Genomic DNA, 72089 nt, shown 5'->3' on the forward strand with positions numbered 1-72089 from the left:
CGAGAGTTCCTATTCTTTCCTCGATTCGAAAAACGTTGCATTTATCTGTTATCGCTTTTCACATGGCCAATTATAAACGTGAAGAGCAAATTTACGCACGTTCGCGCTTCGCGAGTTCAGGCAATTAGTCGCCTTTCTGGTAATTTTGAAAATGAGCAGAGATATAGAGATCTAATAATTGTACATATTTATTGAGCAGCATGGACCAGTAATAAAATGACTCAGTGTGTCATTTCCATAACAGCAACATGTGTCTTTACTTTTGTTCAACATGAAATTGCTGCTATTATTGCAGAATTACAGAATCCATCGTAACCAGAGTATGATACATGCTTCTGCCGGGGGAAAAAGGTGTTTTAAAAAATAAAGGTCTTCTCATTTCAATTTCAGCCTCGATGCGGAATGAACCGGACGCCGTCGACTGAGTGTATGAAAATTACTTATAAATCACCTAACAACTTTGAACATGAATACCTGTGCCGCTGCCGACGGTACGAGGAATGTATTGGAGGTCCGCTGCCGACGGCCTCTAATCCTGTAACGAGGCGGACATGTCAGCGATTATCTAACGCAGAACTTAGCCGACGTCGAGTTATTCGCCGTCATTACCGACATTTACGGCAACAGTGAATTCAGTGAGACGCTTTCAAAGTGATGATTATCTCGATTAAGTTCTTGCAGAAATTGATTACAGAAATGGTTGAGGGAAAAGTGTGTATGAGTAATGCCGATTAGTGTTTTAAACATTTCCTGGTGATTAAACCAATAAAGTAATCGAAGCATTGCTTATACTGTTTTTAAGCTACGGCATGTTTTGTCTTTGGCAATGGCGGCTAGATGGTATGGTCGTTTTCAGACCCGATGCATGGCTGTTTTAAACAACTTTTGGTTGCATGTTAGAAAACAGTATTAATAACAGACAATTCTATTAAAAATATTACATAGAAAAAAAAATGCATTGAAAAAAATATTGAGAAATTTAGTGTTTTGTCTCTAAAAGATGAACTTACAAAATTCGAAAGTTTCCACTCCTTCAGTATGAACGAATTATCAAGAATATATTTGACTGGAGCTTTCTGGACCTATTAACTTTAGTATACTGCGGGATCTTTCTTTGCAATGTTGAAGTAGTTATACAGTAACAATAAAATATTTTACACTACATACTACCAAATATCATGAAAAATGATATTTTCGCCAAATATTTATTCGTATTAAGTCGGTTGTTATATTTTTACCTGCCTTTCGAATTCACAGTCATCTTTATATACTGTATCATGTAAGTTGTTGTACATTTCTTTTCAAAAAAATATTTTAGATTTTTTTTTCTGTGAACATGGTCATTATTGTAAATTTTATCATTAGCATAACTTACATTTAATATCAAATATCATGTTTTATTTCAAAGGACATGTATGGATCATAATTGTATACATGTAGTAAAATTAAAGACCGCTGATTTAGATATTGTTTTGTACAAATCGTAGGTCTTTGCCAGTTTTTTTTTTTTTCAGAATAAAACGCATCTTCTTGATATATACTTTGTGGTTTTTTCTTTTCCCTTAAATTTCTCAAGAAATACGAATTATGATCGTAACATATCGAAAAAGTATGTATGAGTTCTGCAACGGAATAACGAGGGCACATTTCGCAATAAAAACCGTTATATACATAACACACATATAATTATTATATACATTATTTCATTTAATATAATTGAAAATATTGTCGCTAAAGAACTATTACAAGCGTCAACACGATTAAAACTTACGCGACAAATGACATCATTTGAGCACCCGAAATGACGTTTTAGGATTAAATAGTATCAACATAAAACATGTACTTAAAGTTAACCTACCGTATATCCAGGTATGGGCTAATGGAATATTCTAAGTTCGAACATTGGCCGATCACCTATGAACTGCCTTCAGTTTTCGAGAGTGTGACTTTATGTTCATGAAGAGTAAGACTATATCCTTGCCACAGAGTTTGAAGCGGATTGAAAGCTTATCAGACTAAATCATGGTCGAAATAATGATGTTTTTGTATGCGGACACTTACCGGTGGCAAGCTGTGACACTCTGGGGCTATCAAAGATAACTGAACTTTGCCTCGAGATAAGATGTCGAGTGATTGAAATACGATGTCGTGTGACCGAAAATAAGATGTCGTGCTAACAACAGAACCTGGTAGAAGCGGCTTGATCAGAGCCACACAATCGATCTTTCAGCTGCGCAGGACTTGTTATACTGGCCTCTGTGACAAAGTAGTTAAGGTCGCTTACTTTGAATCACTTGCATCTCGCCCTTTTGGGTTCGAAGTGTAGTCTGAATATTTAACGTCAGGAAACCATATCCTGGCTAACGGAAGGCCAGTGTTTTATCCAGCTGCCCGCTCGGGAGTAAATTATGCCCTGAAGGACACACGTGCTTTTCCTACGAAAGTTTTCATATGACCTATAATTGTGTCGGAGTGACGTTAACCCCAGCATAAAATCACATCTTATCTCTAGCCTACGACATCATAATTTGATCGTGCGTAATCTTATTTCGATCGCAGGACACCTTATCTCGAGCCAAAGACATTTTATTCCGACCTCTCGACATCTAATTTCAAATTCACGACATTTAAGCTCGAGCTCACGACATATAATTTATCCCCCCGCCAAAGGCGAAGGGGATATTAGAAATGCTCTCCGTCCGTGCGTGCGTGCGTGCGTGCGTCCGCAACGATCTTTGTCCGGAGCATAACTCCAAAAGTACTGGAGGGATTTTCTTCAAACTTCATACACTGATAGAACACATTGGGTGGAAGTGCAGTGTACAAGAATAATTACTCTACCTTGCCTATTTTTTGAGTTATTCCCCTTTATCTTATTTTCTTAAAAAATTTTGTCCGGAGCATAACTCCAAAAGTACTGGAGGGATTTTCTTCAAACTTCATACACTGATAGAACACATTGGGAGGAAGTGCAGTGTGCAAGAACAATAACTCTACCTTGCCTATTTTTTGAGTTATTCCCCTTTATCTTATTTTCTTAAAAAATTTTGTCCGGAGCATAACTCCAAAAGTACTGGAGGGATTTTCTTCAAACTTCATACACTGATAGAACACATTGGGAGGAAGTGCAGTATGCAAGAACAATAACTCTACCTTGCCTATTTTTGAGTTATTCCCCTTTATCATATTTTCTTAAAAAAAATTGTCCGGAGCATTTCTTCTTCATGCATAGAGGGATTTTGATATAACTTGGCACAAATGTTCACCACCACGAGACAGAATGTCATGCGCAAGATCCAGGTCCCTAGGTCTAAGGTCAAGGTCACACTGAGAGGCCAAAGGTCAGATACAAGAATGACATTGTCCGAAGCATTTCTTCTTCATGCATGGAGGGATTTTGATGTAACTTGGCACAATTATACACCATCATGAGACGAAGTGTCATGCGCAGTTCCCTTCTTTAGAATAACCTCCCTTTGTTGTTACTTTAAATAGCTTTTATTGTAACTTTTTCATTACAAGTCGTAGGGAAAAATCGAGACAACTTTTCTGTAGTACAACATGCATGCTACATCCAATTTTGAGGTGTATTTTGACCAATCTCTACCTGGTAAAGATTTTTTTGTGGACTTGCAATTTTTTTTTCTTTTTTTTTTAAGATTAACTCCCCTTAGTTGTTACTATAAATAACTTATATTGTAACTTTTTTATAATTGACCGTAGGGAAAAAGCAAGACCACTTTTCTGTGGTACAACATGGATGTTACTTTCCAATTTTATGTGTATTTTAAGATATCTACCTGGTAAGGAGTTTTTTGTGGACTTAGAAAAACAAAAGACTTACAATGATTACTAAACAACCACAAAATTAAAATTCCATTCGCAAATACAGCTGCTAGAGTAAAGAAATTTGCTGTGACGGGCATATATTGTGACATTCTGGCACTCGTGTTCCCTGTTAGCTTTCCATTCCTTCTTTTTACAGTAGCCATATAGAAAAACATCATAGCTATACTGTTCATGAAAATTAATAAAATTTAGCAGTAAACCACCTCACCACTGACTTATTCTTTCTTTCACATCTTTAAAACCCCTGATGCGGACCACAACTAAATGGTTCTTCAAAGCTTTCCCCAAAATTAATACTTTCAGACACTAACTTGCCAGGAACTTTAGCCTTCAATTATAATATGCCCGGCGGGGGGATTGGCCATGTCTAACATGGCTCTTGTTCAATTAAAAATGTGTACGTACGTGTCCTAAACAAGCCACCGTAACTTTGATATTGTTGATATCAAACATTTATACAGTTGGAAGAGATTAATTTATTTCATCGAGTGGACATATTATACATAATAGGGGATGAAAATACCCGAGACGGTCACGTCCGTATATAGTTATTCGCCTTTGTTGTCTGCATACTGGGGCAATTTTTTCGATGTTTTCCGGTTCCGGTTTATGTACACAACGCAGACTTGTTGTCTGCAAGAACATCCGAGCACCCCGAATCAGTCACAGAAATTCGTAAACCGCGCCAACATGATTCGTTTACTTCTTTTTCGTAATGAAAACTGTACATGCAACTGAAAAACACTTGTAAAACAGTAAGGAAGTGTAAAGACCGTCAAGTTCCTGCGTGGAGTGCAAACAAACAAACAAAAAATCCAAAAGCCAGTGCGAGAACGCGGTGATAACGTCACCGTCACGGCTTCCCGTAAATTTTGCAAAGTATGATATTCGCTGTAAGAGGTATGATGACACTAAATGTAAACTAGTTAGAGCGAAGTTTCACATTCTTTTGAGTGTCGAATATTTCTTTGTAACAGAGTATAAAAGATAAATCCCCATGCTAGGCAATGCCTTAATTCATATTATTTTCAAAACTTCCCGCAGCGATTACTTCCCCTTACGGTACATTAATCACTGCAGTCACGAGTCTTTTAACCAGATTTGGTTATCATTTTTTTAATTGCATTATTCGCATCTAGTTGGTAATATTCGAGCACATAATTGTTCAAATAACAAATTGAATTCTTTGGCGTCTACGTTATTTTGCAGTGGCATATGACTTTCTTATCGTCACGTGGTATCTTGTGAATGCAGCGGTTATAATGAACGCAAGGGAAGGTAACCGATGTGAGCAGCTTGAATATTATCAAGCTTCGGTGCTGACATTGGGGAACTTGTTCTTAATTTGCGATGTGCACTCCAACCAAGATGCTGTTGACAAAATATGTTGAATATTCGTAGCAGAAAAATGTCTATAGAAGTGAACTTGTGTTATATCAGTTAGATTTTCTTGTAACAATGTTCTTCAGTTGTAAATTAAACTTCATATCATTATATAATTTTAAAACAAATTTAACTAACCCATGATTGTTCAACCATTGACGAATTTTGCGACAAGAACACAACTTTGCATTTGTATCATAATTAAGTATTTTCAAAATCTATCTATCTGGACAACGTTCTTGTCATTTTTTCTGATTGCTGTATACTTCTGAGGAAAGGTGGCCCCCAAAAGATGTTAAGTCAGTTCATTTTGTCGTGACTTGGCACAATTTTCCAAAATAAAGAGACAAGTTCATTCCCATAGCTTAAATATCAAGGTGACATTTTGAAATCAAATGTCAACATTGTATTTACAGGGTCTGTTTCAGGCCCGGTCATCCATCTGTCATCCATGAAGAAATAAAAGTATTAATTTGCAAACATGTTTGCCATTATAAGACAGCGTGTCATGCACTACACCCATAGCCCTAGGTCAAAGGTCATAAGTTCATGCTCCGCTACATTACCCGAGAAATTTTGATATTGCCTGGTATTGACATGATCTGTTTCATGTCCAAGTCATAAATCTGCCATCCACGAGATAATGAATGCAACGCACAGAGCCCCTAGTTCAAATGTAAAGGCCAGTCTTGCAGCTTATAGGATTACAGTGTTTGTTCCGTGTGTGCTCAATAATTCTGTTATCCATAAAGGGATTTTGATATAACTTGGCAGAAATGTACCTCATAATGAGTTTATGTGTCCAGTGCAATACCTAGACCCCCAGCTTGAAGGTCAAAGTCACAACAGAGGTAAACTATTTTAGGTATTTTTTCTTGATCATATGGATCCAATTAAAACAGTATTATGTTTTCTTTAGAACTGTTATTTTTCGAACGGAGCTGTAAAAGAGCAGTGCGACTTTAAATTACATTTCTGATTAGTTGTAAGCATTTCCGATTAATATTAATTCATAGTCTTTCGTACTCAACAGTAGTTGCACTCCAGTGAAGTTAATGATAAACTGTCGGTAACAGTTAAATTATCCCAGTATTATCTGCCGGTATATTAAACTAGATGCCCACGGGCAACATGTCGAGCTCGCCAGATGTCAAAAGGTCTAACATTTATGATACTATCTGGCGGGAGAGAACTGATTGCGGCAAACATTTCAGCCAAGTTGTTTAAGAACATCTCCATCCATGACTAAGTTAAAACCCAGGCAAGAGAAACTGCATCAACTTTTGACCTTTGACACCTAAGTGTGACATTGACCTTCAACTACTTACGCCTGATAGACTGTCTCATGAAGGCAAACAATTTTCCCAAGGTATTTAAGAAACCCTCAATCCTTGCCTGAGTGACAGCCCGTACAAGGAAACTGCACAAAGGCTTGACCTTTGACCTCTAAGTTTGACCTTGATATTTAAGCTACTAGTCTGGTTGTTGCATATGACACATGATCTGATAGAGGCAAGCATTTGTGCCAAGTAATTAAGAATCCCTCAATCCACGGCTGAGTTACTGCCCGGACAAGCAAAACAGCATCGAGTTTTGATCTTTGACTTCAAAGCATGACCTTGGCCTTTAATTAAGCTACCATTCTGGTTCTTGCACGCGACACACTGTGTCATTGAGGCAAACATATGTGCCAAGTAACTTAAATGGATAAGTTACAGCCCGGACAAACTCGGACGGATGCACGCACGCACGTACATACACAGAACCGCCAATGTGACAACTATGTCGATCTCACCGCCGGCGGACTCGACAAAAAAAATGAACTTCTGAAAGTAATTACGGATGATTAACAATGACTAATTATGGAAATACATATTTCAAGTACAACTCACTCAAGTCATCATAAAACGGTAGTAACATTTAATTTCCGATACGATACTCGGAAATGAATGAGCCGTGCCATGGGAAAACCAACATAGTGGCTTTGCGACCAGCATGGATCCAGACCAGCCTGCGCATCCGCGCAGTCTGGTCAGGATCCATGCTGTTCGCTAACGGTTTCTCTAATTGCTATAGGCTTTGAAAGCGAACAGCATGGATCCTGACCAGACTGCGTGGATGCGCAGGCTGGTCTTGATCCATGCTGGTCGCAAAGCCACTATGTTGGTTTTCTCACAGCGCGGCTCAAATGGTTTAGAACGTGGGAAGTCAGTAAAGTCAGTAACAACATAATTTGATATAACATATTTTCAGAGAAAATGCGTCGATCGCTGTTTATTTCAGTCGCTTTAGGATTTTGTTTTGTGTTTGCTAAAAATGGATCCATTATTCTCTCGCCAGAAACCGAGAATAAGGTAATTTTATTAGTTATTACTTATCTTTTAATTTTTAAGCCATACGTACCGACCACTAATTTGATTATAAGAATTTTTCACTGCTTAAAGGTGCGGCTAGAAATATTTGGCTCGAGGGTTACCTGCTTATAATGATATATATATATATATATATATATCTTTTTCTCGCATGCCGAAAACATTGTGCTTTAATTAATAGAAGAAGTAGCCTAAAGTAATGATTTTTTAAAGGCACTGACCTCCAAACGACAACAAAAGAAAAGAAATTTTTTAGACATCAGGAAATTATTGCTATATTTCTTAAGAAGGCTTTGAAACTTAGTTAATGACATATTATCTGTTATGGAAACACACGATTAGTTGTTTTCACTAATTTTTCCATTCAAAATTGAAAAAAAACATTTGTAACACGGTACCGTAGTCTATATTAAACAGTTGTTAGGTACGAATTCCTTTTTTGTGATGTACTGGTTAAGAACGCAAGAAGGTTTATTGCCGAGGCTGACCGGTTTCGATTTGTTCTTTTTCCTTGATTTGGCATTTTTTAAAGATAGTTTAAAAACAAAAACATATGTTATAATGTTCATAATATGAGCAAACTTCGACTTTAAAGTAGTCAAAATCTGGAGGTCAGTGCCTTTCAGAACTATTTTATTATAGTAGCGATTGAATTTTGATGAACCTCAGATAGAAGAGAATGAGGGGTGTAAGCACCGGCAAATAGCACAGAAAAATCCTGTTCGGCATGAAAGAAATCAATTCTTGTTCTACCATATACAGTTTATGTTTTCTTTAGTTTTTTTGTTTGTTTTTTTGAATTGCTGAAAGGTATCAACATGATCCGCACAAGGCGTAGTGCCGAGACAAAATTTTGAATTACTTCATTAACTCTTGAAATAAAAGAAAAAGCTTTTGTTAATAGCAATGTTGAAGTATGAAATCATATAGTTTTACTTGTTTTAGTGCGTCAACTCATTTAGAAAAAATCGCGAAATACGACTGATCTTTTTCACAGATTTGATTAAGTAATTAATCGCATTTATTTTGTACAGTGGATACCAGTAGCAAATCAAAGACAAGCCTGAATTTTATATTATTTAGTTTTAAAAGCAAAATCGTTTCACGCTGAACAGATTTATAAAAATATAATGAAATACAATGATTTGTGTCAGCTCATGAGCTTATCTTTGGCCACATACTTAGATCTACATAACTATACTACCCATTATGATAAAGTCACGATTAAAACAAATTCAAAACAAAACTCATTTAAAGCGACCCGTTAACAATTTTTAGGCTATTTTATTTTCCTCTCTCAAAATCTAAAGCATGAAGGTGCTATGAAACTGACCATTGGTGCAACTTATTGACATGTGAATTTTGCGAAAAATCCTTATAAATACCAAAATTATTTAACAGAAGGGAGTAACCCGTTGTAACGCTTTTGAAATAATGGAGAAAGTCAACATGCTGCTTATTATTACTAGTATATAAACAACTATTTTCACTCCCGTTTTTATTCTTGTTATTTATGTTTTCTATGGCACACTTGATGAATTTGAACATGTTAAAAAGTTTCAACCCAACCGTGGTAGCTTTAAGTACGAAGTACGAAAAAGGCTGCTAAATTGCTCATGGCAAATGGCAAGATTAAATACGAAATACATAGTTACGCATATAAGAAACATTCATGTTCAGTTGAAGTAACTATTAATAGTTATTTGCCCTAGCGAACATTGGCAAAATAAACTAAACCAATATACTGTACATTACATCGTAAATGGATAAACCCCTGGAACTTGTCAAGGATGCAAATTACTTGGTATTAACAATATGAACATAAAATGAGTTAAAATCCATTCTTATTTTCATTTGTGAGCCGTGACTTGAAAGGCCTCTAAGTCATTATTCCACTCTTTTTAGATTTTTATGAATAGTAATGCCCATAAACCTTATTAATTATATTATATGTACTTAACCAAACAGATTGGTTTTCAAAGCAAATTTCGATGGACTTTAAATGAAGATAACAAAAGGTCCAGGCAAATATGAGACAAACGTCATAACGGAAAAGGCTATGACATTGCTATTTCCTGTTATCATATCCACGCACGTCCGTGTTTTAAATACATATATATGCGTGTAGCTGACCTGTTTTCACCTTTACGTGATTTCTCTATTTGTTTTGACTGACCCTGGCGTTCTCCAGTCTATACGGGGCAAAATACCCAACTATAACAACAAGATAAATGTTCCGATTTGATTAATGTCATAAAGATAAAATCTTTGAATCAAGTCTTGCCGTTTTTGCTGTGGTATTGAATTCCCACTACAATGAAAAAATAATTGCATCTTGAATGTTTGCCTCCTCCTGAAATACCTGTGTAAGTACTGAACTGCATCTCGTTCCACACCATGCTCCTTGTAATCATCAACTGAATAGTGATCTTTCTTTTTTCAAATCCCAAGGTAGAGGAAGAAAATGGGAACGATATCTGGTCCTATGTTCCGCCCAGCAGGGGACCGAGGATGTCACTGAAATGTATAACTGAAACAGCAAAATCATGCTGAATATAAAGTACTGAAGCACAACATAACATAAAATAAAAAGAATCAGCACATGTTAAGGAATTGACCATCTGAAATACCGACAAATTGTCACACCTGTACGGAATTCTTTAATAACGTAACTGTTAAGACCACAAGAAAACCGATACCACAATTTGGAACATTTTCAAGTACTGTTATTCACTGTAAAGTGCTACAGTCAAACTTAAATCGAATATAATACCAAACCCAATTGCCAAAGTTGTCTGTGATGACTTGTCAGCCATTCATTTCGAAGTTTAACAGAAACACCATTATGATCCTATAGAAAAGATAACAAGAATTTCTAATCCGTTTTTTTTTTTTATTTTGCTAAGGTTACCCTCAAATGGCGATAATTTTGTGAAAACTTCCGACTATCAGTCTCCGGTTAAAAGGGCGACCAAATGGTATACATTGTAGCATTGCGTGCAAATAAAAGCTCATTACTTAAGACTGCATTTCCTGTATATAGTGTTTTCCTGTATGTATATTTCTTGAAAGCATATTTTAATATCGATATAAGAACACGTATAACAAGAACTTCAAGATAGTTCCAGAGCCAGAAAATCTAGCACAATTGTCATATAAACAGTTTTTGCCAGTGGTACCAAAAGGTTAGTGCAAATGTCACCGTTCAAGGCAGTCCATTGAATTTGCTCTGCCTCCAAATACAGTCATCTAAATAGTATTTAATTTGAACAATGTCTCAAATGCAGCATAAGATGCACCATATCATAATTATATTGATCTGTGCTTTAAGGCTGACTGAATATCAACATTTGCAAGACATTACACACACTGCAAACCATGTCAACGTATACTGAATTGAACACATTTCAGATAGAGTAAATCATTTTGAATAACGCAAATCATGATTTAACCAATAGTCATTTGAAGATTTGTTAATGTTCTTCAAAACGACGGTTGATATGCACATGTAAATCAATCACGTTCGTTACTGAGATGAAATCAACATAAATAAGTACCTAGCGAGCAATTTAGGTCGCTGAGGTCTGTAACATAAACGTAGACTATAGTTAAATATGCAATGGAGCGAACGGAGAGAGTTTTTATACTCAAAGATATTTTGAAAATAATTATTATGTAATATAAAAATATATGCATACCAATCTCTAAGGCATTCTTTAAGTATGTTCGTGTATCATCCGGCACGTTACAATGGAAAATATGAACCATTTCGGAGAGTCATTATGTTTCCGGGGATCAGAGATAGAAATTATGGTCACTACAGTTGTAATAATTAGATGTCAGCACAACTCTGGAAGTTCCAAATTAAACTATTTTATTTTTTTACCTCTCTTAAGGGTCCACCAATATGTACATCCTCGAGCAGTCTTTGTGGACTAAACTACCGATACGTCACGGATGACGATATTCCAGTAGAAATTTTATACAGTGAAAACGAGATATGCCAGTGTCCAGACAACAGAACTTGCGCTATCCGATACGACTGGGACCACATGACAAACTCGGTGGTGCAAAGGCTTTTGACGGGTGGTAACTACCAAATATCAATATGCATTTTATTATTTTACCTTAAGTAAATTCTAAAGTTATGAAATATCCAACTAATGTATTTTATCCTCTATGTTTCGCTTTGTATAACCGTTATAAATCTCTCATTAAATCATTTTAATATAAATTCCAACTAAATATGTTGGTTTCTCATAACCGATATTTAACCCGCATACTAGTGGTCGGCATTCAATCTCCCGCATCGAGCGTACGCACGCATTGAATGTACTCTATTAAAATCCTAACCTTTGGTCAGTATATTGTACACTCAATACGTGCGTACATCCATTAGGGGCGATTTAGTGTGGCGCCTTACTAGTACCCTTTGTTTTGACTTTAAATTCTAGATCATATATTCTCAGCTTAGATTTAGCAAGTACAGTCTTCCAATATTCTACTCTACCAGGTGGACATCAACTTCTTGTGAAGATAAGTTACTGTCAACTGCCGAAAAAGCGAAGAAGACCTTGTGGGTTTAATAAACCAGTCCTAGTCAGTAGAGGGCGCGGGATGTTCAAATTTGATCTTGTGGGCGAAATGCTGTGCATATGCAAGAACCGGCCTCTTGTTCCAAGGTCGGGCTGGATTGAAGGAGAATACGATTATGTAGAATACGGATGTGGGCAGGTGTGTATACATCAAGTGCATGTTTGTATGCGCACAATTCCGATTTCACCAATAGGTCTTTGCATTATAACTTTCCTGCTTTTATGGCTATTTAAATTTCCCAACAAGATAGCATATAATTATGTAGCTCATTTACTAGTTTGCCATTGAAACAAGCAGACAGAAATGCGCATTTATACATGAATGTTTCTTTTACATGTTACCGAGTTGAAGAGAATATTTACTACAATATATTTGGCATTCAAATTTCCTATACAGAATATCAAAACTTATAACATACTCATTTAAAAACTCCGTTAAGTTTCAATGGGATCTTAAACATCAATATTTTTCCATATTGATTTCATATCGGGTGTGTGACGTCATTTATAACGTCAGTTTCATGTATATCGTCGCATTTAAAAGGTTTAACGACCATATTTCCAATGCCACTCGGGCTTAATTACAAATTTGTATCATTTATACGAGAAAAATTCAGATGCATATGTAATAAGGATCATTAGATTTGCATCGAGGAATATGCACTCGTTCTTTCGCGGAACAATCTTGCGCTCCTAAAGTCGCGCAAGATTAAACCGCTAATTTCTCAATACAAATCTAACAACCTATAATTAAAACATATCTGAATAACGGTTACCACTGCTATAGATCTTTTCAACTCAATTTAGTATGGCCTCTAATTGTGAACAAGGTCACCAAACATTGTTGTTTAGCTGCGCCATCTTAGAAGATAGTACTGTTGGCATACTAACGCTACCGATGTGATCTGATATAGAATTGCTCGCCGGGCAATAAACTATTGCCCGAGGTCCGAAGGACCGAGACTCAAAAACTTTTGCTTTTGGCAAGCAAGCAATTCAATTACTGTTTTACTACATGGCATCAGATATTAATTAAAAAAATCAAATTGTTGACTTACTAGCAGGGGCCTCAGTGGCCGAGTGGTTAAGGTCGCTGACTTCAAATCACTTGTCCCTCATCGTTGTGGGTTCGAACCTCACTCGGGGCGTTGATGTGAGGAAGCTATCCATCTGGCTTACGGAAGGTCGGTGGTTCTACCCAGTTGCCCGCTCGTGATGAAATAATGCACGGAGGGGCATCTTGGGTGGAAGCTCTAAAGTCCCTATATGACCAATAATTGACCAATAATTGTGTCGGTGCGACGTTAAACCCAACAAAATAAAAGGAAATACTAGCGCAGCAAAAATGTGTTGAGTATAGGGCCTACGAGTAGACCGACCATATAACTTAAACTATTGCCTGTGATTTATAAAAGGAGTAAAGTAATAAAAGGCAATGTGCTGCCGCTGTTCTGCATATATTTGATACTAGTAATTAAGCGCTATATAATAGGTTAATAACTTACGCTTTATTATGTCGTTAGCATATTAAGTATTTAACATATTAAGTATGTACATGTAACTTGGGTGGAGTCGGTTAGATGAGATAAGCAATTATTGCTGGTCTTTGGTGTTTAATGCCTTTTCATTCTATATCGTCATAATACACTGTAAAGGTTTTGGTACACGCCTTCAACACACTATCGGTCAGAGTTCCCTTACGATAAACTTCTAGGTCGTTTTAGGCTCGTCCAAGGACGGTGCTGACCATTGACCTGATTGTGCTAAGAAAACTGTATTATCAGAAGAAACCCTTTATTATAATACAAGGACATGTTTTACATGCTTGACTTTGAAACACACTGTTCATTATACTAACAGTGGTCAAAGTGGTTTGAACTCCACTATTAAATCGATAAAATACTTTACTATTTAGATGAATACATTGTCTGTTAGTAACAGATAACCAAAATGTTTATTATGAAAACATGATTAGATACGAATGATTATATTTCATAACTTATCACTGGAATTATTGAACATAATTTGACTGTTATATGGAACTCCACTTGGGTTCTAATGAATTGGAACGCCTTATGAAAATGTATAACTTAAATATACTAATTTTTACATAAATATGTACATAGTTTCTTACATAAAGATATAAACACCTTTATATTTAAATGTTAACAGTTATAAATCTCATTGAAACCTCCGTTTTGTTCAATCTTTACTGTCTTGATGTAGAGTGTGACGTCATGTTGTTGAGCCGATATGTTTGGCTAAACTTGATTAAAATTGAAAGATAGAATAAAACTATTTTGTTTGTTTCAGTGTTAAGGTTGAAATATCTGTCACCTTAAATATACAAGTACAGTATTTTCACAACTGGATTCTGTACTTACTAATAAGATCTTTGTTCTCCTTTTGCAGCCCAAGTGTTCTGCCTTGAAGACGAAAGTTTGTTCTGATGTAACACTCGTTGGTGAGGAACTTAGAAGTCGATACTTCTGTCGATGTAAGAAGTTTGAAATATGCAATGGGGAGTTGCCATATGAAAATGGTCAGACTTTACAACACACATGTCAGCTGATGTAATTTTTCTACCTTAAAGGCTAGAGTGAAGCAATACATAGATCACATATTTCGGAAACTGGTTTTATAATGTTTACAGTAGATTGTTCTCCAGAATTCTATAGAAACATCAGACTGTAAATGACAAATTTAATAAAGCAGTAAAGCACACCTCGCTGGAGTATTGATTGCTCGAGCACCAGGGCAAACATGTGGAATCCATGTGGTCACCAACCGTATTTTTTTTAATTTTCTGTATTGGAATCGTTCGAAACCCTGGATACCTCGAGCAGTTTGCTAATCTCTTTGCGACTTCAACCGCTGGCGGTTAACTGTGTGACAATTATATAATTCTATACCGCTGGGTATTTTTATTTTGACTAGATTTGATTGCTGATACTATTTTTTTATAAAGCCTCTGATAGCTTATAAAGCTACGGTATGGAACAACTCGAAATTGTAGACTGAGAAACATTAAAATAACAATGTTTTGTAATGCCTATCAAAATTTATTTAAAACACTTACTACGTATGTTTAAAAAGGTTTAATGCATTTTTTTTTTCAAAATCTTGATACTTAGTAGAACAATTTGGTGTTTGTTACATCTTTTCAATAATAAGGATCTCTAATATGCTTGTATTAAATTTGCATCTTTTTGAAGTATGAGCCCGCCCGCTTAGCTCAGTAGGTAAGAGCGTTGGTCTACGGATCGCGGGGTCGTGAGTTCAATCCTCGGGCGGGCGTATGTTCTCCGTGACTATTTGATAAACGACATTGTGTCTGAAATCATTAGCCCTCCACCTCTGACTCATGCGGGGAAGTTGGCAGTTACTTGCGGAGAAAAGGTTTGTACCGGTACAGTATCCAGGAACACTGGTTAGGTTAACTGCCCGAAATACTGTTGAAAAACGGCGTTAAACACAAAACCAATTTGACTAAAGTACTAGATCTTCTAAACGAAGATCTGAGAACGACCCATTCACATTCGTCTTCTGTATATTTTTGATTTCCAATATTGCTATTTTTATTTTCGCAAATCTATTTTGGTTTGAACCAATCAGACAATTTGTTCGAATGTCAAAGAGTAAGAAAAATTTGCAGTTAATCCAGGGCTCGAACCCGGGACCTCTCATTTAGAAAGCAAGTATCCTACCAACTGAGCTAACCGGCTATCTTACATCTATCGACATAAAAATTGTTGATATCAAAACCTATGGCTTTTTAAAGCTTGCAGGATGTTGTAAGGTAGCTTTTGATTGGCTAGCAGAAGGGTTGTCAGAACGAGGCCATGAATAGCTCGTTATCAGATCCTATGCGTAGCGTATAGGAGATGTACTTTAGTCAGATTGACACAAAACAAACAAACAAACTTTTTGAAGTGTACTTTTTTGATTACTTATCGGGATATATATTGAGATACCAACAGAATCTATATTCCGGGCAATTTTAATTCATATTGTCCGACTTAACAATTCATACATTTCATAGCAAGCCTGTAAAGTATTTAATATGCCTGCTTGTGTAGGACAGGGCATGGAAGCACATGTCTGACACAAGCTGACATGTTAGATCAGTTTTCTGCCTACCAATGCAAAATTTTCTAAGATAGAGGAAATTATAAATTCACACATGTAGTTTATGCTATCATTTCTATGACGTCATCATGCGAACTTGTAGTTGGTCTTTTCCTAAGATAAAAGTTAAGGCAAGATTAAATGCAACTACCAAGTCCAGAAAATGCATTCTTCATAAAAAATCATTCATAAACTTAACCTAGATTTTGTATAAAAAAGATAGTTTTAGGATGTTTGTTTGTTTGTTTTGTTTTGGGTTTAACGCCGTTTTTCAACAGTATTTCAGTCCTGTAATGGCGGGCAGTTCAACCTAACCAGTGTTCCTGGATTCTGTACCAGTACAAACCTGTTCTCCGCAAGTAACTGCCAACTTCCCCACAAGAATCAGAGGTAATTTCAGACACAATGTCGTTTATCAAATAGTCACGGAGAACATACGCCCCGCCCGAGGATCGAACTCACGACCCCGCGATCCGCAGACCGACGTTCTACCTACTGAGCTAAGCGGGCGGGTGTTTTAGGATGTAACAGTAAACTCTCCCGCGCAAGTCTTTATAAGTGTGTGTATGATTAATATCATTCTGAAGGTAGCTGGGTACACTTAGATTCGAAAATTTTGGACACGGCAAGGCTTACATGTAGTGAGTCGCAATATTGCGCTTCTCTAATGAGCAGAATCAGGGCTGTCATTTTATAAATTGCGTGCATGTTTTGTGCTTTTAATCAATGGCAAGTTCAGAACTCTCATACAAGAATACAGAAAGTTATCAAAATGAAAGTTTTACACCATCCATTAAAAAAATAGCATGCCAAAATCATCAATTTTGCACTTTTTGAACAGCCTGCAATGATCCCGCTGCAGGAACAATGCCCAATTTTATTGCATTTCTCAATTTAATGGTCCCTACTGAACTGCAGGATATAAACGGAATGGGGGCCCATCCAGCTCGTTTTTTCAAAAACTAGCAAAAATGTTCCTAAGTATCAATCAACAAGCACAGAACCCTTCAGTGATTTGAATTTCCCGCGGCAAGGTGACTCATCGATACATACAAAGCTAGCAGAAGTTAGTTTTACAACTGACATCAGAATTTTACATGTATCGGCTGTTTAAATTTTCTAAAGAATTAACAATCATTATTCTCTCACCTTAATTTACAGACATCCAAAATCACGAAGTTCTAATTATTACAAAGACAGGGGCCAAAATTCGAAGTGTACCCTGCTACCTGAATAGCCACTATGCATGACATATTGTAATATGCAATGAAAACATATGATAATCGGTGAGATACAAAACGAGAAACAACGAGTTTTTAAAACTAAAGTCCTTTTTAAATGAAGTATAAAACTGCGAAGATGCACATGAGGTCACCACCATCGCCCTCCGTATCTTTCCTATCCATTTCCAACATCTTCTTTGGTATCGTATCTGATCTGATGTTAAAAATGATAAATGGATGTGCCTATGACTATAATTTGATGACAATATTTAAAAGATAATGTTTCTGAAAACCTTTGTTAGAATATTATAATAATAACAAAAATTATAGTTTTACCATTTTACCACTTTTGCAATGTCTTCAACCATTTAGCTAGGTACAAGCATATTGCTCTGGACCATCCAAGTAAGAGTCTTATTTTCTAACAGGTTTTATAAGTGTTTAAAACATTATGGCGGTAGCTTTTATCAATAACAAATATTTGTCAATTTCAATATTATTTTAATTATATATAGATCTTAATGATTAAACATTCTAACATTGTGTTAATATTATCAAAGATGTCCCCGTTCAGCTGTTCCTATGCCCTTTCCAACGAGACCTTTTACTTAAAATTGCATGCTTGCACTCTTAAACAGTGTCAAATTAAACATAGCGTATTTTGGCCCCTGTACGTTTTCGGAATAAAAGGTTTTTGTGTACATTATAGGCATTTAAATTCAATGGGTTACTAAAATGTTTATAGATCTTAATGATTATACATTCTAACATTGTGTTAATAATACGGGCATTTCTGCTGCCTCTCTGTAACCTTTCTTCGTTTAGGCCTTATCATAATTTGGTTTAAAGAAGGCCGAATTCTATTACAAGTTATCGCAGTTATCAATTTGCGGCTATGATTATGAGAGTGTTATACTCATGAGACTCTCCTGGCTTTTTTCTTTTGCTAAAAGTCAAGTCAAAGGTATCCCCATTAAGCTGTACCTATGCCCTTTCCAACGAGACCTTTTACTTAAAATTGCATGCTTGCACTCGTAAACAGTATCAAATTAAACATAGCGTATTCTGGCCAGGGTAGTTTTTTTCCGAATTATAGAGATTGGTGTACATTAGAGGATTTGTATTCAATTGGTTATATAATCTAGCATTATGTTAATAATACTGGCATTTCTGCTGCCTTTCTGTGGCCTTTCTTTTATTTAGGCCTTATTTAAATTTGTTTTTAAGATGTCCCCGTTTACTTGATATAATGAGGTCGCATAAAATCTATCAGTTTTTTATGTTTGTCAGTGGTAGGTCCTTACAAGTAAACAACATGGAGTTACTGAAATTTGAATGATAATGGTATAAATAAAATATGCAAAAAACATTACTAACTGCTATGCACGAAATTCAATTCACATATTTAATTATACATGCAAGGCAAACGAATTATTTTTTGCTAAGAAATATTTTTAGGGACAAGGATGAAATAAAAAAAAGTGTGTTTTTTTTTTGTTTCTTGGACACGCTGTATTTTCACAAGATTGCTGTGAAATAAAATATAACAACTATTTCTCTCCCATCAGATAATATGTCAATTTCTGTTGTCATGGCCCATTTCTTGGTACAAATTGTCACATTTTTTATTATATAAAAAGGTACAACGTGCATGCAGACATCGCACAATGTTATTACATGAAACATTCCTAAGGCTTATGGGTAAAGAAATCAAGTGGATTCTGATTTCTGCCAACATTCTGAAGTTTTCTATGGGCGGATCCAGCTGGGGGGTCAGGGGGGTCCGGACCCCCCCCCCTCGCCCCCCTCCCACATTTACCCCCATCTGGACCCCTTGGTAAAAAGCCTGGATCCGCCCCTGTATTCAGAGCTTGTCAAGTTTGTATGGCTGTTGATTTATACCATTTCATTCTTGTGTGTTGGTGCGTTTGTAGAGCGCCGAAACGCCGAAACGACAATTTAGCGTGACCATACGACAAATAAATGCTGTATTGGTGCGCTGGTTTGTCGTGCTGGATTCTTAGCTATCTTCAGTCGCGTCCACACTCCAGAACGAAATTGCAACATACAAATATCCCAAATGTCCATCGCAAGTCGGGATGATGTTCATATATGTATCTTCAAACAAAGATTTGGATGCACGCTAAATATATGTAAAAGCTTTATTTACAGAGAATTATATCGCAGTGCTGATGAAAATCAAGTAAACTTGAAAAAGAAAAATATAATTAAGTTTAAAAATTAAACTAACATAAAAGATTTCGTAAGCCTGTTAAGTTATGCGTAATACGAGAAGGGAATATGTGATATCATAACTCAAAAGGCTTGTACACGAAGTTAAGAAAATGTTTAAAATAAAGCAAAGGCGTGATGAAAAGTCGACACAATTTTGTCTGAAAACGTTTTTGCCTTTTAATAAACAATAAAACGTTGCGTAAATATGCGATATATAGGGAAAAAAATCAAGTTTCTGCGTTTAAATTAATATGTATCTAGATAAACACACCAACGCAAAGTATGTTTACGGTAAGGTAAAACTTTCCGCATGGCTGGAAAGTAAAAAACAATGAGCATTTTCCCCCATCTCAATATATGTAATGTGCCACTAAAGTAAGTCATAGCTAATTCTAACCCATTATTGTAAATTGCTTAAGTCAATTGTACACACAAGTTAAATGCTCCGATTATATATAACAATTATAGTTCATTTGTTTCCGGCCTTCACGTGACCTAAATTACTCATAAGTAATTATTACAGTGTATAAAGACTATGACTGTAATTACTTTCTGAAATAATAGGATCAGCGTGATATTTAAAATGTAGTAAACATTTATCCAACGTTCCAAAATATTAGCAAGTAAGTTTCATGAACTGTGAAATAAAACAAAAATATTGTTTTCTTTAACTTAACCTTTACCCTGCTAAATTTCTAAAATGGACTGGTCCATCATTCAATTTGGACAGTACCATTAATCATTTGAAGGGGTGTTCACTGAAAATTTACTGACTGAACAGCGAACAGTGCAGACCATGATCATCCTGCACGGATGTGCACGCTGATCTTTGTCTGCACTGGCCGCAAAGACAGAACGAGTTGTCCCAAACAGGCTAAAGGTTAATTTAATTGAGCAAACAATATTTAATTCACCTTATGATGAAAATGGTACTAAATGACAATCAAACCCTTCTCGCAATGTGCGTTACCAATCTCAAGAGCATACACACACAAAAAAAACAAACAATCCAAACGTCATTTACAGTGGTTAGGTTAGTGAAGTTTCTACATGCCAAATTCCATGTCTCTTGACAAATGTGATGATACTCCCGGCTAGTTATATATTGCAGTATTTTACGTTCTTACCGGCCATACAACTGGCATTTTCTTCTGAAATAAGACTGCAGTAAAGTGTGAAATGTCTGTGGTTTGAAAACTTATATTATGTCTACTCAAACGTAAATTTTCATTTTTTAGCAATGTGTAATATTTAATCGTTTAGTTATACACCGAAAATGAAATACTTTAGGGACATGCATGTTAGCAACAATAATTTGTGCGTTACCAATTTGTCATAGTCTTGGTACTGTATTACATGCACATGATATGCACTCATGTGATGAATCTATTGTTTCTATACCACACAATGAATAACTATGTAAAGTATACACAAATGTCCGTAAAACATTTCATAAAACATGTGGACATTTGTAGATTTTTACCAGATTCTTCAAAATTCTAATATTACGGAATTGCATAAAACGTTATGTAAATGTATAACATCATAAAACTCGGGAAATATTACTGACTTTTTTTCGGCCCGTCCCGACGGGTTGGTATAACTATAAGATTTCTTTTTTGCTTAAACAAACATCGAAAAAGACCGAGGCTATCGAATCCAATTTAGGTTTTTTACCTTGCTTTCTGTGCCAGCAACTCCAAATGCATTGACAAACTGAGAACCAGCTAGCAGTATACAGACCCAACGAGACTCGTTCTTAAAGAGTTGTTTCTGGTTGATGATATACTTTAGTACATGTACTTTACGGATTTTTAGTCTCTGTTATGTTGCACATCAGCCTAATAAACAGGACGCTGAGTGTACCATTAAGTTGATTTTTTCACAGATTGATCTGGTTTATATCAAACTAATGTTCATATATTAATTGTTATTTCAGGATAACCAATACTTTTAAATTGTTTAATGTGATTCGGAAATACAAAATTATCATATAAGATATTTATCACAAGAACATGACTTTGATAAAACCTGGACACTCCTTATTTTAAAATAACACATTATATTTCAAATAAGAACAGGAAATGAATATATATGTATATAAACTGGGCGATGGACTTGAATAGAAATGAATAAGATCTCGGTTAATTTCATTACGTACGCAATCAAAATGTGCTATTGAAACTGTTGTTGCTGCGTAACGAAAAATTGTTTGAGCTGTCGCCGAACCAAAAATATTTCTCCACATCTCTCCGTACATATGTGATGCTAGGTATCAGACTGAGATAATTACGTCACGAGTTGTACATGTACTAGATACATCCCTAAAAGCTGAGATAAATAGTCATATAGGAAATATGCGTTTAATACCTGCTATTCCATTCCATTTGTATGCCATTCAAAAGCCGATGAAGTACTGAAATCAGAAATATGTATGTCATTTCACTTTATCCTCTAACAACTGAAGAAGAACAAATATTTATAGGTTATTAGCTTTAGGCATACAGACACTAAATAGCCTGAGCACCTATGAAAAAATGGTAGTCGCATAATGGCGGATTCAAATAGTTCTCAGTTTTTTTTGCTGTAAGAAGGATTTTTCCTTGAAATCATTGCTATATATTGGTTGAAATCATATTGCATGACTATACTTGACATACTGGTAGCATTTGCATGTTGAAAAAAGACTCCAAACTGATTTAACATGTGAAATTTATTCATACACCCCTACCCTAAATTGTGACTGTCATTTCAGTGTAAAAATTACGGTGTGTCCGTTTGACCAGAAATATTTTTCTTGCATCAAACATGACCCCTACTTTTCTTTGGATATTTTAACAGTATAAATGTTGCTCTACAAGGAAATGTAAGTTAAAGAAATTTAAAATGGGTCAAGGTGTGTATTGCAGCATTGTGAAAACTTGTCATTTTATATAGAATATATAGTGGTGGCTATTTAGTGTGTTATAACCTATAAGAATTGTCACCCGGTAGAATTACTAAAATTTTCTGTCGTCTGCAAATAAAAAAAAATTGTAAACATGGCACATCAACCCAGACAATTGATTTTTGAAAGAATTAAGCAAAAAATAAATGATAATTCTATACCGGGGGGGGGGGGGGGGGGGGGGGGGGGGGGGGGGGGGGGGGAAGGGTGTCGGAAATGGCTTGGTTGTACGACAGTAAATAAAAATCCTAGCTATGGAAAAATAACCACAAAACTGCCTGGAGAAACTGTCAGAAAACAATATTATGTGCACAGACTTATGTGTCAGGCCACTAGAAATATTTTAAAAATACCCGAAGGCCTACACGTGTCGCATATATGCCACTTTTCTCTGTGTGTCATAAATAATGAAATGCAGAAATGTGGGGACCAATGCTCAGGCCATAACTTTAGGGAGTTTTCTTTTAAGGACTGTATTCTATGGTATACAGTAGTTTACTATTTTTGTATAATATTTTTGATAAATATAGCACTATTATATACACAACTTATACAAGGCTTATTTACATTTGTGCGGTTAATATAACTTGTTATATTTGTGCAGTGCCGGCTCAGCTGGCCACAATGCAGCACAATAATTTTACTTATAACCATCTTTATTTCATCCTAATATCACACTCTATGCATAAGCATGATCTTTTAGGTGTGGGGTGCTAGAAAAGTCAGGCTTTGGGTCAGTGAGACCCTTTGAAAAGTGTAAATCTGTATGTAATTTGTACCTATACTGGCGTGATGCAAAACGACTGCGTCTTGCTCGCGATATGTACCTAGTAGTTCTACGCAACTTGTCGTAGTACTCTGTTTTTAAAAGGTGTCTGATAACAGAAGAGCCATGTGACAGTTTTACACCATTTACCCTAGCTTTAAGGGTAACAGTGTCAGCAAGCCCATGATTTAGTCTTAGAATCTGGCCATGGATACGGCCATGGCAGTTGCGGAGAAATGTAACATTTTTGGGCAAGCATGCATTATAGGATCTGTTCACTGCTTCACATTTCTGTGTAGATGTCAAAAATTTAGTTTTTTCTATGCTTTCTGGACCAAGGAGAATTTCAATACATTTCCTGAGTAAAGTCTCATCATCATCAGTCATTTCAAGCCTGACATTGTCTAGCATATAGTTTTTTGCTTTTCTGTAGTTGCCAGAACAAACCAAGCTGTATTTAGAACATGAGGTACCACAGTAACCTTTGAAACATAGTACTATTGCTGAAATTATATTAGGCATTTTGTGTTTTATTACTTTCAAATTGCTTTTGTACTTCTTATGTGCACTTGATAGCTCTGAAACACACCTAGATTTAATAGGTAGAGCAAATCTGTTTTTTAGATTAGACTTCTATTTACCACGGAACATTTTGTCACTAAATGGTGCCCGGTTAATTTGCCTTTTTAGAGAATTTGCTAGGTGCCTCAAATCTTTCAAGTGCACAGTTTTAGTTCCTTGACCTTTGTCTACACCAGAATGACCTTTAGAATCTCCATCACCTGTGTGGTGTGAAATCTGAAGATCTTTAGTAATATCCTTAGATACCATTTCATTCCATTTGAGCAGAGACCAGGTGTGCAGTATCAACATCTTTTTAGTTACATTTTGACATGAATAGTTGGAGAGAACTTGAATACCATGGCCATGAGATATGACTTTAGCTATAGAATGCAAAAATATGCAGTATTGTTGAATTTGAGATGAAAAAAAAGACAATTTTCCCATTTTTTACTGAAAAATAAGCTTTTTTTTAACAAAAAAAATTCACTGAACACTAATTTTGTTCTATATTTTATCACAGTTGCATAATTATAAGTTTTCTTCAGTGTGGTTGTCTATTCCGCACTTGCTGGTGGTATATTTGATGTAATATCTTACGGGTTTTTTGAAAAAAGCAGCGTTTAATGACTATATGTCATTCAGCCAAATTTAACGGCTTAAACCGCAGTCTTTGGACAAAATGATGGCTGTACAAAAATAGTGATTTTGAGAAAACTACTGGTTTGTTTGGGCTGAAACTTGTTTTATAAGCTGAATATAGATGAAACTTCACAAAGAGAGCAAAAAAAACTGAAAAAAAAATTCATATTTCCTTATAGGCATACAGACACTAAATAGCCTGAGCACCTATGAAAAATGGTAGCAGATTCAAATAGTTCTCAGTTTTTTTTTGCTGTAAGAAGGATTTTTCCTTGAAATCATTGCTATATATTGGTTGAAATCATATTGCATGCCTATACTTGACATACTGGTAGCATTTGCATGTTGAAAAAAGACTCCAAACTGATTTAACATGTGAAATTTATTCATACACCCCTACCCTAAATTGTGATTGTCATTTCAGTGTAAAAATTACGGTGTGTCCGTTTGGCCAGAAATATTTTTCTTGCATCAAACATGACCCCTACTTTTCTTTGGATATTTTAACAGTATAAATGTTGCTCTACAAGGAAATGTAAGTTAAGGAAATTTAAAATGGGTCTAGGTGTGTATTGCAGCATTGTGAAAACTTGTCATTTTATATAGAATATATAGTGGTGGCTATTTAGTGTGTTATAACCTTTAACGGGAAATATGCACTCGTTCTTCAGCGGAAATATTGCGCGACTTTAGGAGTGCAGTATTCTTCCGCTGAAGAACGAGTGCATATTTCCCGACGCAAAGATAATAACCTTTTTATTACATACGCATCTACACGCATAAATATTATGTTAATATCATAAATATGTTCAATAGCCTGAATAAGATTGGCAATACTGAACTAAATAGAGAAAAATAGTGCAACAACACACACTGAATTACGTCACGCACCCGATATAAAATTCAGGCGTCAGTATATGGAAAAATATTGACGTTTCCGGTACCAGTGTAACTTAACGGGGAATAGAAACGAGTATGTAATAATACCTGATATCTCATCCGGAAATTGAAAATGTTTAACACCCGTCGTTTCCTTCAAAATCTGATGAAATAAAAAGTCTAAAATTTGAGCAGCCGATATTCCAAAATTGGATGCATTACACAAGTTATCTCAGCCCACATGAAAACGGAAATGACCAATTTTCATCAAAATATCAATGTCTGAACTAGAGAAGTTAGAATATGTCTGAAATGGTGACTGATGGTTACAAACTGATGTGTCCAGAAAAGTGCTCAAAATAATAAACAAGTTGAATGAAGAAATACAAGCCCTTTATTCACTTCCGAATCGATCGAATTAGAAAACAGTAGCTTTACAGTGATCGCTTATGCGAATACGAAATACATATAACAACAATAAATGAAAATGTACACTGGACAATTTCCAGTATAAGTTTTGTCATTTTTCTTATATAAAGGAACGACACGAGCCACTGGTAGCCGATCCGTCGATCATGATAAAGCTGCTCATAAGAATCGTCAAAGTTAACACCGCGGTAACCTTTAATACTGTTTGTGTTACCAAAACGGCTTATTTCTCTTTGTTTACAAAATGTTTGTTTATAATTTCTATTCCGATAAAGGTATTTTTTCCAACTGTTTTCTCATTCTAGATTGTAAGTGAACGAAAACAAAATACAAATGTCAATGGATATACTTGTTTGGGTGGCATACCCGCTCGATTTCTGTGCTTCAGTCATTGTATATCCTTTATTTGTCGTTTATACAATGTATTTTTCTTGATAATTTAAGTTCTGTTGAAGTCGTACCACTTAGAGGAATGTTAAACTTAAGTGGGAAATTATCGTCCTGTGTCTATACCAAGTATCACCATTAAAATGATTTAGAAAGGGTTGTGTTTGACAATTACCTTGAAAAAAGTGATTTACTCTACACTTTTAAGTCTGGTCTTAGGAGTGGTTAATAAACAGGCATTTGCCTTGTACACCTGTCTGGCTAAACCGATTTCAAATGAATAAGGGTAATCTTGTTGTGCAATTAGATCTTTCCATTAATTTCATTGGCAATGATCTTACTCTGTCACATATATCAAGCATTTCAGTTTAAGGTGAATGTAGTCTATGGAACAGAATACAATTCTTAGGTCATAATGATCAAAATTTTTGAAATATCAGTGCCTAAATTGATAATTAAACTTACTTTTCTCCTGCAACATTTACACATATCCTGTAGTACCTGGGTGTTTTTAAATGTGATTATCTTACAATTTCTAAGCTGTGATATCATTTTTCGTTACATATCTCTCTTTGTCAAATCGCATTTTTTGAAAAGACCACATCGAAAATAAAAGATTTGTTTCTCATTTTTATAAATCTTTTATACAATATTTGGTTGATGCATTATGCATATAATTTCAAGGTACATTATACCTCTAAATTGATAATTTATTTATTTATTTGTCATAACTATGTTGATGTACATTTTACAAAGAAATAGATCAATATAACGAAACACCACTAAGTCCAGCAGCCTTGTAAGTATCAAGTAAATTTGAGATGCTCTTAGACTAACGAAACGGACCAAGGTTATCACCCCTTGGATAGGGTGCCTGCTTTTTTGGCAGTTTCTATAATATGCAGGCTCCATAACCTCATATCCCCTCTCTTTTATTAGATATATCCATTGTTTTCTGGTTTTGGGGCAAATCCATTATTTCATTATGGACTATCGCCACTTTCATGGAATTGCACTCTGTGTATCATTGAAGGTTCATTTCCGTATAAACACACTGGCCATAGCTTTATCAGATCAAGTGGTTCCAACGTTGTTTGAGCGGTGAATTTTACGCCGATCAGGTGGAGAAATATGGCCGATACTACAAATTTCCGGTATTGTAAGTATGATTTAAAGGAATTTCTACCCGTTAAATAACGAATCAAATGAAAACGATGGGTGCACCTGGAGCGCAAATGTGTCTATATTTTAGCACATGTGTCTATTTAGCTGAGATTTGTGCCGTTTATTCAAACACTTCTGTACAATCCGGCGGGGGAAGAAAATTTTTAACAGTTTTTGACAATATCGCCTCAAATATAGTGTTTATCGGGAGCAAGTAACTGTTAAAACACTTTTTATGTAAAGGGCTACCTCTTAAAACAAAGCGTGTGTATTTTCATAGAATTATTCAGGGTTGTTTCTGAACAATCGGCCGAAAACCTAATTCAACGCCGTTTCGAGTGGGTCGCTATGCAACGCAATCAAGTGGATTCCGTTCTGTGTCTTACTTGCGAAGTCTTATCTGTCTAAAAAACAATCATTAAAGCCTAACAATGAATAAATTTAGAGAGTTTTATATCATTATAATGATCCCGCCATTTCTAATATCTTGTACTAAATATATATAATACATTTTTATGTTCGCTTAACATTTAACATATTTTTGCGGTTATAGTCAAAAACATCAACACAAAAACATAAAGCAAGGGTGAACATCGAACAATATCATTAAGTAAATAATAGTTCGTAAAAACAAGAACCAGTTCAAGGACATTTATCTCCTCCACGAATGGTACTGAACAGCATGCCAAAAGCGGGTTGACTCTTTATGAGGATTGTTCAAATATGAATGCATCTGAGCACATAAAAATGTATCCTTGACAGATTTCAATGAAAATTTTATTTGGTCCCCTCGAAGTATTCACCTCCAACTGATTTGCAAATTTTCAGTCTTCTAATCCAATCCTTGAAACCTTTTTTGTAGTATTTTCTAGGTATACTATGAAGACACTGGAATATTGCAGAACCGAGGTGTTTGCGTTGCACAAAGTTTCGACCAGAAGCCTTGGGAACAAAAAGAAGTCACACGGGGCAAGGTCAGGCGAATATTGCTAGTCCGTTTATTTTCTTTCATTGGTGTCTGTATTTCATTTGTACATTTATACATTGATACCATACCCATTAAAATCCCTTTACTTTAACTGTGTTTATCGCTCGCTAAACATTGCCTACTCATGTATACTAATACAAAAATGGTTGGAAGAAGGTCAGCGTACGCCGTTGAAATACGGTCCTATATTAAGAATCGTTGTATGATCTTTAGTCTTGTTAAACTTCGAATTTACGGATTTGCCTTTAGGTACAGCAACCTGTATGGCAGGACCCTGAGTTGTGAAGAATATGGCATGCATTACCTTCTTGACACCCATGGTCCGCTTTGCAATGCATGGTCTTTTGCCAGACTTTGTTGCCCATATTTTGTTCCGAATCTTTAGTTTGGGCTCAAAAAAGTGAACCCATATCTATTCACCAGTGACGACATTGGCGAAAGATCGTGCATTTTAATTTGGAAACTGTTTAAGCAACAAGTTTGCGCATTGCACGCGTGCCTTTTTCTGCTTATCTGTCAACAGATGGGGAATCCATCTAGCACAGATCTTTCTCATTTTCAAATTACGTTTCAGAATTGTATGAGCTGCTCTTATGAGATGCCAACCTTACTAGCTATTTGCCTAGCGGTGTATCTTGCATCAGTAGCAACTATTTCTTTCACTCTAGCAACCATCTTGGCAGACGTTGCTGTTTTCGGCCGACGGCCATGTGGTGTATATCTGTTGAAACTAATCCACATTTGAATTTCTTAAACCAACGAATAACTGTCGAAAAAGATATTTCATTATGCCCATAAACAGAACATATTTCATCAAAAATGTCTTTACACCCTATGCCAAGAATACAACGATTCTTAATATAGGACCGTATTTCAACGGCGTACGCTGACCTTCTTCCAACATTTTTGTATTAGTATACACGAGTATATAGGCAATGTTTAGCGAGCGATAAACACAGCTAAAGTGAACGGATTTTAATGGGTGTGGTATCAATGTATAAATGTACAAATGAAATACAGACACCAATGAAAGAAAATAAACGGACTAGCAATACTAAGAGAGACGTGTTACAGTTGTACTATTTAACTGTCTCCAACAAAACTTTTTTTCATTGGTGTCTGTATTTCATTTGTATTTTCATTTTTAAACGGCGACCATAGAATTTTATTACATCGTTTCTGTTCTATGGAGGACAAATAAAATCTTGCCTTTTCCCTGGCCAATTTTAACGGTCTCTGTGATTTATCTCTCTGAAAATAAATGAACGTTCCACCAGGAATATGAATGAAAATATATACAAACAACTGATCAATACTTTTATCATGGACCGAACTTTATTTATTTTGTATGAACAACTTAAATGCACAACAAATCAGTAATGAAATCGCAATGTATTGGTTTTTAGGAACTAAAAGTAACCAACTGTAACTATACTGATTCAAAGAGCCAACCCGCTTTTGGTATGCAGTTCAGTACCACTCGTGGAGGAGATAGATATCCGTGAGCTGATTCTTGTTTTTACTATTAGTATTATTTACTTAATGATATTGTTCGATGTTCATCCTTGCTTTATGTTTATGTGTTGATGTTTTTTGACAATGTCCGCAAAAATATGTTAAATGTTAAGCGAGCATAAAACTATAAAAGTACAATATATTAGAAATGGCGGGATCATTATGATGATATAAAACTCTCCAAATTAATTTATTCATTGTTAGGCTTTGAAAATAATGACTGTTTTTAAGACGGATAAGACTTCGCAAGTAAGACACAGAACGGAATCCACTTGATTGCGTTGCATAGCGACCCACTCGAAACGGCGTTGCATTAGGTTTTCGGCCGATTGTTCAGAAACAACCCTGAATAATCTATAAAAATACACAAGCTTTGTTTTAAGAGGCAGCCCTTTACATAAAAAGTGTTTTAACAGTTACTTGCTCCCGATAAACACTATATTTGAGACGATATTGTCAAAAACTGTCAAAAATTTCCTTCCCCCGCCGGATTGTACAGAAGTGTTTGAATAAACGGCACAAATCTCAGCTAAATAGACACATGTGCTAAAATATAGACACATTTGCGCTCCAGGTGCACCCATCGTTTTCATTTGATTCGTTATTTAACAGGTAGAAATTCCTTTAAATCATACTTACAATTCCGGAAATTTGTAGTATCAGCCATATTTCTCCATCTGATCGGCGTAAAATTCACCGCTCAAACAACGTTGGAACCACTTGATCTGATAAAGCTATGGCCAGTGTGATAAATACATCTACCGGTGTCTCTTAAACTATATTTTGTTACTTGTAACATGTGTAAATGTTGAGTTCTGCTCAACACTGGGTTAAAGGGAGTGGACGGTAGCCTGCATTTCCACTACCACTCATGAACAAGCTCAGTCATACCCCGAGTCTGCAACATTTTGATTTATGTAGTGTTCGGCGTATTGTGGTTTTCCACTTTTTCTATTTTACCCCTTTACTAGCACTTACCTCTTCACTTAATAGCAAATTTGGTACAAATATTCATTAAAAGTTCTGCTATGATAGACTTCTCTTAAAAGAAAATTATTGACAAATATCCTGGATCCACGTTTGTTCAGCTATACAAATTTTGTTATATTGGTAATTGTATAATTGAAAGGTTTAATTCCACGGGTCATGCAAAAGTGCTTCCCTTTTTGATAAAAACAGCCACTCTTCAGCATTTATCAAATGTTTTAGGTACAACGGCTTCATTAGATGGAAACAACAATTTAAGAAGGCAACACAAAATAAACATAGGTTCATTAATATCATTTATGGGTACATTTTGTCTTGTTTATTTCTCATCAGTACTAATTAATGCCCTATCTGTTACCACTTTGTTAAACATTCTCAAATGAAGAATGCATTAAATTCTATATGTATTTACTTAGTTATTCCTATATCATTTTTTTTTACTTTTAAATTTATTCCTTAAAATCCTTTACTTTAATGACAATGTATACATTGTTTTGAAATGATCGCTACGCTCTCTCCTTTCAGCTTTCTTAGTTACGAAGAATATTCAAAATATGCCCTAACCTGTACATAAAACTCGCAAGAAAATACATCTAACCTAAAATTGTACTCAGTCTGGACGGAATGTTTGGGTTCACATTTCGACTTGTTTATCAGCGTCAGTGTCATTTTCATGATTGAGGTTGCATAGGAAGGTACGACTAAACATATACCATGTGAATTCTCTTACTGAGAATGCATACTGGATCCCAAATGACCCGGAAATGCAACAATTTACTGTTATACTGAATCAACTTCCTTATCTGATAAAAAATTACAGGAAACAATACAACAGGAATCAGCTACATGTGCATAGCTAAATGAAACCATCCTTGCATTTAACCATGAAGTAAACAAGATAAGAAATTAAGTTGATATGATGTTTATATTTCATTCTTAGCTTACAGATACAACGTAGAAGTATCACAATGAACAAGAAAAAAAAAACACAACAGAACAACAACAGCAAAAAAAAAAAAAAACAAAAAACAAAAAAAAAAAAAAAAAAAAAAAAAAAGAAAAAAGAAAAAAAACAATTTAAGTAAAGATATAACTAATTTAATGTGGAAAACAAGCAAATAAGAAACGTATTTTATATAAGGAACGAGACAGGAACTATTTATGTTTTATCACAATTAATGGTTACGTTGGAATGTAAAGGTGCACTCTAAAAACAGAAAAGATAAAAACAAAGGCGTAGTAAAAATCACGGTTTTTCGGTCCGCAAAAGATTTTTGCCTTTTAATTAATAATTAAGCGCGACGTAGATATAACATTTATAACCAGAAAAAAATCCAGTATGTTTAAATTGTACACCAACGTAAATAGACAATAGATTCACAACACATAATAGTGTCACTGGAAGAGTGGAAAGCTAATTGTTCGAGACCAATGTCAGTAATTCCCCTTTTATACACTCGCAATAATGTTATACTAAGATTTTCTTACCATACATAAGTTATAGATTTACTGTATCAGTTTCAACTCACTCCTCCGCTTCTCCGATATGCAAATTAGGTTAACTTGTTTCCGACCTTCACGTGACTTATCATTAGTCACAAGTAATTTACTACAGTATAAAAGATTACGATCGTACATTGTCAGTTAATTAACTTTCTGAATTAATAGGTTCACCATAGAATAATATCATCTAGTTAATCTATATAACATTCTAACATATTAGCAAATTAATTCATAAATTATTCTGTGTAATTCGTCTCTTACAAATATTAACAGAACAAAAATGGAAGGCTATTCAGTAATGTTGATATTGTCTTGTATTTTATTAAGCGTGTATGGCGTATTTTCGGCACCTTGGACTCAACCGGTGAGTACCCTTTCCATATTTTTCTGTTATAGAGAATGTCACAAAAAATAACTATAATTTTTAAACTGTGTAGTTCCCTATGATTTAATTTGATTTCGTATGACTTTAAACATATGTTAAATCACGACGCACTCGATTATTTATTTATTTACTTTTTTTTCATTTACTGACTTTTAAGCATTTTAGTTTAAACATGTTTTTCTCATATCACTATATAAAATGAACAAGGAAATAAGAAATGGCACTATATTTCAATAAGAAGTTGATACAGGAGCCTTAGTTTCTTTGAATATTAAAAATCGCTTCAATTACTAATGTAACAAAGGCGTAAAAAAATTGTTTGTTTCCGGTATCCCAACCTACCTTAAATGTTTGGCTCGACCCTAAATGTTTTTATGGCCTTGGAGAATATTTTTTCAACTTTTAAACAAAATTTGCAATACTGTAGGGGCTTTTTTATGCTTTAAATATTGTCAGTGATGTTAGAAATCAACTTACTTATGCTCTAAAGGCATAAACTCCTTTTTTGTATTCATTTTTTGACATAAAAATAATCTCCGAAAAGTCTCACTTAATTAAAATAAAATTAAATAAATAAATAAAAAAAATCCGACCCACCCTATTTATTTTTTAGCATATTACCGGAAACAAAGATTTTTAGGCCTAATTTATAACAATTACTTAGGGACTTTCATGATGACGTACGGTATTTTACAATATTGGTATGAAAATTGTTTGAAATTGATTTCTTGTTAAGCTGATTTTATATATTCACACTCTTCCATTAATATCAAATTAAATAGCGCATGTATAGAATGGTGCATTTTTTCATACGTATGGTGACGTACGCAAATATCTTGTTTTGAAACTTTGAAAGGAATTTATTTTAAAATATTTTGTTTTTTATTAAAACCCTATAGATTTTACGGCACAATAATTTATCATATTATACTGTAACCCACAGACAGGTTAGAATGTAATATAAGCAGACTATTAGCAGACTAGAGAGATGATATTTTCATGATAATTGTCGTAGACATTGTTGCTATGCAGATTGGCGTCCGTCACGATTTTGCATACATTAACCACACTCACGTGAAGCTGATGTTCCCGTGCCATACACTAAAACTGCCCGAAGTATATAGACTAGCATTTCAGTTGAAGTCATAAGGGCAAATAAAGATTTGTTTCAGATTCTTAGAAATTTAAGATCACGGAACTAGGCGAGAATTTGACGTTACAGGATAACGGCAGCGTAATCAAGAAATATTACGGTCCTTATTAAATACAAGAATACTCAACCATTGGAAACGCCAACAATCTGTAAATAGGTCCTTTGGCGGTACAGAACGGAACCAAACAGGATAATAGCAGACTCAGTTTGACTGAGCCTGTTCAAGGTCTGTTCATAGAGGTTAAAGAAATGTAATGTGCAATACTCCCCACTCGCCACTCACGTCAACTTTAGATGAATTCTTATTATAATAGTAAAAAGACCCCAAAGTAGAAAAAAAAATATAACAACACTAACTTCTAGTACAAGGGTACTTTTTACGACCGCCACACGGCACTCCAGACCTAAATTTCGGCAGATAACTAGTATTCACATTGTTACTGCAAGGACACCTACACGTTTTAATTGTTAAAATGTAATTCGGAAATACAAAATTTTCAAACGAGATAGTAATCAAAAGAGAACGACTTTGATGAAATCTTGGCAAACGTTATCTTAAAATTTACACATTGCGTTCATAATTAGCATAGGAAATGTCGATTAATTTAAAGTAGGCCACAGTGACCATAATTTAGATCTCAGTTAAAGAAGTAATTAGATCGGTTCAAGAAAGATGAGACCCAAATACATGTTTGAAAATACACATGTATGAACTATTACATCAAAGTATGTATGTAAACATACAATTAGCATGTCTGTGCATTACCAGTACTATGCCCCAACGATAACTTGATATTTACAAACATGACTATAAATAAATTAAAATGGAACATAGGGAATTCAATATTTTTCTAACATGTTACAATCTAAATATTTCTATATTTTGTACCAATGACAAATTAGCTCAGGGGTAAAGCATACTGTCCATGTTCAACAGATCTTTTGCCGTGTGAGTTCGAAACTCAACATCGACAGTCAATTTTTATTTAATTCCTTCATGAGCTCTGTGACAACACGACAGAGAGGTATCTAAAGGCGACATTGGAGATCAGAATAGTTTAGTATATATAAAAGATGATGTTGATTAAATGCATGTACTTTAGCCATGCAAACTCTGAAGATACTAAATGTGTTATATAAAGTCATATATACAAAAACAAACCATCAAAGAAAGAAACAAAAATACGGAAGCAAAATGAAACGAATAGGAAAAAGCAAAAATGAAAACTAATAGGAAAAACAAACAAAACAAACTGAAAAAAAACCCTCATCAGGTTTTGAACCACACAACGATTCGCTTATATCCAATTCTTGTCTGCATTTTACCCAACTGAGCTATGTTGCCACATACTAAGTGGATATTTAAAATGGAAGAAATACTAATATTTGCTTGTCAAGTAATGTGCATGCATTATGAATTGCTATTTCATCAGTTATCATGAATTAGACTCGTCCTCGCGTTTCGGCGGGAATCACGTTATCATTGGGGATTAGTACTGTGTATTAGGTTTTAAAAGGTAATTATCTAATACATGTATGCGTAGCACAGTATAAATTTCTCTGCCACTAAAAATGAGTTTTTTTTTTAAATAACAGATGACTTTAATAACTGACATTTAATGGTAATTGTAGCTGGTTAAAATATTTAAGTTGTCATTTGATCAGAACTTTCTGCATTTAAAATTAGTATCTAAAAATGAATGTGAAAAATGCGCATTGGATATCTTTAACTGAAATTGGGAAAATACGTTACCTGTTAAATCACCCTAATCTTCAAAACCTAACAAAGAACAGAAATTGGGAAAATGCTTTTACCTGTTAACCCACTCACAAAGACCTGAAACTGAAAAATGCGTTGCCTGTTAACTCACCCAAACCTCTAAAAGCTGACAAAGAACTGAAATTGGGAAAACGCGTTGCCTGTTAACTCACCATATCCACTACAAGCTGATGAAGAACCGAAATCGGGCAATGTTTTGCCTGTCATTTCGACCGATCCTCAAACCTTTGACGTAAATGATCAGAAATATGCTTTATCTGTTACCTCAACCCACACTTCAGCAAATAGGGAATGTGCGTTATCTGTCACCTCAACCCGCACTTCAGCAAATAGGGAATGTGCGTTATCTGTCACCTCAACCCGCACTTCAGCAAATAGGGAATGTGCGTTATCTGTCACCTCAACCCGCACTTCATCAAATAGGGAATGTGCGTTATCTGTCACCTCAACCCGCACTTCAGCAAATAGGGAATGTGCGTTATCTGTCACCTCAACCCGCACTTCAGCAAATAGGGATGTGCGTTAGCTGTCACCTCAACCCGGACTTCAGCAAATAGGGAATGTGCGTTATCTGTCATCTCAACCCACACTTCATCAAATAGGGAATGTGCGTTATCTGTCACCTCAACCCGCACTTCAGCAAATAGAGAATGTGCGTTACCTACTCTGATTATTTTTGTTTCAACTTGCACCAAAGTAAGGAAACATAATAATAATAATAATAATAATAATAATAATAACTTGAGTATTTGGCTTTCAACCACTTTGACCCTTTAACATACAGAGTAAAACATATGAATTTGCGATAAAAATCACTTACAACAAATTCTAGCCATGAAAGTATACACAAGCAAATTCTGTTAACATACGCAAAACTCTATGGTATAAGGCTCATAGAAATAAAGACAGTTAAACAATGACTGACTAATATAACTTCCAAAAGAAATGTTACACATAAATATCTCGTATATACCTAATTGATGGCAATACATGACTTTGTGACTTTATGCTGGATTTGGTAGGATAGTCCTTTCACTATTATCGTGGCTAGAGGTGGATGACATCGAAGGATGCGTCGTTGTAACCAGTCCAACACTTACTCGATTCCTGCCAAAGGTATTCCGTAATGCTAGTCAATCCATAAAATCGTTGTTGTTATGATTAAAGAAGTTTGTGATGTACCGTGCCATGTGTGGCCAATCTTTGTTCTTTGAAGAATGACCTTCTTGCAGGACGGCATCTATTAAAAAGCACGATCGCAGGACGACGCTTGTCATCGATGAAATTGTGATCATTTACATTTATGTCTGGAATCACAAGATCTGACTTTCGAATCACTTCCATCGTTACCTAATACATCAATCAGCAGCGTCCACCCTGTCGACGCTCCAATCCTCAAATACAAAGAGCAGCGTCTGTCGGTCTCGGTCACAAACATATCCCAAAATATCCCACGACGACCTAATGTATTGTTTTCAAATGTGATGACTTTACAGTTCCGGTACATTTTTAATTACCATTCTGTTGTTCGCGGAAACGGTAAACATGTTTTAAATATCCATAACCAGGGTCCAGAAATCAACAACACTGCCAAAAACACAAACTGAAGGTTTTTAAACGATTGTTTTATCTCTTGTTATTACAAACCTGAAAGTACAAATATATTTTTTTCGTATAACTGAAAAAATAGGTCAACAGGAGCATAATTTCAAGAATGATAACTTTATATTCGAGTTATTTCGAGTACGGACACATTTTGAGTACGGATGAGTTAGAACGTAGTGACAAGCTTTCAAACTATTTATATAACTTCTCCGAAAATTAGAGAAAACATACCGACTGATAAGCCCTACTTACCAGAATCATAAATATGATTCCTAAAAACAAACAATCGCACAAGTTACACGCGATTCTTAAACATGCACATCTACAAAAACTGAAACGACGCTGAGTTCTAAAAAGGGGGTAAACAAGGGAGAAGCGAGTACGAACATTGTTGGGAGCTGTGCATTTGGCGTTGGTAACTGATACAGCAAACCATTCAATGGTTTAGATTGCATCTTTTATGCTACAAAAATAGAATATTATGGAAGAAACAAGAGGCATATACCAGATGTCAATCTGCGGAGAAATACATAAATATCCCTGGGAAAGCATTTCAAAAATAAAAATCATGTGTTAACAGCTCGTGAATTGCCTTGTTTGCACACGAATTTTCTCCCGTTAATACATGGGCGGATCCAGTGAAAAAAGTAGTGTTATATTTGACACTAATGTAATAAAAACGTGTCTGGGAATGGAGTCTAACCTTTTGCCAGCAGTTTTTGAGAGGCATAGGCCTACTAAATTGATGTATATTGGTAGTAAATTATTTATATTGATTAGAAAAGAAAACGAAGCACTAAAATGTTCTCAGTTCCAGTAGTGTAGTGAGTAAGTAACTTAGACGTGACGTTATGATATAGTCGTCCTGGCGTTGTGTCATCATCTTTATCTTATTGTAGACTTATCTTATTGTAGACCTACCAGTTGGAGAAGTCTACAAATTCACAGTATTCTCGGAATATGGCTATCTAACGCTCAGATAAAGCGCGCTCTGACATTTTAGCATCCAGCATGCTTATTACGCGACGAGGCTTATTTTCAGAAAGACGTGTCAATAAATAGAACTAAACTTAAATATACTGCGGTTTTATCAGTTTGAAATCTACTAAATATGAAAGTATAATAAAACACTTGCTAGAAATGTCTGCATGAGGAAATCATGATATTTCGCCTGGCTGATATCGATGTAAAGTGTATTGAGAGAAACAAAGAATAGACACACATTAAGCAATAGACGGGACTACTGGGAAGGGGAATAACAGATGTTTACTGCAAACGATACGGTGGCTTGTTGTTGCTAGACAATGAAGCGGTCAAGATAGCTAACAACAAAAATGTGCGCAACCTCCCAGTACACTTCCGCTCCAAAAACCGATGTAAAACAAGATAAGCATAGCAAAAGTCCCTTCTAGGGCACATCTATATAAATATATAATGATCATCTTGTAAAATTTGGGTTGCAATGTCTGTTTAAAGTATTGGTCATCAGTGTGCGGAACTCCAGAATCGGACACAAGGACAAGACCATTCTACCATATTGACATTCCGTATCCTCCCGTTTAATCAGGGTGTCAGTGGCGCAGTGGTTAGCAGTTTGGACTACGCCAGCGATCCGCGTTCGATAACCGGACCCGGATCGATTCCCTGCTGCGGCTGATATCCCGACTAGTGTTCAGTACTGGGTGATTTACTTTAATTTGGTACTGTTTCCAACGGTATCGGTCTAGACTGGATGCTAGGGAGGTAAATGACGCCTGCCGTGAGCTCGGCTGGAAATAAGTTGTTCCATCCATTCCAGGTGAGGACTTTAGTCGGGAAGAAACTTTGCTTACTTTTTAAGCGCACCTGGGGGCGTTACATTTTGCACCAAGAGTGCGTTTATTTCTGTATCAAAATACAAAAAAAACCAACAACAAAAAACCACTAAAATTTAAAGAAAAGAACTATGTTGTTTTATACTGCCTAAAATGTCCAGTAGGTATTTATGCTAACATAAATTGTTAAATCCAACACCCAAGTAAATACGTTACCACTTTCAGTGGAGTAAATACGGCAATAAGAGTACTGGCTATACACATTTGACCCGGTCAATCCAATTCCACATGTTGCCTGAATTTGTTGCATATAATTAGAGGGTCGCAATGGGATTTGTTTTCACATATCGGACCATGCATTCGAAGGAAACGATAATATTTATTTTGTTGTTTACATGTAAATTTGCTGATATATGTCTATCTGTTTGTACACATGTTATGCTCTTCAAGAATGGAGGAAATAAAAGAATCAATCAATCATCCTATGTTATCAGTGGAACGCGTTAAGTCAGAGTCGCCTCAATTAGGAAATAATATGTTTAACGTCAGAGATTATTTCTAAGGTCACGGAGTTTGATTGGCCAGCTCGTAATGACAACAGATTTCGAGGTCACTTGCTCAGTCGAGTGTGTCTTACCGGCCCTAAGTATTCCTTCTCAAGAGAAGGAACAATAAATCATTTCATACGGTGTCCCATTAGGGCCATCGCCCGATATTTTGAGCTTGAAACAACGAAAGAACGATACTGTTGGAAAGTCGAAATAACAACCACGATGACGACGAAACTACGAGAGTACTTTCATCACCATACTTTCGACTTTTCACCATGATAATTATTTCGACATTTCAGCATCGCGATTTCGTTATTTCGACTTATCGCAATCGTAGTTTTCACCATCGTACTTTCGACTTTAAACCATCGTAATATCGCGTTACTGTTACGTATGCAAAGCATTATGTAACAGGAACGCAATACTACGATGAAAAAGTCGGACGTACAATTATAATGAACAGTCAAAACTACGATGTTGAAAAGTCAAAACAACGAAGCGATGATGTGAAACATTGAATGTACGATGATTAAATTACGAAATAATTTTGACTTTTCACCATCATAGTTTCATTAATTCGACTTTTCACCAGCGTAGTTTCGTGTTTTCATCATCGTGGTGTCGACTTTTCACGCTATATAGTAGTATCGTTATTTTGACTTTTCAGTCAGCAGTTGTATGTTTTCTTTCCTGTCTAATTAATAGCATTTTTTTTTCAGTTGCAGAAAGGTCCCATTTGCACATCACACAGTGGACTATGTGACGTCACATTTGAAATAAGCGAAAATGATCCTCTTGCAGGCCAGATGAAATACAAGTCTTCGTCGCAGATATGTGACTGTCCGGGACAAACCAAGTGCCCGGTCAATACAACCGACTTGTCACGTGTTTTCTTTCAGGAAATGTCTTCACCAGGTAACATGTACTTGTAAAATGCAATGCAATATTTGTCTCACAACCCATTCCATTCTTCTACCGTTACGACTGTAGAGTTTTAATAAAATACAACTCATTCATAACCTACATCATTTTACAACGATTGCTGGAGTGGTAATATGATATTTTCTACTTTTCAAAAAAAAAAAAAAATGATTCGTCGAAAACCACATAGAAAAATGGTTTCCATTAAAACATTAGTCATTTATGACACCAAAAAATTTAAAAATTTCAATATTGGCATAATATCTTGGTATATTTATATAAAACTCTCAGTACGTTTTCATGAAATCAACATTTTATGAGATTTTGAAAGACATAATTATGTTTTAAGGTGCTAAATTTTTGTAATGTTTTAGCAACAAAGTTTACATTATAAGAACATCAAACGGTCCTACTATCTTATGAAATCCTAATTTTGCACAAGGTAGACCAAAAACACTTGAAATCCTTACTTGAAAAATGGTAATGGAGAATTAACGCGTGTGTTGATAGGTTTAAATAGTACTATTTAGTTTGGAGGCAGTAAGCAGTTTTCAGAGTTTCTCGGCCTAGAATCGCCTACCCAACTTTCAAAACCTCACACAAAAGTCTGTAACAACACACCTGAAATAAAGATATTGCAACATTAACATGACTGTATGTCCATCGTTACAAACCATCTGAATACATCCCTAATATCTAGTTTTCTGTTTACAAGACCTGAATTTTGTGCTCTCCCGGTCGTGGAAACTGATGACGAAAAAAGCTAAATTTGCCAATTTTAAAATCGCTGTAGAAAATTCCCTGCAAATGATAGCCCCAACTGCTACACGGTTTCATACTCCGGTGACACTGTAAAATCTGAAAATAAGCTCAGATATATGTGCCATTCCGTAAATTGCCTCTTATTTTGAAGTTTGACCCTGGCCAGTTCGACACTAGCAACTGAAAACTGTTTACTGCCTCCTTTACAAATTTTCAGCAATTTTCCTTGTCTATACATTGAAAACAAATAAATGTCCAGTGCTTGCATTGATAATATCTTGCTACTTAATAACTGACTTTTAGTGCACACATACAGTTTTTTAAATTGATTTTTTTTCTAATAATTTCATGTTTTTGCTATAGAAATGGAGTGCACTTATGTGCAGATACTTTGCATGGAATGAAATAGTTACGTACTAAGGTCAAGATATAAAAATTGTATATTACTTTTAGCTACAGTAACTGCAGATCTTAACTGCATTATAACAATTCGAATAACTTAATGATTGGTCATTATATCAACAATGACTCAACCCCGTCATTTTTAAAAAGCCGGTTTGACTGGTTGGAACTGTTCCATCTGAACCGTCTCCATATCATAAGGAGGGTATAAGTCTAAAGTAATCTAAATACAGCAAGTAAATGCTGCCCATGTATATGTTGTAATATTTCACATCAATACCTGTGTTGCCAATTTCATTTTCTTTTATTATGTATAATTGTATGTATATTTGCACAGGTCAGACAATAACAACGAGGTTAAGTTATTGTGACAGAAAGTCATTTCCGGTTCGGGATTGCAACCAGAACGAAGTTGCAATGACGTTGCGGGGTCTTGGACCAGTTATCGCCGATATCGTAGGTGACGTGATATGTAGATGTTCAGGTCCGCTTGTATTGCACAGAGCCATGCCTGATGGAATTTATTCTATCAGAGAATATACATGCGGAAAGGTAAAAACATATTTATCATCAATAATAATAAAAATAATATTATTATCAGTATTATTATTCAACATTCTAGTCCGCCCGCCTTGCTCAACAGGGAAAGAGCAGATCTACGGATCACGAGTTCGGTCCCCTGGCGAGGCGTGACGATTAATAAAAGACATTGTGTTTGTAACCATTCTACTTTCCCCTCTATTTTGCGGAGAATAGGTTAGTACTGGTACAGAATCAAGGACAACTTGTTAAGATTAACTACCCGCCGTTACACAACTGAAATTCATTTAAGTTATGGCACTATGGCACTCTTCAAATATGTTTAGAGATTAAGTGCTTAACAGAATGCATGTCAAAACTTGACACAAGCAATGCCAAAAATCGGATAAGAACAGTCACGTGCAAAGAACGATACCCTTTATTTTGTAACCCGGAGCAGTTTAAGTTTGGACGCGTACGCCACTGAAAATATGTGCAGAAAACATGTAGACATTGTAAGACTGATAATAACTAATGCTTGAAGAACATTTTGGCTGTGTAAAGATTAAAAAATACCCATTAATCTTGAAAATACCTATTCCATATTTTGAACGTATTTTCTGTATTGAAACAAAGCCTCAGAACGTGTGATTTATTTCTTTCAGCCGACCTGCAACGTCAACAGCAGTAAGCCACCTGTGTGTGAACGTGTCTCCCACATACTGTCTATGTTTGGCTTCAGCACGGAATCAGAATTACCCTGCCAATGTCCAGACGGATTCATTTGTAACACTGACAATCCAACAATGTTGAGCTCCATGTTTGAAACCCCTACAGAGTTCCACTGTGAACTGGCACAGTAAACATTTATGAAAAATGTTTGAACAACGCAAACATAATTTTGTTGCAGTTTATCTTCACCTGAACCAATAGTTCAGGCTGGTTTGATGGTATACGTAGATGACTGGTTCCGGATCTACATTTATTCGGTCACACATTCGCTGTTAACTCTCTAGAGGTCAAAACTTTAGACCAGTGTTCATGAAATGTTTGGTCAGAATGCTTGCCTGAATAGATCATCAAGCTAATTTCATGCTGAGTGGTCTTGGATTATAACTTATTAAGACACTAGAACAGAAAAATAAAACAAACTATCTTAACTCTACATATTACATTTTACCTGATCATCGGAAAGCTTTCCTATGTTTGTATATAAGTTAGTGTGAGTTGAAAATAACGTCACGTGATCAAATCATACAGAAACATGCTAAAACTTATTCGTGATAAACGTGAAAACTGATCCAATTTTTCGTCTATTTAATTACTTAGACTGAACTGTCTATGGTAAAAGAAACAAGGTTGCCAGCTTGAAGCATCCGTGCAGTCTGATTATAGTCTACACTGTTCGCCATTCAGTCAGTATCTTTTTGGTAAACACCCTTTTTAACAGTTAATGATACTGTCCAAGTTAAAAGACGGTCAGGTTCACTGTAGAAATTTAGCAGGGTAAGGGTTAAAACCGAATTATATTTTATTTGCCTGACAGGAAATCTTGCCTGAATGTTTACCTCGAGTACGAAGTGAAAAATGGATTTGCTGATATTTTTCTATGCTTCACACTTTAAATTTTTGAAAATCGAGTTACAGCCTTGTTGCACTGAGCCATCGCAAAACTATTTTTATGTTGAAACTTATATAACGTTTTAGTATATATTATTTTAGAAATCGCAAGCGGTGGTGGGGGTGGGGGTGGGGGTGGGGGTGGGGGAGTCTAATGAGAAAACTTTAAATAAAGTAAACTAAAACAATCGCTAAGAAATAAAGTTTCATCGAATTATATTGCAATTTGTGTATGTTTATCAGTGGCCGTACTGTTGAAAGTTTCGTAGGAAGTAAATAATAACAGAATGAAGTAAAACGATATGATTTACAATTATCCATATTCGTTCAGTTTTACAAATTTAAACTTTTTATGTTACAGGCAGGGCGTTATGTGGTCTGATGAGAAACAAATTATAACATTGTTCAAAGATAAAATATACACAGAGATAATACTATCCACATAAAAGCTAAATTGACCCCTTAAACAGAATCATGATCAGTTTACTTTTTTGAATATAAGGAACGTATTTTATTTTGTGTTTCCTCTTCATATTATTGTTGCTATCTAATGAACCCATTGTATCCAATAAAATTGATAAACTTTGAAGACTATTTGTTTTTATAAAAAGAGAGAAAATTTGCATGACCCATGGAATAAAACCTGTCATTTATGCAATTACCAATATACCTTGCTGCCAATAACAAAATTTGTAAAACTGTATTGTACAAACATAGACATTTACGTTGGTCAATAATATGAAAAGTGCCTAATACATGTACCAACACTCCAACGCAGTGATCTCCCTTACCGCTTCGCCACTCATTGAGGTAGCAGGGTACACTTTCGAATTTTGGCCCCCGTCAATATTTGTTATAAAGAGAACATCGTGATTTTGGATGTCTGTAAATTAAGGTGAGAGATAATGATTATTAATTCTTTAGAAAATTTATACAGCCGATACATGTAAAATTCTGATGTCAGTTGGAAAACTAACTGCTGGTAGCTTTGTGTGATCAATGAGACACCATTTCGCGGACAAATTCAATTCACGGAAGGATTCTGTGCTTGTTGATTGATACTCAGGAACATTTTCGTATTTTCCGAAAAAACGAGCTGGATGGGCCCCCATTCCGTTTATGTCCTGACGTTCAGTAAGGACTATTAAATTAAATGCAATAAAACTGGACAGTGTTCTTGCAGCGGGATCATTGTAGACTGTTCAAAAGGTGCAAAATTGATGATTTTGGCACGCTATTTTTCATGGATGATGTAAACCTTTCGCTTTGATAACTTTCTTTATTCTTGTATGAGAATCCTGATCTTGCCATTAATTAAAAGCACAAAACATGCACGCAATTTATAAAATAGCCACCAAAATTTTGCTCATTGGGGAAGTGCAATATTGCGACTCGCTACATGTAAGACCGTCCGTGCCCAAAATTTTCGCATCTAAGTGTACCTTGCTACCTTAAGGAAAATCTGGCAAAATTAAATTTTGAAAGAACTCTTAAATTTGTGCGGTTTCAAATAGTTTAGAACCTCTTCTTCGATATTCTAAACTTTCTGGGCACTTAAAACGCTACCTGACGGCACAGCAGCTCAAAAATGTTACGGTGAGGACACATATAAGCATAAAAGTCAATATACACGCATACGACTTTTTTGGATTCTAGCTCCAGTAACAAGGTTTTGATACAGTAAAAACATCATTTTTATCGTTATTAACCCACACAGCGCATATTTGGCCCACCGGCTATGCAGTTCGTCAATCAGGGGGATGGTCGGACGGTGGGGACCACATGAAATAAGAAAATAAGGGGTGGAGACATTTTATTTTCGCAAAATGGTGCAGAATTGCCCTTATATCATTCCTAATGACAAAATACGTTAAATCATGTCAGAAAATGGTAAAAACGGATGTATTGTACGTTCTTTGTCTCGTAGCGACGATTTGTAAATTTTGGCTAAATTTGTGCATTAAGGGTGGGCAAGTTTAGAGTCTCTCATACAGACTTCTTTTCATGCTATTGAAAACATTTTTATTTGGTTGAATTGGCGAAAGACATATAAAAGTTCAGAACAAGTAAAACCCTCTTTTGTTCATTAACTGAAAACTCTTAAGGTAGCAGGGTACACTTTCGAATTTTGGCCCCCGTCAATATTTGTTATAAAGAGAACATCGTGATTTTGGATGTCTGTAAATTAAGGTGAGAGATAATGATTATTAATTCTTTAGAAAATTTATACAGCCGATACATGTAAAATTCTGATGTCAGTTGGAAAACTAACTGCTGGTAGCTTTGTATGATCAATGAGACACCATTTCGCGGAAAAATTCAATTCACGGAAGGATTCTGTGCTTGTTGATTGATATTCAGGAACATTTTCGTATTTTCCGAAAAAACGAGCTGGATGGGCCCCCATTCCGTTTATGTCCTGACGTTCAGTAAGGACTATTAAATTAAGAAATGCAATAAAATTGAACAGTGTTCTTGCAGCGGGATCATTGTAGACTGTTCAAAAGGTGCAACGTTGATGATTTTGGCACGCTATTTTTCATGGATGATGTAAACCTTTCGCTTTGATAACTTTCTTTATTCTTGTATGAGAGTCCTGATCTTGCCATTAATTAAAAGCACACAACATGCACGCAATTTATAAAATAGCCACCCAAATTTTGCTCATAGGGGAAGTGCAATATTGCGACTCGCTACATGTAGGCCTAAGACCGTCCGTGCCCAAAATTTTCGCATCTAAGTGTACCTTGCTACCTTGAGCGAAGCGGCAAGGGAGATCACTGCGTTGGAGTTTGAAGCGGAAAGAATGGACAACAATTGTGAATATATACCGAGAACAAGGCAAACAGTGAAAATTGCAGACTCGGTTTGATTGAGTCTGTTCATGAGCAGTAATGGAAAATGCAACACTGCCCACGCCCCTAGCACCGGCTTAAGCAGTATTCAATCTTCAAATCTGAGTTGAAATCAATGATCCCGAATGACCAGAAAATATAACAAGACTGAGATGAAGTCGCGGCGACATTTTACGGCCGCCACACGGCACTTAAAACACCCGCTGTTGTGAAGTAACTAAAATCTGAAAAGTAGATCGTCCTAACATAACTCAAGTAAAATGAGCCGCGCCATGTGAAAACCAACATAGTGCATTTGCGACCAGCATGGATCCAGACCAGCCTGTGCATCCGTGCTCGCTAAATGTTTCTTTAATTACAACAGGCTTTGAAAGCGAACAGCATATATCCTGACCAGACAGCGCGGATGCGCAGGCTGGTCTGGACCCATGCTGGTCGCAAACACACTATGCTGGTTTTCTCATGGCGCGGCTCAAATATAGACTTGTTTGCAAGAATTTGCTAATTAAAAAATATTTCCTATTTCTTAAAATGAAACATAATGCACTAGATTTTCCTATCAGAAACTTGAAAATATTTTGACGTTATTCATATTTCAACCTTCATGCAAAGTTGTGGAGACATTTTAATTGTATGTAAAGATACTGTTGCGCCGATAGAAATTAACATTTAAAAACAAATTGAAATTTAATTACTGGGGAAAATCTGAAATAAAAAGAACACAAACTCGTTCTATAACGAAGGAGGTAGAAATTTTATAAGCATTGTCGTAATAAATGTTTTCTTTATAAGGCCGTAAACAGTGTTCAGAGCTTCTCGGACTACAGTCGAATACTTGACTTTCAAAACTTCACAAAAAAAGTCTGTAACCACACATCTGAAAAACAAATATAACAACACAGTATGAGCATATGTGTCTCATCACACACCGTCAGCAATACATTTCTTACATCTAGTTTTCACTCTGCAAGTCCTGAATTTTGTGCTCTCCCGGTCGCAAAATCTGATGATAAAAAAAGAGCTAAACTGTCAACTTTAAATCGCTTCAGAAATGTACCTGCAAATGTTTGCACCAACTGCTGCACGGTTTCTTACTCAAGTCACACAGTAATATCTAAAAATAAGCTCAAATATATGTGCCATTCATACCTGTTTTACTGAGCCCCTGTTAAAAGGACAGCTCTTAAGCATGCCGCTACGTCATAATTTTGAGCTCGAGGCTACTCAACGAATTTTCACTCATTTCTAACCGCTGAAATTTGAATTCTAGCAATAATTATTATTTTAAAGTACAAAATTAATATGCACTTCAATCCGTAAATTGCATCTGATTTGTAAATTTGACCCTCGGCCAATTTGACACTAACAGCTGAAATCTGTTTACTGCCTCCATGCTTAAGGAAGAATTCGTTAACAACAAAATTTTATAACTAGAGAAAAATTCATTGTGTTATGTTTGTGATATATACTTACTATAAACAGACGTAGAACAGGTTTTACAGCTGCTTTCCAGCCTAACAGAAGGAGTGAGATTTCATGTATTTTTTTTTCATTGAAAGTGTCAGTGTCACCATAGTAAGCTGATTCAACCCCCTTTATGTAAATTAGCCATTCATCACCCTTTATGAAAATAAGCCCATTTAAGCCCCTTTATATAAATTAGCCATTAAACACTTTTTATGTAAATTAGCCAATTCAACCCCTTGTACGTAAAATAACCTTTCAACCCCCTTTATGTAAATTAGCTGATTCAAGCTCATTTATGTTAATTAGCCATTCACTCCCTTAATGTAATTTAGCCATTCAAACCCCTTTATGTAAATCAGGCATTCAACCCTCTTTATGTAAATTAGCCATACAAAGGTACGTTTGAGTCCATTTCATACGGAATCCTGTTCGTGCCACATAAATTGTCGCCTCGCCAACACGCGACAACGCGATAATTATCGCGTTGTCGCCTTGTCCGAAAACATATATACATGCGAGATTTAACAATCCTCGCGAGGTTAAGAGGGCGATAATTATCGTCTTAATTGTCGCAAGTCTTTCTTAATTCTCGCGTCGTGAAATTGAAATCCAATAGACATAGTTGCGAGAATTAGTAAAACCTCGCATTGTCGCACTGTCGCTTGGGATTAAATTTCCGGACAAATTGATCTGTGTAATTCTTCCTGTGTACTATTTATCAATACCACGGTGATGTAGTAAGAAATTATCCCCTACACCGGGCGACAATGCGACAGTGCGAGGTTTTACTAATTCCAATACGGGATTCAAAAGGGAAACTTGATGACAATTAAAAAAACAACAACAAAAAAACAAAAGAAAAAACAATACCTAAAGTCATTCATAGAATAGAAAAATGAGGCTAAGTATAAGATTTAAAACTTCTGTCGAAATTTTATTGTAATAGAAGGATCCTTTTGAGAAGTGGTTTTGCAGTCTTAAAATAACCATTTAAGACAAAAACAATGGGAATCGCTCGCTTAGCTCAATAGGGAGAACGCCGATCTACGGATCGCGGTGTCGTGAGTTCGATCCCCGGGCGGGCCGTATGTTCTCCGATTTGATAAAATATATTTTGTCTGAAATCATTCGTCCTCCACCTCCGATTCATGTGGGGAAGTTTGCAAATACTTGCAGAGAACAGGTTTGTACTGGTACAGAATCCAGGAAAACTAGTTAGGTTTACTGCCCGCCGTTACATAACTTAAATACTGAAAAACGGCAATAAACACAAAACAAACAAAAACAATGGGGGAAATTAAGAATTAATTAACATGTCAATAATGAAAAGAATACCATCTATAACATATTTTATCTTGGTATGATCATTTAATTGAATAATCAACGTTTTATTATCTAACTATAATAATAAATGGTGAAAATTAAGCATGACAGTGATCAGGATTAAGGCCAATGTTAAAGGCACTGGCCTCCAGATTTGGTTAAAAAATAATCTTTCTTTCAAATTGAAGTTTGGTTATATTATGAACATTAGAATATGAGCGTTTGTTTCTAAAATATTTCAAAACTTCCAAATCAAGAAAAAAAAAAAAGATGACCACGTCGGGAATCGAACCCCGGACCGCCGCGGCAATTAGACACTTTCCCGTCGTCGTAACCAATAGCGCTATAGCGGAAGTAGTGTATTATGTCTTCAAAATATAGATATAAGTAAAGCCTTTTTTAAGAAATATAGCATTTATTTCCAGATATGTAGAAAAACAAACATGTTTTTGTTGTTTTCGAAAGATCTGGAGGCCAGTCCCTTTAACTTAATTAGTATATTCTGCCTTTGCAGACCAAGATGTGCAGGTTGATCATGGTCTGCACAGTTCGCTATTCAGTCAGTAAATTTTCAGTGAAAACCCCATCGAATAGTAAAAGGTATTGCTTAAATTGAATGACGGACCAGTCCATTTTAGAAATTTAGCAGGGTCAAGGTTAAAGGCCTTATCTAAACACAGCGAATGTTGTTACTTTAGACTGATGTACCTCCTGTTAGTTAATGTACTTTAAGGTAGTGGACCCGTAAAAGTAATGTTAAACTGCATTAACTTGATACAGTTTTAAAGTGAACATTGATTAACACTGTATTGCAGTTTTTAAACAACTTTTACCATGTCGTTTTTTTTTCAAATTTTGTATAATTTATTATATGTCATCAAGCTCAAATAGAGGCAAATTTGAAAGTGTGAACTACTGTACACAACGTTCGCAATGAATTCATTTTACCAATAATTTTGTTATTTGTAAACACTGATAAAACACAAAATAAAACTGTCATGAATATTTTTTCCAGGGAGCCTCTAGTAAAAGAATTTAATCAGACAGAAATTTAGTTGTACAATGTATTGGACAAGATTTGCAAATGTTTGTATAAATAACCATTTCGTAAATAAAAAGTGGGGTTTTTGTAATTTCTTTTACTTTTCATTTTCGCAGATTATAGTTTTTTTTTATTTTGAATATTCATATTTGAACATAAAGATATTTTTTTAAAAGTCGAAACAAGGGGCAAAATAAACCCAAAAACCAAGAATTTTGAAAAAGTTGAAACAACAATGGTAACGGGATTGGGAAAAATACGTTTTTTAATGAAAATTTTTTCGAAAAACCACAGTTAAAAAAACTCCCGAAACAAAGGGGGTATTGAAAAAAAAAAGTCAAACCCAACCCCGATGGTTAAAACGTCAAAACACCGATTTTTTGAAAAATTTTTTTTTTTTTTTTTTTCCGAAATCCACAAAAGGGGGGGAAAAGTAAAAAACTACTATTTTGATGAAAAGTCGAAACAACGAGTTAAAAAAAGTCAAAAAACTCGAGGGTGAAAAGACCCAAAAAAAAGTGTGAGCTGAAAAATCGAAAAAACCGAAACACGACAATAAAAAAACGAATAATTTGTTTTTTCATCATCGCTTTTTACCCTTCATCGCAGTTTCAAAATTTACCATGAAGTACTTGTTGTTTTGACTTTTTTTTTGAGATCGGCTTCGTCTTTTGGGTGTATTTTTTACGCGCCAATTGCTTTTTGGAAACCAAAACATTTTTGTTTTTTAAAAAAAGGGGGAAATGCAGACATTTCCCCCCCAGCTTTTTGATGAAAACAATGACCCGGACTTGTTTTGCATTTAGGAAAAAATGAATATTGTAAAGATTGTCACCTTAGTCAAGACTTGCAAATATATACGAAATAACATCTAAAATCGCAAACCAAATTCAGTAAATTATAAAGCCCTGCAGATGTATCACAAAACGCTCCGCTAACCCATTTAAGCAGCTGCATGATTTTTTCATTCCCAGATACACATGTACATGTAAAAGGTTTACAGAGTCAGTTTTGTGACGGGGATGTTTTTCTTTGACGGGTCAAAATGATATTATCTTTTCTACTTTCCAAATAAAAAATTTTGTAGACAAAATAAAAAAAGGGTGAAAAAAAACTTTTTTTAAAAAAAAAAAAAAAAAGTTAAATAGGGAAAATAAAGGGTTTTTTAAAAAGTAAAAAAAAAATTATTGGGGAAAATTTTCTTATTTAAAAAAGGTCGTAACCTAAATTGGGAAAATTACCATGCGCAAAAAAACTTTTCAACCAGAAAAATCACCTTATGAGTTGTTTGCAATAAAACAGTAAGTTATTTTATAGTAACAGTAGTATGTAAATAACTTTTGGATCGGGGGGTCCCCACAGTTTGCACATATTCATAAAAAAAAACAACGGATAGCCTGGCTCACTGGCTGCATAGCTATTTTTTTTGAAACTGCAAACATGTTTTAAGTAAATATAAAGCCTCTAAATAATCATATTTTTATCTGACGACAAAACCATACACCTATGTTTGGAACCAGGTGCAATAGAAAATGTCAATATAGAATCAACCTGCATGTGTTCTTTCCATCATTAATGAAGAGAAAATATATATAGAGAAATATGACAGAACAAATATAAGATTTGCAGCAAGTTTAGGTCTGCGGCAATTTACGCTATAATTGTTGAACATGTACTGTGTTATATAACAAAGTAAACGTAGAAAAAAAAGTATTTTTTTAAAAAAAATTTAAAAATCTTAAATCAATATCCGTTTTTTCTTATAATTTTGATCCCCAAAATTTTTGTTAAAGGTCTCAATATTAGATATTTCTCACGTTTTACAATATTCATAAATTTAAAAAAAAAACGACAAATTCTTAAAAGTTATGGTTACATTAAAAAGAAATGAAACAATGGTGTATAAATAAAAGGGGGGCGCCCCGTAAATAAGATTTCCGTATACCGGAAAAAAATTTGAAAAAAAACAAATATTTTTAAAAGGGGTGTTTCAACCCCCTAACCGCGTTTTGCCAATCCCCAAAGGGTGGCATGCAAAAAAAGTTTTTTCCTTCCATTTGATAAAACCCCCAAACCAGAAGGCCTGACCAAACTCGCATAAAAAAACCTTCAAAAATCAAGTGCCCAACATTTTGTGTCCCATGCAGTCAAATATTGAATTTACAAAAATTGATACGTCACCCGTCCCAACCAAAAAACCAAAATGGGGGGGAAAAAAAAAAAAAACCCCAAAATTTTTGGATACAATTTTTAAAATCAAAGAATATCTTAAATACTAAGAGGGATAAACAATAAGTCACTACCCGAGAATAAAAAAAGCTTGAAATGCGTTTGGGCTTTTTATTTTTTTTAATAGCGGGCGGGTTTTTTTTTTGTTTTTTTTTGTTGTTTTTTTTCTTAAAAAGAAAAAAAAAAAAAAAAAAACTATAAATATATTTTTCATATGAAGCTATAGACACTTGCCGTAAAATCAGTTTTTCCCAAATTGATTTGCCACCCTCCCCAAAACTTTAAAAACCGATTAGGAAGTAAAGCCCCCAGATGGTAAATCAAAAGCTTCCAAAACCCCCAAAAAAAAAAAGGGGGTTTAAATTCCAAAAGCCCCAGGGTTTAAGGGAAACCAAACAAAAAACTTTAAAGGGGCCCACAATGCCCGGGGGGGGGGAATCGGGGAACCCCTTTTTTTTTAACCCCTTTTTTCGGGTAAAAAAAAAATTTCCTCCCGTTTTTGTCTTGAAATTTTTTCCCATTAACCGGGTGATTTTTGTAAAAGTGAAAAAAACACCCAAACCAATATTGTATATGCAGCAAGTACGAAAATATTTTTTCTCTTAAATTTTTTTTTCAAATGATACCGTCACCCTACCCTAACCAATGAACCTAATCTGATGTGAAACTCCGCAAGATTTTGGTAACAATATCAATTTTAACGATATATTTTTAATAACATAGAGGGAAAAACACATACTTCACAGTAGTCCGAGATTAAATCAGGTTTGTAGTACGATTTGCACGCGCTTCCTACCTGCGTTGAGTCCTATACGGATGCGTTTTGTGGAAGCAGAAGTAAAATATATAAAAAAAAAACAGACACTTAATGAAATATATCTTTCATATGAAACCCATAGAACATTTGCTCTGTAAATATCAATTTGAAACCCAAAATGATTTCGCCCATCCCCCCGAAACACTAAACCCAAAAGAGTAAAACTATTCAAGGGCAGACAAAATTTAATAATACAGATTGTTTAAAGGGCCGAAAGGAAAAAAAAGCGGGTTTATAGTTGCCCGCAATACTAAGTCTTAAAATATTGATGAGTCCGCATTTGCTTTGATCCATGGGTGATTTTGGTGAAAGCTGAAAGAAACACCCAGACCAAATATTTTATAGCATGAAACTACGTTAAATACATTTTCCAAAATATAAATTTTTAAAAAATTTGATACGGTCACCCGCCCAAACCAATGAACCAAAATTGGGGTGAAACCCCTTAAACTGAAGATCAAAATATAATTTTAAGATATATTTTCAAAATAAGAAGACAAACAAAGGCACCGTTTTCCGAATAAAACGGTTTTTAAATCTTCACGCGTCCCTACATGCGTTGATTCGATAAACAATGCTTTTTGAAAGCGAAAAAAAGAAACAAAAAAAAAAACACACGAAATTATTTTTCAAGAAAGCTGAAATAGAAACATTTGTTGAATTTATCAATTTGTTCCCAAATTGATTTCCCCATTTTCCACGAAAACAAACCCAGAATCGAAGTAAACCCTTCAAATGGAGATCAAAAGTTTAATACCAAAAAGAATTTTTTAAAGGGCACATGAGAATAAAAAAAAATTTCCGAATTTCAACCTTGAAAAATAATGAGATACTATTTGCTTGAGTTTTATACGATGATTTTTGAAAGCGAAAAAAATCACCCAGTACAATATACCCAAATGCATGCAAGACGTAAGTAACATTGCTTGTAAAATAAATTTTACAAAAATTTGATCCGTCGCCTTTTCCAACCCAAATGAACCGAATGGGCGGTAAAAACACCTAAAAAATGTGATCAAAATATAACTTCAAATACATTTGTGCATTTTGCGCCCCTTGGTTTTCCCCCGGATCAAATTCGAAGAAGGAATCACAAATTGGTGTCCTTTTTGTAAATGGTACATCCTGATCAAATTGATCAATTAATAAAAAAAGTGTCATGGTCTGGTGCATCCCCAGATTAAATGTTTAACTTTGGGGCCCGAAGTGCCAAATTTACCCCTAAGACTGAGGAAAATAAGTCTTATCAAAACAACGAGCATTTTTTATTTTCTTTCCCGTAAACATCTGTGTGAGACAATTGGAACTATTGCCAATATGTGGGAAATGTTCTAGGGAAAAGATTCCCTTTTGCTAAACCCATAAACACGAAAATTCATTGCCAACAATGAAGGGCTTAAAGGGGGTAATTTAATTTTTTTATGGTAAATACTACGGAGAAATGGGGTCCCCCCCCCCAACAGAATACTGCACTTTAGCATACAGCCTTTTCTTAAAACGTTAGTTTTCACAGCAAATTGCTAGTCGGATTTCGAAATCAATTCACCAAAATGTTTCTTTGGAACCCTCTGCTAAGATTGTTAAAATTATAATCTTCTTTCTCCGGTATTTTCCACTTTATTTAATAAAGAAAAGTGATTTGCCTCTTAGAAATGTATGAGCATTTTTTTTCATAAATTTTTAAATACAGCCGTTTCAATACAAAAAAAAACCTCGTACAAATTGCAAAAAAATGCTTTTACATTTTTTTTAATTTTGGGGTAGATTCGAATTCATGCAGAAGCATTTAACAGAAAATTTTTGAAAAATTTTGGCTTCGGGGGGGGTGGAGCATATTTTAGCGCGTTGTGAATGGGTAAATCTTCTGCTAAAGGGATGCATCGTTGAGTTTGAAAAAATACTAATTTAAATGAATGGAAACCAAAAGTTTCTTTGGAAATATCTTCGTTGTGGTTATTTGTCGTGGGAGGAAGTTTTGTATTTCAGTAGAGTGATTGAAGTTAGAAAGAGTAGTTTGGAAGTAAAATTCAAACGGGAAAGAATTTTAAAATATAATTCTGGGAGCAGAAAAATGAAAAATTGAACTAATTGCTTGATAAGATTATTTTTTTTTACGGAATGTTTTTCAAAGCTAAAAATATTCTTTTTAATAAATGTCGGGAAAATATAAATCCTTTTTGCAGTAATTTTTTTTTTTAAAAGTCTTTTTTAAGAAGAATTTAAATTTTAAAGAAATTTTCAGATTAGCATTTCCTTTCTCTACCCCCTTCACAGTTCTGTGCAAATCTGTACAAAAACAAAAAATTTTGGTTACGCTTCTTTGGACTCACTAATTTCAAAACTTTCCCTTGTTTCATAATGAAGGGGCTAATAAAAAAGAGGCTGAACATCTACAACAAGTTATTTTGTTCTCACGGAGCTTTTTATTTATGTCAGTAAAAACATTTGAAATATTTAACGTGATTTTTTGATACTTTTAAACGTTCTCTTTTTTTTTTACATTAAAATTTTTGAACTGACATTTGTAGTCCCATTTTTTCTTTTTGTAATCCGCTTTGAAAATTCTGAAAATTAATGTTATAATGAAAACCCGAAACATGAAATCTCTTCTATCCATAAAAAAACCGGCCCGAAATAAACGTTTTTTAAAAACCCTTTTTGTCTGACCCCAAACCCTGTTTCAAAAACAAAACAAAAAATTTTTAATCATAAACCTGCCTAAAAAATAAAAAGTGCTGAAAAACAATTAATTTTTTAAACCCAGGTCAGTCGCCTTTTAATTTTTTGGATCAAAAAGCTTAAAGAAAAAAAATAATCGACTTGCTCTAATAAAGAATACACCAGGCCAAAAGCAGAAAATATAACTGCCACCAGATATACTTTTCTTAAAATTTTTAAAAATTATCTTACAAATTTAAAATTTAAATTTAAACGAAATAATTTTTTTTTCTTTACCTTGAAATCATAAAGATTACTACCGCAAACTTACTAAATAAAGATATAATTTATCCAAGCTGTGTTAAAATTAGAGATTGAAGTAGCATTTGTTTGGTTTGTTATGAAGGGTTCAAAGGTAAAATGGGCTAACTGCCGTTTCCACCATTTTGAGAAAAATGCAAAAACAAAAACTAAAAAATAATGATTTCCTGTTCATTTTAGGAGGAAATGTATGCTGATTTTTATATAACTATTTAAAAATTAAAGATTATAAATATTTTGTGGTAAAAGGTGCCATAATTGTAGTTGGCACTGTTCGAAGTAACTACCGCTATCAGGAAAAAGTGCATATTTTTCCGCTATAAAATTTCTACTGATAGCTCCGAAAATTTTTCGCTTTTTTCCGGAAACAAGGGGTATTCGTTGGGAAAAACCTTAAAAAACATAACGTATGAAAACAGGAAACGGGCAAAATAAAAAATTCGTATCCGTTACGCAGGCACCTTTTTAAATGAGAAACCGTGAAACGGGAGTTTATTGAGCCTTCATAGCGAGAAAACAATGATAACTGAAAACAATCTGAATCGTTTCATTCAATAACGAAATTTTCATATACCGTAAAATTTTACAAATTTATTAAAAAATGCCAAGAAATACAAGGGGAAAAAGGGCAATATACGGGATATAGTCAGAAAATTTTCTAAAAAAAAAAGGACGATTAAAAATAACGGCGTAGTTACGACCCTTATTTGAACTCTGTATACAGGTAGTCCGTATTTTTGTATGCTTTAAAGGGGATCCCTATAGCCGAAAACATATATGTATATTTCCCGTAATATGAAATTATACGATTTTTTTTTTTTTAAAAAAATCTTAGAATGGTTTTTATTCATTCCTTTTTAACGTTTATTTTTTTTCGTATTCGACGGGCAAGATGTTTTTTTGGTATATTACCGTTTTCGAATATACGGAACAATAACAGCCTGTATTTTAGGAAATACGAATAAACGAAGTCGTATACCTAAAATAATTTTGGTGTAATCCCGATGGGTAATACATAAATGTACGGAGAGTATCCTTAGTATAGGGAAACCCGTTTTCCTGTATTCGGAATATAGGGAGGGGAAACGGAACGGGATATAATGATATACGCAGATACAAATCCCGATTTTTTTATATACGGACGGGTTTGCATTAATTCGGGGATATACGAACCTTATTTTTAATAACGGGGTTTCGGATTTTTTCTGTACGCATGATTTATTTGTTGGGATCCCGTACTTGTCAATACGAAATGTTTTGCATCATATACGGGGATATAACTATATTTTGAAATTACTGGAGAGGTTTTAATCGCGTCTACGAATATATACGAGTATCAGATCCCGTTTTTTTGTCAAACGACTGAATTTTTTTTTGGTATACGGGATAAGGACCAGTATTTAAAAAAAATCTTTATCTATTTTTTTTTGAAAATTTTTTTTTATACGTTTTTGAAAATAGTTTCATTCTTGTAAAAGAAAAAAGAAAAATTTAAGTGATCAAAACATCTTTTTTTTTTTTTTGTTTGTTTGAACTGAAACAACCCAATTGAATTTAATTCTGGCCATTAAGGGAAAACAAATAATTTTTTGACATTCTTTTATTATGCATTGCCTGTTTTTAAAAAAATCGTTTGACTATTCTTTGTAAAGTATCGAAGGTTTTTTTTTTTTAACGGGATCACCCAAAAAAAAATTATGCCAAATTTGTACAGAAAAAACCCCTTTTTACCTGTAATGCGAAAGTATCGTTTTTCCCTTTTTTTCCAATAAAATTTTTTCTATTTTTTATGAACAAATCATTTATTTTTTTTTATTTTTTTTTTAAATTACTTTACTTGATAATAATTAAAGACATAGTGCGTTTTTTTTTTACTATAACTTAAAAAAAAAATGTTCCAGTAATGCCTGCAAATTTAAAAAACCCTTTAGACAAAAAATCAAATAAAGTACCAAAAATAAACTGAACAATTTTTTTCTCAGGTGTCATACATATGTAAGCACCAAATAAAAACTTTTTTTTAAACATTCCAAACAATTTGGCGAAAAAATCTATTTCCCTAAACTTTTTGTTAAAGTTTTTGAAAAAAATGTGAAATCCGTCCCCTCATTTTAAACATTAAAAAACTAAAATGCAAAATTAATTAAACACTGTTTCAGACGTTTTTCTACTGATTTTGAAAAAAAGTCATATGCATCTTTTAAAAAAAATTTTAACCTTAAAAGTTTCTGTAGCATCCTACGCGTCGTTTAATTTAATTATAAGCTACAAAAAATACATTAAAAGATTCTCTTGTGTCATTAAACAAAATTTAAAAAAAAATTTGTAAAACTTTCTTTGGGGGGGGGTGGGGGGGGGGGGGATGAACGTTTTACTAAACGATAAAAAAAAATGTAAAAAAAATTTTTTTGAAAAGAGTTCAGAAATAATCAAAACAAAAAAATATTTTAAAAGAAACTACAGTTTAAAATCGTTTACATGCCTTAAAAAAAGGAAAGGATGTTTTCAAAAAAAAGAGGGTGTTACATTATTTTTATGTCGAAAAAAATCTTCAATTTAGTTTTTCACAATTTTCAATTGCAAAACTTCCGAAAAAATTTTAACATTTGTCCATAAAAGTCAAAAATTTCCCCTATTTTTTGGGGGGAAAAAAGAAGCAGAGTACCAATTTGGTATAAATACGGGCAAGGGGTGAAAAAATAACAAATAAAACCCCCCATAAAATTTTAGTCAAAGACCTTTTTTTATTACCTAATTGTATTATCGTAAAGATTTTGTTTTAGGGCAAAGGGCCTTTTTTTTTACCAAATTGGGTATGGTTAAAGCCTAGATCTTTTCCCAAAGGGCCCCCAAGGGGTTTGTCTTTTATAGATCAGTTGGGGCATATGACTTTTTCAGTATGGTTCCAAAAACAGGGGTCACTGTTTATTTTAAATCAGTCACCAAACTTTTCAAAACTGAGCAGAGGAAAAAGCTACTTTAAATTTCATTTTGTTTTTAATTTAAATGTTATAAGTTAAAAAAAAAAAAATGTACATGTTATCTATTTAGGATTTTTTTATTAAAAGAAAAATTTAGTTTTTTCAAAAAAACTTTTAAATTTTGGTTTTATTCAAATTTCACCTGTTTTTAGGAAAAAAAAATATTTAATAATATTTTTTTCAATTCTTTTTTGGGGAAAGGCACAATTCAAATTTGATATTTAAGAAAATTGACATTCCCCTTTCGTAGTTTAATTTACTAAAACAAAAAAGTGCTCCCCGGTTAGATGAAACAAATTTAATTTTATTTGATCCCTTTTTCCTTTCTACATATGAAAATTTCACGTATAAAAAAAAAACATTTTCCCAATCTTTTTTATTTTAAATAATGATAATATTGACATTTTCTTTTTTTGATATTTTAGTCTTTTTGTCAAAACAAAAAATTATTTACTTTCAATATAATTTTTTTTTATCATAATTACTACATAAAAATTGCTGTTTTCTTCTTTAATATAACAAAAAAATGAATAAATGATTTGTAAATTGCTTTTAACCCACTGGGGGGGACTTAAAAAGTAGAATCCAGTTTTAAATGCGCATTTTTAATTCAATTTCCAGTTAAAATTTATTTAAGAATGTGCTCTTTAGTGAAATATTTTTTTTTTAACTGACTAAACGCGAAATTGAGAAATTTGGTTCCCTTTCCCCAAGTTAGATGAATTATTTATGTTAGTTTTTGTAAAGACGAAAAGAGTTTTTTTCATTTGGTCAGATTAGGGAGGGGTGAAGGTAGTCCTGGATAAAATTTTCCTTACCCCCCCCCCCCAAAACACACAACCACACACACCCCAACACACACCACACACACCCTCTCTCACAAAGATCCCCATTTTTTAAATAATGCTTTTTTAAAAAAATTTTTTGCAAAGATCAAATTTTCACCAAGTTTTTGAATCGAACGCTAAAAACTTAATTATTTTAAAATTTACATTTTCGCAAAACATATCGCTGAATCGCACTTGATATTAAAGCCATAAGATGTAAAATATTTCTTAACAACCCGATACCGTATGGAAGATAAAATAAAAGCAGTGCTAATTGGAACATTAGTGTTACTTCCCCTTTATTAGCCAAGAAATAGATTGGTCCTACCCCTGTTTTATCGTTGACTTCTTTTTTAATTTTCAAAAGCAATTTCTATAATAAAATTCAGGAGGAAAAGTTAAGGAAAATTTTTTTTGTGGGGCCCCCTGTTAAATTTAGTTGTTTTGTATTTTTTTTTGAACTACGCTAAAACTATTTTTTTGCCAAACCCCAACATCTTGGACAAAGGTTTAAAAAAAAAAGTCAGAGTAATCCCAAAGAAAGGGACCAATGGAGTATTTGGTTATCCTTGCGCTTACCTTTAATTTTTCAAGGGGAAATAAAAAGCTAATTTCCCCATTTAAAACCCCCCCAATTCTGTTATACGTGATCACACGCAGTGCAAAGGCGGGTTGCAATGAATTTCTTTTTGACCAACCCGTGCAATATAGCTATACTTGTTCGAAATTTTACAATTTTTTCCCAAAAGAAAAAAGAATGCATGTTCTTTTTATATGAATATTATTTTGGTGTTTTCACTTTTTTCGTTTTTATTTTTTTTTTAGTGTTTATTAAATTTTAATATTCTTTTCATTCGTTTTTTCTTTAAAAAAATTTTTGGGGCTTTCCTTTCCATTTGGGAAAGGGGAATTTCACTTTTTTTAAAAATTTTGGGGCTCTTCGCACACGCGGTGTTTTAAAAATCTTTAACATTTGGTTTTTACTAAGGCGGGACACACCTGGCTTCACCCCGCATTTTGTTTAAAAAAATAACAGATAAGAAAAAAAAATCAAAAAAGTCATAAAATAATAATTTTAAAAAGACTGAATTTTAAAAAAATATTTAAAAAAATACAAAAAGTTATAAATGGGGAGATGGGTATTTTTTTTAAACAGGGGGGGGGGGGTTTTAATTTTTTTTTTGATCTTGTTAAAAACCGTTTAAAAATCAGCTACCCGCAAACAGAATTTTTAAATTTTAAAAATTTTAAAACTAAAAGGGAAGGGAAAATAATTCTTTTTCAGAATGGGAATACAATAAGCAGATTTTTTTTAGATAAAAATTACCCTTTCCCTTTTTTGTTTAAACAAATCGCGGGAAATCTGATTTAAAAACTTTTTTAAACCATTATTTTTATGCCCTATTAAAAATTGTAAATTTACATTTTTAAAAAAATTTCTTTTATTAATGAAAAAAAAAAAAATTCATTGTTCAAGTTATCGTTTTTCCTCCTGCGTAGGGGCGCATTTTTAAATCTCTTTCACGGGTTTTCATTAAAGTGCGAGCTAATGGATAGATTTTTTACCTTTCTTTTTTTCATACGATTAATAAAGATACGGGTAGTTTCCCGAAAAGGGTATTATCGCGAGCCCATTTTAAGTAAACAAAAACTTAGAAATTGAAAAAAAAACGAAATTTTACTCATAATTAAAAAAAAAAAAAAGAATAATAATGAAAAAATAAAAAATAATAATTGGAATTCTAAAATTTTAGTATGAATAAATGGGGAAACCCCAATTTTTCCTACAGCATTTTAAAAAGCACAGGGGAAAATTTATAATATGTATCATATATTGGGCTAGAATTTACCTCTTGACATATAAAATAAACAATTTTCTTAAAATAAATGATGATAGCAGTATTAAAGCACATAAAATGTATTTTCACCTTTTCATGGGAAAAAGGTTTTCCCAAATAAAGATGGCCCTTTTTCAAATGAAACTTTTAACTTTTTTTTATTTTTAAAGTATTTAAAACAAATTTGGGAAACCTTTTAGTTTTTTTAAAAATTTCTTTAAAGTAACCCAAAAATTTTTTTTCTATTTTCCAATTTTTAAAAATGAATTTTAAAAATTTTTCCACATATTCCAACAAAAAAATTTAAAAAATATAAAAATTTTTTTTGACCAAAATGGGGTTTGACCTTTTACCTTTTTTTAACCCCCGATTGTGCAAGGGAGCGACACAATTTTTTTTCTTTGAAAATGTTTAATTTTTTTAAAAAAAGCAAAAAAAATTAAATCACTTGATAGTTACAAAAAAGTATTGAAAAAGTCACAAAAGGGGCACACTTGGAAAATAAAAATTTTGTTAATGGAAACTTAGATAAATACCATTTTTTATTAACGACTTGGGGACTGAGACATAATTTAGACACAGAGACGACGGACGAAATTTTCACACATATATGCCCCCGGGTCTTTAACCTGTGGGCATAAAGTTTAAACAATATTTAAAAGTAAATTTTTTAGATCAAGCTTTTAATTTTAAAAATTTATAACATAAATGTGATTTAAACATTTTTTTAAATAATTTAATGTTAAAAAGGGTTGGGGCAGTTTCGTCTTTTTTTCGCAATAAAAATTAAAGACATGTATGATGTTTTTGAAAAAAGAAATAAAATAAGTCCCAACTGTTTCAGTTTTATTTGTCCCCAATAGCGCTATTTTTAACATTTTTCAAAATTTTCCCTACCCACCATGTGCTTTAGTAAAGTACAATAACTGTAAAATTTGAAAATTAGCATTTTTAAAAACAGAAAACCAAAAATTTTTAGTGGAGACGTGCGCAAAAATAAAAAAAAAGTTTTTTTTTTAAAAAAAAAACAATAATTGTTTAGCAGACCCATGTTATTTTTTCATATTTTTTTCATCAAGTTGGTATTTCTGCTCAATCTTAATTTGGTTTTTGCATTTACGATTTTTACATAATAGAAAATAAACAAAATTGCAATTTTATTTGTATGTTACCTATCTAAACAAAAGAAAATTTGGGGGGATGGGGGGCATTTTTTGAAAGCAGGTTGGTACGAAATACGTAATCAATTTTTATTTTAAAAATGGCATAATTCAGCCAAAAACGTACCAGTGAGGATAATGACGAAAGCTTTTTGGCTGCAATAAGTGTCAGTCAACAATATCCAATAAAATTGAACTTAGGAACTAGGGAGCAGTAATTATTGTACGCATTTAGTTAACAAGGTGCACAAACAACATACAAAAGATAAAGCAACGCACTGTGTTATATTTTTTGCATACAATACCAACACCGTACGAAACCGGGAAAATGAAAAAAACCCGGGTTTAAAAAAAAAAAAATTGGCTAAAACTGCCACCTTAAATTGGGAATGGGGACCGAAAAAAGGAAACATTTTAAAATAATTTTGTCTTAAAAACTTCTTTTTTCAAAAAAAATTTTCAAAAACAAAAAAAAATAGTTTTTTTTTATTTCAGCTCAATATTCTAACGAGACACTGTAAGGGAAAAAAATTAAAACTTTTTGATAAATCAGCTTTATCAAGCTAGTTTCCCCTGTGATTTTTTTTCTGGGAAAGGGGCACACATGGTATATTTAGTGTCGGTCAAGAGGGAAATTTTCCCCGAATTTTTTATTATCGAATAAACTTTAAAGTATGAGAGGGAAAGGAATACAATATAAGCTCTTTAAAAAGGGTCTAAACTGTGGTTCCCTTTCCTCGTAAAAAGGGTCGGGAAAAAATGCAAATTTTTTTAAATTTTTTTGTTTTTTGGGAAGATTCAAAATTCCAGACGAGAGACTGGTGGGATCAAACCCGATTTCAATCAACGTAAATTTGATTAAGTTAATGAAAACAATGCAGGACTTTTTGAAAAATTTGTTTTAAGTTAAATAAAATAGACATTTTTATACCTACTATTCAGCTACTTGTTTTTATTTAAAGCCCTTAATTTCATATAATCTGTTATTTCAATTTTTTTATGAAACAAATTACGAAAATTATCACGTGATAAAAAAGGGTAAGGGGCAATAGTTAAAAAAAAATAAATGTGTCCCTATTTTTACAGTTTATCAGTTATAAAAATAGGAGAAATTCGGTGGTGATATAGTAATTACATCAATGGTGCACAAATTTAAACTTGCATTCGAAAGACAGTTATTTCCAGATCTCTCCAGTAGCCAACACTGTTGAACGTCATAATTTTTTGACTCAAAAGGTTGCAAAAACAGAATCAATCATGCCAGCATATAAAAAGGTTTAAAAACTGAATAATGCTACAGGTCAGTAAGGAATTACGAGCAAGCACGAGGGCCCCCGGACTACCTTTAAAAAATCGTAAAAAGACGATGAGCATAAATGCGAGGGTTTATTTCAGGTAAGTGTACAACTTTAGAACTTTTTAAACACAACATTTTTAAAACGAAAAAATATTTTTCATTTCATTTTATTTCTATTTTCTTATGTGGTGGCTTATTATTATCACCGCAATGTTATCATTAAAATAAACTATATAAAAATACAACAGCACAAAACAAAACAACAGCAAAATATTAATATAATTGATAAATTTTTATTTGTTGCCCCTATTGTTTATTTGATATGGGAATTAAAAAATATAAACAACGGGGTTTTGGGAGGGGAGAAATAAATGACATTGTGGGTTTAAATTGTAAATTATTTGGCAATTTTTTGTAATTTAGTTTTTTATTGTATAGGGAAATTTTGTACGCAAAAAAAAATTTTAGCAATAGTCATAGTAAAGTAAATTTGTCACAAAGTATTAGTGGAAATACGCGTAAAAGGTAGTAGAATGTCTTTATAAATAAATACGTTCTCGCAAAAAGTGTAATGGGAAACTATCGTACCCAAAAAATGGTGGAAGTACTTGATGTTGTAGTCGTCACGATGGGAACAGCAGCATAAATATTGGGGTTTTCTATTTTGTGAGTAAAAGCAGCAAAATTTTTTAGTAGGGTAGTAATAGTATGGAATTTTTGATGTTGGGGTTTGGGTTTTAGTAGTAGCAGTAGAAAAATATAGAGTAGCAGCAGCAGCAAAAGAAGTAGTATAGACTCTCTATGGTAGTAGTGGTAACATAGTGGGGGTTTTTAGTAGGGAAAAATAATAAAGAAGTAATTTGCATCTAGCCGTGTACCGGTTGCCTAGTAGCAGAATAAACGGAATAATTGTCTAGAGACTTGACAAAAATATCATCACTTTTTCGCTCGTCATTGAATGAGTAGTCATAATAGTCGTACCGTTGTATTAGCTTTTTAGTAGAGGTCAATATTTTAAACCCTTGCTAATCGTTCTGTGATACCGTAACACATGTTCATAAAACTAGTATGGCTTTTATTCAATGTATGGATGAAACTGTACTTCACCTAGAGCGTTTGAAACAAAAAGTTTGCGTAATAAACTCTCACAAAAGGCTTTTTTTAGATGCAAAATTATCATATTCTTAAATATTTACACGGCATATTCATTTTAAACAACTTTTAAAAATCTCTCTTTTACCTTTTAAAAACATATTTTGCTAGACAAGCCTTGATAAAACAATATCCAATACTGTCGTTTTTTGCACCGCAGTTTTTTAGGAAAATTTAATTTTAAAATGTCCTTTTATTCAAAAAAAACACGCTTTCACAAAATAAAATTTTTTTTTAAACGTTTTTGTTTTTAGAAAATTTTAAAGACTTTTTCAAATTTCCCAGTTTTTTGCCATGTTTTTTTTAAAATATTTCGTAAGCAATTTTTAAAAATTTTTTTTCCCAAAACAGAAAAAGACAGTAATGCCCGGGAGGTCCTTATGTTATACCCAAAGACACCCATGGGGTCCGGGGAAACTTATTACGGATGGCGAGAAGGTTTTTGGCGATCACGTGGCAACGGCCAATTGCCAAGGCTCCTAAAAAAATTGCCATGAGCAAATGCAGAATTCGCAATTAACACAAATAACTTTTTTGAAAAACCCTACCCATATATTTATCTCAGAAATTCAAATGATTTAAAATTTTCTGTTAAAAATCAAACATACTCATTTATTGGTCAGGCCCAGGGAAACTTTAGATTTGGGGCAGACAAGGTTGTCCGCCCAAGGTAATTTCTTTCCGTTAACTAAAAGAATCCGATTTATATTTAGTATTAGTTTATCAATTATCAGGCTCATGCTTTTTTCCTTTCCAAAACAAATTTCCAAAATGAAATTTTGAAAAAAATAATCTTTTTTTAAAAAACTTTCAAGAAATTGGACTAAAAACAATGTGGTCTAAAATAACTAATTAAAAAATTTTTATTTTTTCTAGTAAAGATTTACAGACATTATTCGTAGTTATATCCCTGCTGGTGTTCCGTAAAATCAGCACATTACAAAAACGCCCTAGCATTATCAAAAATATCAGATAATGTAAATTTATAGTCAAAGTATTTGTAAATTAAAAACAGTTACTGTTTGCCGTAACCAAAAATTGAACCCTTACAAATACTAATACAAGTCAAATGGTTTATCGCGGCCAGAAATTTGTACAAACCGGACAGAAGTTGCGAAATTGTCATTTGTGCAGGAATGAAGCGTTTACCATAATGTCCAGTACTATACAGGTATAGTGACCATGCACGGACACAGCCAATTTTCTCAGAGGGGGTCCGATCCCCTGCCCCCACCCCCCACCCGCCCTGGAAATTTTGCAATTTTGCACTTCAGTTTTTGCATTCTGGGACAGTTTTATGGACTAACCTGTTAAATTTGCGAAAATGATAAAATCAAGCTTTCTTGAAGGTAAAATTCTTAGTTTCTTTTAGATAAATAATATGAATTATGTCGGGGTCGTATGTAGCAGCAGCCGCATATACTTTACATGCAGTCCTAATGTTGCCTTTTTCGAAAAACATTTTCTTTCCTTCTTGTCTTCTTTCCTTTTTTAAAGATTTTCCAGAGGGGGTCCGGACCCCCGGTCCCCACCCCCCATCTGGATCCGCGCATGGTGACATATCATGCTTTCTGTTTATGCAGGTAAACTTGTGTTTGGTTAAATTTCAACAGAGCACAATTGTCTGAACAGTGTACAAACTCATTACTGTTTTTTCAGGCAAGGATGGAAAAAAAGTGGTAGACAATGAAAGCAGTAACATTTTTATTACAAAAAAATAAACAATGAGACAAACATTTCCAACATCTTTGGACGGTTCAAAAATCCCATGTTAAACATACGATAAAGCCCGAAACGCGTGAAAATGTTCCGAATGTAAATCGGGTGAAGTAAGCGCTCTATGTAGATTATGCGTCTAGATTGATTAAACTGGGCGAGTCTACTTACTTATTACTTGAGGATGAAAAAAAAGTGTTTTTTAAATGTTGCTCTTAAACAAGGGTGGCAGTTGAACTACTAAAAGTACAACAGTTGATTCACAACAAATCGTACGGTATGTTTTATAATCAGTAGAAGCTAGTCGTATTTACGCTTATGAGACCTGTTTCACCCATAAGTAAAGAATTGACTTATGAAATAGTTTCCCCATCGTGCAAATACTTGTCCTATTCAATATGATCGCGGCAACTAACATTTCGCATTAAAATAAAAGTTTAGTGTTTCATAAAACAACTTAATAAGTAATTCTTGTTTTTTTATTGTGGACGAAAACATTAAAAAAACAACATTAATTTCAGACAGATACAACATGCACAATTATGTTTAAAGTGCTTTTATCTGAAAAACAACACTTTAATTGACTTAAGTCATTTCTTACGTATCTTAAGTTTGAGCTGTTTTATGACTTGGACTTAAGTTTTTACTTAGACTTAAGCTGCAATCACCACAAACTTAAGTAAAATCTTCAATTTAAGTCAAAACTTATACTTAAGATGCTTTATGAATACGGGCCCAGGTCTATAAATCGGGGCATGTGCCGATCTCGCGACATTTTTAGCATGTATCAGTTTCAAATACTTTATACTGTTTGAATAATACTACTTGCATGCAGAATATTTCAGAAATTGCAATATTATATTTATATATTATATTATTATATATGTCAATACAAAATATTTCAGAGAGAAAAACTATTTAGTAATTATATCATTGACTACTCTTTCTTTAACGAAGATTGCAGAAATTGAAAAACTCTCTAATCGAAACTATCTCAAGCTCCGTCGAATATTTCAGAATTTGAAACACACTATTCAAATATAGGTCTACCGAATATTTCACGATGAGATTCTGATGGCTATTTACCTAATATAAAGATTTTCAATGACGGTTCAAGAGGTAAGTTTTGATAAAAGAATAACTTAATGCTGCATAAATTGATAAAAACACTTTTAATACAAATTAACCTTTTTCTTTAATGATTAATATTATTGTGGATAAGTGAAAAATTGCGGGTGCTGATATTTTGAAAAAGACCATGAAATTGGTACGCTTCGACCTACCATTTCGTGTAAAATTAAATTCTTTAGAATTTGTGACATTGTTCTTTGTGATAAATTTTAAAACTTCTAATACCCTATTCGATTAATAATTTAGTAGTTTCTTTGTCCTGACATATTTTGTACGTATTTAAAACTGGTTTGACAGTTTAAATCATACCACTGACAAATTCTGTAAGTCGTTGAAATATTCTCGTATATTAGATTTACTAACAAAACTTATTTGTGTGAATTTTTAAAATTGTGTAGAAGTCATAAATGAATAAAATGGTACAACTGCATTATTAGATGTTGTTGAAATTTTAACGTGTTGTAACAACACATTGTTGTAAATGTTGAAAATATTTGATAAAGAAACCCAAAAAACATCAGTGAACTTACGAAATATGTTGCCAGAATATCTAAAGGGCGATAGCACTTTTGTTCAACTTAATAGGCAAAGTATACCTATCATGTACAATTAAGCTTCAAATAGACAAAAGCATCTGAGACGCTTTTTGAATGACGTGCGAATAAAAGTCATCATTCAGATTCGCTCATTATTTTCACAATGCCAGATAAAAATGTTTATTTCGGATTTAATTTAGTGCCTCCTTTTTATAAGTTTTGCCGTCGTTGTCTCCATGTTCACCTTGCTTATTATATATGAGCCGCGCCATGAGAAAACCAACATAGTGGGTTTGCGACCAGCATGGATCCAGACCAGCCTGCGCATCCGCGCAGTCTGGTCAGGATTCATGCTGTTCGCTTTCAAAGCCTATAGCAAGTACAGAAACCGTTAGCGAACAGCATGGATCCTGACCAGACTGCGCGGATGCGCAGGCTGGTCTGGATCCATGCTGGTCGCAAACCCACTATGTTGGTTTTCCCATGGCACGGCTCATATATTTTTGTGCACAATTACTGATATTTACAAATACATACATAGATCTACACTGCTGTCGGTTTTCGGTTTCAGAGAGTAGCGTGCTTAGAATACGGATATTCCTTTTTGATATTTACTGTTATATTTTCAGTTATTTACAATTGATATTTACAAATACATACATACACTGCTGTAGATTTTCGTTTTAAGGGAGTAGCGTTCTTAGAATACGGACATTCCTATTTGATATTTACCATTATATCTTCAGTTATTCACAATTGATATTTACAAATACATACAAACACTGCTGTAGGTTTTCGTTTTAAGGGAGTAGCGTTCTTAGAAAACGGACATTCCTTTTAGATATTTACCGTTATATTTTCAGTTATTCACAATTGATATTTACAAATACATACATACACTGTTGTAGATTTTCGTTTTAAGGGAGTAGCGTTCTTAGAATACGGACATTCCTATTTGATATTTACCATTATATCTTCAGTTATTCACAATTGATATTTACAAATACATACACACACTGCTGTAGGTTTTCGTTTTAAGAGAGTAGCGTTCTTAGAAAACGGACATTCCTTTTAGATATTTACCGTTATATTTTCAGATATTCACAATTGATATTTACAAATACATACATACACTGCTGTAGATTTTCGTTTTAAGGGAGTAGCGTTCTTAGAATACGGACATTCCTATTTGATATTTACCATTATATCTTCAGTTATTCACAATTGATATTTACAAATACATACAAACACTGCTGTAGGTTTTCGTTTTAAGGGAGTAGCGTTCTTAGAAAACGGACATTCCTTTTAGATATTTACTGTTATATTTTCAGATATTCACAATTGATATTTACAAATACATACATACACTGCTGTAGATTTTCGTTTTATGGGAGTAGCGTTCTTAGAATACGGACATTCCTATTTGATATTTACCATTATATCTTCAGTTATTCACAATTGATATTTACAAATACATACAAACACTGCTGTAGGTTTTCGTTTTAAGGGAGTAGCGTTCTTAGAATACGGACATTCCTATTTGATATTTACCATTATATCTTCAGTTATTCACAACTGATATTTACAAATCGAGGGATGAATGCGAAAGAAGTCCAAGTGACATTTTATAAGAAAATCACTTTTTGGTATAAAACAATTCAAAACATGTGTACACATTTTCTGTTAAAAGATCTTGCAAATATATTATCGATTTTTGAACTTATTGCAGAAATGGCCAAAAAGTCTCAGTGAATTAAGAAAAAAAGTAAATGTGAAAAAGGTCCAAGTGCTACTTTTTCGCGTTTAGTTAAGACAGTGGTTTAGGATGGTCTAAGTGATAGTTTATAAGAAGTATTAATTTTTTCACTTACTTAACTAGCTTTTGAATGTGATTAGGTTAAAAAATGGTAACAGTCTTACAGTAATGATGTTCTTCTGCAAATAAACATGTATTTATTCACTTAGACCTTTTTCGCATTAACTAATTAAAAACTATTCAGCAGATGAATGTGAAAAAATGTCTATGTGCACAATCAATGATTATATTATAAAATATATTGAAATTTGATAATTGTGAGGGCTAAATGGTTTGTCTAAAAGACACTGTTAATAGTACAGCAGGTTGTACTTATTATGACAAGAAATTTGTACAATTTTACAAACATTCCCCACCTAAGAAAATTTAGCATTAAACATAATACTAGTCGTATGATCTTTTTCTTGAAAGATACAATAAAAGACATGATTTTTTTAAACACAACTTTTAAGTTATAAGATGCTACTGATCATTTAAACTTTTCTGAAAAGTTTGCACAGGTCATTAATACCCAGGTCACCACCATTATAGCACTCTGTGTATTCTTATTAGAAAAAGAAACTATTAATGTAAAATTTAAGAATAAAATTAATGTTATAATATCAATAATCTTTTTACACTGGAAAATTGTTATGTGCTTGAATACACTATTTATAATTAAGCAATACCTGTGTAACAGCTCAGGTTTCCCCCAGTTGGCTCCCACCTTTGCCCTACCTCCTGAAAATAAAAAAAAATGCTTCTTTGTTTTTTTTCCAAGATTGACACCATCTTTAGTCAGTTTCCCTTTTCAACCCGCTAACATTTTGCACTCTAAAATGAGGAAAACTTACAAGTTTATAATAACCCAGCCTTTTG

At 34.0% G+C, this 72089-nt stretch overlaps 3 protein-coding genes across 5 annotated transcripts in view; all 3 read left to right on the forward strand.

The window, feature by feature from the left end:
* LOC123553071 (uncharacterized) overlaps nt 1-1536 on the forward strand; it is a 7552-nt gene extending 6016 nt beyond the window's left edge. For both annotated transcript variants that reach the window (XM_045342833.2, XM_045342826.2), the window contains exon 5: nt 391-1536. In XM_045342833.2, the coding sequence (XP_045198768.2) occupies nt 391-630 (240 nt within the window). In that variant the 3' untranslated portion in view covers nt 631-1536. The remainder of the gene's footprint in view (nt 1-390) is intronic.
* Nucleotides 1537-7426: 5890 nt separating this feature from the next.
* LOC123553063 (uncharacterized) lies at nt 7427-18093 on the forward strand. The gene is made up of 4 exons (XM_053525117.1): nt 7427-7586; nt 11501-11693; nt 12118-12338; nt 14612-18093. The coding sequence occupies exons 1-4, from the start codon at nt 7491-7493 to the stop codon at nt 14774-14776; spliced, it is 675 nt and encodes a 224-aa protein (XP_053381092.1). The 5' UTR covers nt 7427-7490; the 3' UTR covers nt 14777-18093.
* Nucleotides 18094-32680: 14587 nt separating this feature from the next.
* LOC123553049 (uncharacterized) lies at nt 32681-44654 on the forward strand. Of its 2 annotated transcripts, none has more exons than XM_045342810.2 (4): nt 32681-32917; nt 40567-40756; nt 42264-42478; nt 43111-44654. In XM_045342810.2, the coding sequence occupies exons 1-4, from the start codon at nt 32834-32836 to the stop codon at nt 43306-43308; spliced, it is 687 nt and encodes a 228-aa protein (XP_045198745.2). In that variant the 5' UTR covers nt 32681-32833; the 3' UTR covers nt 43309-44654. The 2 variants fall into 2 exon arrangements, with proteins under 2 accessions (XP_045198745.2, XP_045198739.2); XM_045342804.2 differs by having other exon boundaries at nt 32683-32917; nt 40561-40756.
* The last annotated feature ends 27435 nt before the right edge of the window (nt 44655-72089 follow it).

This window comes from Mercenaria mercenaria, chromosome 15 (assembly GCF_021730395.1).
Source record: "Mercenaria mercenaria strain notata chromosome 15, MADL_Memer_1, whole genome shotgun sequence".
Taxonomy (NCBI): domain Eukaryota; kingdom Metazoa; phylum Mollusca; class Bivalvia; order Venerida; family Veneridae; genus Mercenaria; species Mercenaria mercenaria.

Excerpts from the sequence above, each read along its gene's own strand:
- LOC123553063 (XM_053525117.1), top strand. The coding sequence starts at position 7,491 with ATGCGTCGATCGCTGTTTATTTCAGTCGCTTTAGGATTTTGTTTTGTG. Across the intron at positions 11,694-12,117 it reads GCAAAGGCTTTTGACGGGTG|GTGGACATCAACTTCTTGTG; the intron begins GTAACTACCAAA and ends CTACTCTACCAG. Across the intron at positions 12,339-14,611 it reads TAGAATACGGATGTGGGCAG|CCCAAGTGTTCTGCCTTGAA; the intron begins GTGTGTATACAT and ends CTCCTTTTGCAG.
- LOC123553049 (XM_045342804.2), top strand. The coding sequence starts at position 32,834 with ATGGAAGGCTATTCAGTAATGTTGATATTGTCTTGTATTTTATTAAGC. Across the intron at positions 32,918-40,560 it reads CGGCACCTTGGACTCAACCG|TTGCAGAAAGGTCCCATTTG; the intron begins GTGAGTACCCTT and ends TTTTTTTTTCAG. Across the intron at positions 42,479-43,110 it reads GAGAATATACATGCGGAAAG|CCGACCTGCAACGTCAACAG; the intron begins GTAAAAACATAT and ends TATTTCTTTCAG.